The 61083-nt window shown below is 35.4% G+C and overlaps 4 protein-coding genes, 1 non-coding gene and 1 pseudogene across 9 annotated transcripts; 3 read left to right on the plus strand and 3 right to left on the minus strand.

The window, feature by feature from the left end:
- Positions 1–5672: 5672 nt before the first annotated feature.
- LOC140894034 (small nucleolar RNA R71) lies at positions 5673–5778 on the minus strand. The gene has a single exon (XR_012153588.1). It is a non-coding gene; the product is annotated as a small nucleolar RNA R71 (small nucleolar RNA).
- Positions 5779–11050: 5272 nt separating this feature from the next.
- Positions 11051–12427, plus strand: LOC140888533 (protein FAR1-RELATED SEQUENCE 4-like). Its single transcript, XM_073296224.1, has one exon. It carries the CDS (start codon positions 11051–11053, stop codon positions 12425–12427), a length of 1377 nt encoding a protein of 458 aa, XP_073152325.1.
- Positions 12428–16787: 4360 nt separating this feature from the next.
- LOC140887261 (pentatricopeptide repeat-containing protein At1g77405-like) lies at positions 16788–20966 on the plus strand. Of its 5 annotated transcripts, XM_073294392.1 has the most exons (4): positions 16788–18875; positions 19348–19505; positions 20436–20677; positions 20827–20966. In XM_073294392.1, exon 1 carries the CDS (start codon positions 16827–16829, stop codon positions 18189–18191), a length of 1365 nt encoding a protein of 454 aa, XP_073150493.1. In that variant the 5' UTR covers positions 16788–16826; the 3' UTR covers positions 18192–18875; positions 19348–19505; positions 20436–20677; positions 20827–20966. The 5 variants fall into 5 exon arrangements, with proteins under 5 accessions (XP_073150493.1, XP_073150491.1, XP_073150495.1 ...); XM_073294390.1 differs by lacking the exon at positions 20827–20966 and having other exon boundaries at positions 20459–20595; XM_073294394.1 differs by lacking the exon at positions 20827–20966 and having other exon boundaries at positions 19353–19505; positions 20459–20595.
- Positions 20202–23711, minus strand: LOC140887260 (IQ domain-containing protein IQM6-like). The gene is given in 10 exon segments (XM_073294389.1): positions 20202–20714; positions 20716–21108; positions 21204–21305; positions 21663–21902; positions 22091–22178; positions 22443–22531; positions 22612–22677; positions 22754–22868; positions 22948–23391; positions 23605–23711. Coding segments are annotated over 9 exon segments (1785 nt in total). The 5' UTR covers positions 23340–23391; positions 23605–23711; the 3' UTR covers positions 20202–20414.
- A 2838-nt stretch (positions 23712–26549) lies between these two features.
- On the plus strand, positions 26550–36676 carry LOC140887553 (uncharacterized; annotated as a pseudogene).
- A 182-nt stretch (positions 36677–36858) lies between these two features.
- On the minus strand, positions 36859–60186 carry LOC140886693 (rRNA biogenesis protein RRP5-like). Its single transcript, XM_073293412.1, is given in 42 exon segments — positions 36859–37333; positions 37422–37505; positions 37666–37896; positions 37983–38138; positions 38288–38384; positions 39092–39268; positions 39654–40018; positions 40816–40914; positions 41295–41478; positions 41545–41690; positions 42124–42184; positions 43218–43836; positions 44831–44981; positions 45100–45174; positions 45311–45464; positions 46263–46363; positions 46448–46531; positions 46765–46910; positions 46989–47157; positions 49018–49119; positions 49194–49268; positions 49366–49446; positions 49881–49987; positions 50732–50797; positions 50969–51114; positions 52340–52401; positions 52403–52481; positions 52602–52738; positions 53438–53512; positions 53595–53780; positions 54425–54547; positions 54636–54749; positions 55019–55111; positions 55284–55355; positions 55450–55572; positions 55654–55772; positions 56241–56340; positions 57275–57445; positions 57599–57742; positions 59281–59360; positions 59363–59491; positions 59913–60186. Coding segments are annotated over 42 exon segments (5742 nt in total). The 5' UTR covers positions 60064–60186; the 3' UTR covers positions 36859–37225.
- Between the last annotated feature and the right edge of the window lie 897 nt (positions 60187–61083).

The raw sequence follows: 61083 nt of genomic DNA on the forward strand, positions 1-61083 counted from the left end.
TTTAAGATTGTCCATCACTAAATAAACAAAAAGAATAAAATAAAACAGATAATTAATCACTTCATTTGGATTTATATTTTTAATTTTTAGGTGACAATCATTATTAGCTGTGAAACGAAAATTCTAAAATCAATTTATTTTTTTTAAAAAAATCTATCAATCACATACATAAAAATATAGTCGATTCTATGTTATATCTGGAGTAACACTTCTCACTATACTATAATACAACATATTCAATCGATCATCTCATGAACCTCACGTACACACTGTATTAAAAATAGAAGAAATGCTACCGTAGATGTAGTATAAACTGGCCTAAATATATGCATCGATTACTGATAGACAATAAGGATAGTGTTAAGTAGAGCTCAATATGGCAAATCCTTTAGTTCTGGACTGCCTCTTTGTCCTATGCCTCCAACTTGAATTACAAGTCAAATTGTGGAATTAAACAATGGTGAGGGCAGGAAAGCTTGCCAGTTGGAGGCAAAATAGGATTCAACAAGTCTCCATCTCTTTTACAAAATGGAATAATATATAAAACACAAGATGCCATTCTAGAAACGCCAGACAGAGTAGATAAAAAGTCCTTTTCAAATATTGTCATGCTGCAATTTTATTTAGTTATTTTGCTGGTTTTCTATAAACTAGGAGCTTAAAGGTCTAATTTGGCTTTTGCGTTGGAATTTTTCCAAGTTGTTTAAACCAAGCTCGCACGCTGCCCATAGCCTGTCTACCTAGTCTGGTGATTAGAATATTTTATTTGATGTTTTTACTGATTGTAATATAGAATAATTCCTGTCGTACACCGAATGGTAATAAGAAATGCATACGATAATGTTAAAAAATGTTGGTCTTACCATCCAGGATGTTCATAAGCGATGCATCGATGTTTTCTTCGCGTGGTTTAATTTGATGGAAGTCTTCATAATATTTCAAACTTTTATGAAGTAGAAGTTTTAATAAATCGAGTAGTTCACGAGTTTTTCGAGTTTGCTCGATTCATATTTGAAATTACCGAATTCGAGCTGAACTCTACCGTGTTCAATTTTTTTCAAACAAAGTTCTGTTTTGTTTGTTAGTTTGCGGACTGATCACAAACTTTAAGATTTTATTAATATAATATAGTTATTATATAAAATAGGTATATTTTGATCGATAATTTTAGTAGCTCATAGCTCACAATACTGCCTAATTTTGTGAATAAAATATCATTATTCTTATCTTAATCAATGACTTTTATCATCTTTTTTTTTTTTTGTTCAACGCTTGGTTTACTTATATTTGGTATCTATGGTTTTAAGAGATAAAGACCGATTACTACAGTTTATATATAACTATCGTACCAATTAAAGTGATTCATACATCTTGCTCAACAATGAACGTAGCACTGGATTGTAGTGTAGACTTTTGTGGATGCCATTCTTTTGTTATTTTAGTGTAAATGTAAAAAAAGAGAGTAATTTAAATACATATAAATTTAAGTGCTTCTTCTTCTCTTTTTTTTTTTAAAGAGCTAAAAGGCTAAAAGCCCTTTCTAAATTTGAATCCGAGGCTTTTAGAGTTGGAGAAAATTTTTATATTCAAAATTGTGTTAGTTTAAAGTTTTTTTTTTAAGAGTGTTAGTTTAAAGTTAAATGATAATGAAATAATAGAATGGGTTGGAAATGACCACAACACGCAATGTAAAAGTGATTGGATTCTAATTCGAAGAGTAAAATGCTTGTTCTAATTTTTTTTAGTAAATATCCATAAATTTAATATTTCAAATCACTTATAATTACATCAGAAATAAGTTATTTTAAAACATCACTACATCTACATTAGAGTTTAGACTATGAATGAATTGTTCGTGGAGCGCTCCACAGCAAAAAAAAAGATCTTAGTAGTTGTTTTATTCGTCCCATTCCAAAACACCTCGTTACCCATGTCAAAGAGTGCGAACTTCAATGCACACGAATCTAATTCGAAGAATAAAACAATTAGATACCGTTTTATTGATTTGATGTATGAGAGATGAATAAAAATATGATAAAAACATGATGAAATATAGATAATCAATACATAGATATGAATAATATGTTATTTTTAATTTTGTAGGATTATTGTCATTGCTAATTTGACATATATATGACACTCATCTTCTACTAAAATGATAAGATGAAAGATATTTTTCATCAAGTTCAAATATAATATGAAATGACGTTGGGTTAACAAAAAGATGAAAAAAATTTGAGATGAGTAAAATTGGGCCATTAAAAAAACTAGACCAATCTAAAATGTTATTTTAAAAAGTAGATCATGCAAAATTTTATTTTGGTCAAATGACCTCTTCCAAATAAAATAAATAAATAAAAATGCATATCAAAAGAAACGCTTAGGCTGGTGAAACCCTTCCCTCCATCTCCAACGACTCTTCTTCTCTTCTTCATCATTTTCTCCACCATTGATCATCTCTCCTTTTTTTTTCATTCTTCCTCTACAATACTCAAGATAACATTGTAGTTTTGTTTTTTCTTCTACAAAGCCTCAACTTTTTTCAATATAAAAGGATGTGAAAGCTTAGGTAAGATTTTATTTTTTTGCAAAAAAATCTACTTTGTTTGAAGATTTACTGTTTTGTATTATTGTGTATGTATTGTAAACAGAATTTTTCATATTTTTCGTCTTTGATTATTCAGTCGCCCAAAACTAAAAGTTCAGTCGCCCAACTATGTTATTCAGTCGCCCAAACTGTTTAATGGGCAAAAATATATTTTTGTTTATAGATTTAATGCTTTGTATTATTGTGTAGATATTGTAAACATAATTTTGCATATAATTTCATCCTTAATTGTTCAGTCGTCCAACACTATAAGTTCAGTCGCCCAAACTGCTTAATCGCAAAAAAATCCATTTTATTTATTGATTTAATGCTTTGTATTATTGTATATATAGTGTAAACATAATTTTTCATGTATTTTCATCCTTGATTGTTCAGTCGCCCAAAACTATATGTTCAGTCGCCCAACTATGTATCTAGTCGCCCGATCTGTTTAATCGCAAAAATCTATTTTATTTATTGATTTACTGCTTTGTATTATTGTGCATATATTGTAAACATGATTATTCAATATTTTCATCATTAATTTTTCAGTCGCCCAACATTATAAATTAAGTTGTCCAGCCATGTATTCAGTCGCCCAAATTTATATGTTATGCAATCTGTATTTTTTTGACATCATTATTACTTATTTTGTATAGGAATGAAGATCATCCAGATATTGATTAATTCTAATGGAGAGTGGAAGATTGATGAACAAGGAACTTATACATGGTTATGCAAATCAAAAGAATGGACAACGATTTCGATTGATGATGGCAATTTGACCATAGACGTTGTTGTGAGTGAAATATATGAGATACTTGGTATGACTAAATCATAAAATGAGTTGAAGTTGAGTTATTTACCAGTAGTAGATACATGCAAACCATGCCCAATCTATATACGTGATTCACGATCGTTGACGACATATTTATCATTTGGTGATGCACGTACTAGACTTGATAAGTGCATTTTATGCACTTAATTTATATATGATTTGACTTGGATTTTGGGATGTATCGAGTGAATATTATGCGTATTTGTTGTTGTTTTTATGAGTTGCAAGGATTTGAAGAAAAGTAGCAAGAAGAAGCGGAAAGCCGAATTACGGGACAGCAAACTTCAGAAAATTACTGGGAATGTTATAGATATCTAAATCCGATCTTCACCGTTCAAATTAAATTTTAGGATGTTTTAAAGTTGCTGTCTAAATTTTAGCTCAATCCGACGGCTAGAACTTAAGTTATGATTTTTACAAAAATGCTGCCCAGATGGTAAAATGGAAGAACACGTAGCGCCCCAGCTCTAGTTTTCTAGCGCTCCAGCGCCCGTAATTTCATGTCTTAAGCGCCCCAGCGCCAGTTTGGAAGCGCTCCAGTGCTAGACGTCCGTCATTGAAAAATAAAATACGAAACTTGAGCGCCCCAGCGCCGAGGAAGCAGCGCTCCAGCGCTGCGCAGTCTTCAAAAATATGGAAAGTCTTTAATAAAATTTAAAAGGGTTTTGATAGCTTATTTTTTAGGGATACGAGGGTTTAGAGAGTATTCAGAGTTTTTGAAGGCTAGAGACGGCTAAAGACCAAGGAAAAGGGAGAAGAAGCATTCTTGGCGCGAAGACGGACGAAGCGACTACCGGAGACGGAGAAGCATCATCTACCTTCATTTTTATTTCATTCTTTCTCCTAGTTTTTGAATGATGTTCAAGAACATGCTTTGTTTGATTTTTATTTACATTATGAACTAATTCCTTTGTCTAGAGGAACGACGTAGCTTGACTTGAAACCATGTTTTTGATATTTTGATTGATATATTAGAATTATTAATTCGGTTTATTCGTGTTTTCCTGAATTGATTGCGTTCAATTAACTGATCATTACTTGAATTGTTAAATTTATTTGAAATCTAGCACTCGAGAGAGGCGATTTTGAATAGGACCGTAGGAAAATACATCATTGGTGTTTATAGAGTTCGAGAGGCTTATAACTCCATTGAAGCCTTTGTAAGAATTATTGTGCTATTTACCGGATTTAATAGTTGAACTTAGATAGAGATATTGAGTTTGCTATTGAATACGAATTTCTGCTTGACACTCGAGAGAGGTAGTAGAAAATAATAGGGATTCTTGGTTAGTAAACTAGAAGAATTTATGATATAGATTTCTCTATGAATTAAACTGGTGGATGGTCAAGTGAAGTCGAACCTTTAGAATTCTTCGCTTATTGAATTTTTCTCTCGTGAACTCGTGGTTATTTAGTTTTGTTTCTTGCAAATTTTAGTTTTATAAAAATCAAACCATTTTCGTAGCTCTAAATAGGATTAGGATTTTATTAGTTGCAAATATTTGATATAATATCATTTATTCATTCTCCGTGGGATCGACTTGGACTTAATTTCTATATTATAACTTGACATCGTGCGCTTGCGAGCAAAAAACACGCAACAAGTTTTTGGCGCTGTTGCCGGGGAATGAATTTTATTTGATTTATATTAAATTGTGCTAATTAGTCTTAATTTTGATTCAGAGCATTTTATTTTATTTTGTTGGTTTTAATTTTAAATCTTTCATTTCTATGCAGTTTATGCGAAAAGCCAAAGTTACGACTCACTGCTCTTTGATCCGAAAATTGAGAAAACTACTAAAGCTTTGAGAAAAGCTAGAAGAGAAGAGTTGCAACAAATGACTGAAGAAAGAGAAAGAGAAAGAGTTGTCAATAATGCTCCGGTGCCGACCAGAGATCATTTTCGACCGGTGATCAATACTCATTATTCTGGGACAGCTCGGCAGAACATCACGGCGAATAATTTTGAGTTGAAGCCAGCTCTGATTAATATGGTGCAGCAGAATCAGTTCAGGGGTCCAGCTACTGAAGATCCAAATCTGCATCTGCGTACTTTTCTGGAGATTACTGACACAGTGAAGATTCATGGTGTTACTGAAGACACAATCAAACTACGATTGTTCCCGTTTTCTCTTAGGGACAATGCTCGTAGTTGGTTGCAATCACTACCTCTTGGGAGCATCACTACATGGGATGATATGGCTTCTAAATTTTTGGCTAAGTATTTCGCACCTGCTAAGTTTGCCCAGCATAAAATTGAGATCACTACTTTCAAACAACAAGATTTTAAGCAATTGTATGAAGCCTGGGAGCGGTACAAGGAGTTGCTTAGGAAGTTTCCAAACCATAATTTTCCAGATTGGGAACAGATTGAGTTATTCTACAATGGTTTGAATGGGCCAACTCGTATTTCTGTGGATGCTGCAGCTGGAGGTTCAATATTTTCTAAATTTCCTGAACAGGCTTATGAGATGCTTGAGCAAATGACTGTTAACAGTTATCAGTGGCCGAGTGAGAGATTTGTAATAAGGAAGTCTGCTGGAATTCATGAGGTTGATGCATTCACTGCTTTGACTGCTCAGATGGCTACTATTTCTACACAGTTGGCTGCACTGACCAAAAACAATCAAGTTTCTATTAAGACAGCATCGCTGGTGACTGCCGTAAATTCTGCTGATGGATTTGAGAGAGTGGAGCAAGCTTAATATGTGAACAACAGAAATTACAACAACTATCAAGGTAATCCTGTACCCAATCAATATCACCCTAGTCTGCGTAATCATGAAAATTTTTCATATGCAAATAATAATAATAATGTGTTGAATCCTCCTCCGGGATACAATACAAATAAGGGTGAGGGTAAGCCTCCTTTGGAGGATGTTGTTAATGCTTTTGTGCAGGAATCGAGCAAGAGGATGGCGAGGACTGAGACTCGCCTTGACAGCTTAGAGACGCATGTGGCCAACATGGGTGCTGTATTGCAATCCATGGAGACTAGCATTAGGCAATTGGCGAACGCACTTAAAGATAATAACAGAGGCCAATTCCCAAGTAATACTGAGGTGAATCCCAAGGAGCAGTGTAATGCTATCACGTTGAGGAGTGGGAAGCAGGTGGATAGTGAAGAGGGCAAATATGAGAGCAAGACGTCTGAAAAAGTTGCAGTTGACGAGAAGGAGGTCGAGGAGAAAGAGTCTGAACCTGAGCAGAAAATGATGTACAAACCTCCTTTTCCATACCCCAAAGGTTCAAGAAGAAGGCAGTGGACGAGCAGTTCTCAAAATTTTTGGAGATTTTCAAGAAGATACATATCAACATTTCTTTTGCTGATACTTTGGCACAAATGCCGAATTATGCGAAGTTTATTAAAGAGGTGATGTCCAAGAAAAGGAGGCTGCAAGAGAATGAGGTGGTGAGCTTAACTGAAGAATGTAGTGCTATGCTCCAAAAGAAGATGCCACAAAAGCTGAAGGATCCAGGGAGTTTTACTATTTCTTGCACTATTGGTTCTTCTTATTTTAATAATGCACTTTGCGATCTAGGAGCTAGCATTAATCTGATGCCTTTGTCTATTTTCAGGAGCTTAGGACTTGGCGAGGTGAAGGCCACAATGATCGCATTGTAGCTAGCTGATAGATCTATCACATATCCGCTTGGAATCATTGAAGATGTTTTGGTAAAAATAGATAAATTTATTTTTCCGACGGATTTTGTTGTGCTAGATATGGAGGAGGATGCAAATATGCCACTAATATTGGGGAGACCTTTCTTGGCCACTGCTGATGCCAAGATTGAGGTGAAGAATGGTGAGTTGTCGATGGGTGTGGACGGAGAAAGAGTTATTTTTAACATATTCAAGAAATCAAGTAATCCACCCATCGAGGAATTATTCATGATTGAGCGAGTTGTGAAGCTGGATGGTCATCCCAAACTTGTTCATGAGGTAGATTCAAAAAAGAATGATCCGAAGGTGCCAAAGAAGAAGAAGAAAACGAAGAAGAAATCAAAGTTTAAAAAGGTTGTTGAATATATTTGGAGGGTGAAAGCGAAAGGAAAGACCCTCAACAAAGCGGAACCGGGCTAGAATTGGAATAAAGTCGGGCTATGGACTATAAACTAAGCGCTTCTTGGGAGGCAACCCAAGCTATTGTTTTTTCCTTTTTTTTATTTTCTTTTAGTTGTTTTTGTTTTTATTTTTATCATGAGGAAACTAGACATTAATAATGATTTTGAATTGTGTAGGTTAAAAAATATGGAGCTGAAAGAGTTTAGGAGCCACCCCTGATGAAGAGTTTTGAGTGATTAAGATGGTGCTGAGTACTGACGCTTGGTGCCTAAGGTATGTGTCCCTTGTTTTTAATGAATACTGTACATTGAGGACAATGCACAATTTAAGTTTGGGGGGGTGTTTAAAAATTGTGAAATTTTGAAATTTTTTATGAGTTAGTTGGAGTTGAAGGCATGATGTTGTAATTGTGTTGGCATATGATGAAAATAAATTTTGTGTGCTGAAAAATTTTATGTTAGCTATATTTAATCTTGAGTTCTCACATTTATGCACGAATGCCATGATTTTCGATACTCCTAGCAATTAGAAAAAAATTATGTGGATTTGTGATGTGGAATAGAGGATTTGATTCTTAACTCTTGTGATTTTTATTTGAAACTGAGGTAGATTTTTAAGATCACAGAAGTGATTTAGGCATTTTTTTTCGAATCTATTGAGTTTTTTTAGCCATTCTATATTCATGAAAAATCCAAAACAAATTGAGTAGCTAAAAAGTTCAAAGAAAAGTAATGGCGGAGAAAGTAAGGTGAGGGGAGGCCTTGAAAAGAAAAAAAAATGAATTGAAATTCTAGTTCAAATACAAGGCATAAAGATGGAGATGTATGGAGTAGAAGAAAGCCAAGACTAATGTCTGGCAATGCAAATAAAATTTTTTTAGCTACTCATAATCCTGCACAAATTGAAAATATTCAATTCCCTTTGCTTTGCATCATGAGTCCTTGTTTGCATTGATATATATATATATGAATGCTTATCTCCTGCTGATTATGCTTGAGCCTAATGTTAACCGAAAAAGTCCTGTTGATCTGTGTGAGTAAAAGTTGAACTTGGTTGAGAGTATTTTGAAACTTGAGGGCAGAGTTAATGATTTTATGAAGCTTACGGATTGCATGATTTTACCGAAAGTTAGGTGGGTAGATGAAATTGGAAAATCACACACACACGAGAACTCTTGAGAAAATTAGTGGGCATGTGTATTGAATCTTGAAATGTAAAAATTCAGAGGTCGACTACTCGACTATATTGCTCATTACTGTTTTGCTCGGGACTAGCAAAAATCTAAGTTTGGGGGGATTTGATAAGTGCATTTTATGCACTTAATTTATATATGATTTGACTTGGATTTTGGGATGTATCGAGTGAATATTATGCGTATTTGTTGTTGTTTTTGTGAGTTGCAAGGATTTGAAGAAAAGTAGCAAGAAGAAGCAGAAAGCCGAATTACGGGACAGAAAACTTTAGAAAATTATTGGGAATGTTACAGACATCTAAATCCAATCTTCACCATTCAAATTGAAGTTTAGGATGTTTTAAAGTTTCTGTCAAAATTTCAGCTCGATCCGACGGCTAGAACTTAAGTTATGATTTTTACAAAAATACTGCGCAGATGGTGAAATGGAAGAACACGTAGCGCCCCAGCTCTAGTTTTCTAGCGCTCCAGCGCCCGTAATTTCATGTCTTAAGCGCCCCAGCGCCAGTTTGGAAGCGCTCCAGCGCTAGACGTCCGTCATTGAAAAATAAAATATGAAACTTGAGTGCCCCAGCGTCGAGGAAGCAGCGCTCCAGCGCTGCGCAGTCTCCAAAAATATGAAAAGTCTTTAATCGAATTTAAAAGGGTTTTGATAGCTTATTTTTGAGGGATACGAGGGTTTAGAGAGTATTCAGAGTTTTTGAAGGCTAGAGACGGCTAAAGACCAAGGAAAAGGGAGAAGAAGCATTCTTGGTGCGAAGACGGACGAAGCGACTACCGGAGACGGAGAAGCATCATCTACCTTCATTTTTATTTCATTCTTTCTCCTAGTTTTTTAATGATGTTCAAGAACATGCTTTGTTTGATTTTTATTTACATTATGAACTAATTCCTTTGTCTAGAGGAACGACGTAGCTTGACTTGAAATTTCATGTTTTGACTATTATTTTGCCTACTATTATTTGTTCTTAACAATTTATTTGTGTATTCTTGATTTGATTGTCTTTTAATTACTTGATCACTAATTGAATTGTTATATTTATTTGAAATCTGGCGCTCGGGAGAGGAGATTTTGAATAGGATCATAGGAAAACACAACCTAGGATTTTTGTAGAGGTCGGGAGACTTACAAGTTCCTTTGAGGTCATTGAAAGAGAACCATAGAACTTGATTAAATTGTTTTGTTGTTTGATTTTTGATAGGGATATCGAAATTAGCATTAGAATAATAACATTTACTCGGCACTCGGGAGAGGCAGTAAATAACAATTAAGGGTTCTTGGCCTATAAATTGGAATAGATGATATAATCAATTAATATGATTTGCATGAATGAAAATCAAGTGATATCTTGTATCTAGAACCCGTCTCAGATCGTGTACCCAAAGCCATCCTTCAAATTCTAGATTCTTTATTTTATTTTAGTTTATTGAAATTTAAAACTTTGATTTTCTAAACAAAATTGAGATTATTTTAATTACAGGATTTGGTGTGAATATAAATTTTCAATCCTCCTGGGAATGATACTCTACTCATCATATATTAAAACTTGACACCGTGCACTTGCGGGCACAAAATTACGCAACAAGACTCGTGTTGCATGTGAAAGTCATTAAGATTTGTGATATTGGAGTTCATAAAGAAAATGATAACGACTTTCATGTTCACTTTGGAGACGTGGATGTTATAAATGCAAATGTTAGAAGAGAAGAATGTGTTTTTGATGCAAATGTAGAATGTGGAAGAAAATAGTTTGATTTGGATATGAATGGTTTAAATCAGGGTACATGTGATAAATATTTTGATTGTACTTTTATTCAAGATGGTATCGAATTGTCTGCGACAACGAAATATTTAATGGTTGAAGAAGATAATTACAATGAAACCTTTAATCAAAATGATGATTTCGATCGACCAAGAACACAAAGTCCACATGTTGATTATCATCACTCTGATATAGTAGAAGTGAGCACACAAAATTTGTTGGAAATCAGTAATGGTGTCGGTGCATATTCATTTACCGATGAATCGAATTTATCAGTTGGTCAAGAGTTCAGCAGTAAGGCTGAATTTAAGAAATAATTGACAAAGATTTATCTGAATGTTTCATTTGAAACATGGGTTGAAAGGTCGACGAAAAAAATTTATATAGTGAGATGCATTACAAAAAAATGCAGTTGGAGAGTACGAGCAACACAAAAAAAAAAAAAAATTCAACTCAGTTTCAAATTCGAATTTATTGTAACACACACACCTTTGACCTTTCTGGCAAACGAAGAAGACATCGACAAACAACTTCTGCTGTAGTTGCAGATGCGTTGGTAGAAAATTTTAAAGGGCAACAAATCATCCCTGCACCAAAAACTGTAATGACGATGATGCAGAATAAAAGGCTTGGTGTTAGCTACTACAAAGCTTGGATGGGCAAACAACTTGCTCTTAATCATTTGAGAGGAGATCCGGAAGAGAGCTACAGAATCATGGCAGCTTATTTATTTGTTGTTAAGCAGGTGAACAAAGATACCGTAACTCATTTGGAGATCGACTCTAGTGGAAGATTTAAATACATGTTCCTGGCTTATGGGGTATGCATTCATAGATTTCGTAGAATGCAAAAAGTTATAGCAATTGATGGTACTTTTTTGAAAGCAAAATATAGGGGTGTTTTACGTCTTGCGATAGCCCAAGATAGAGATTTACATCAATACCCCATTGCATGGGCTGTCGTTGACTCGGAGAATGAAATGTCATGGACTTGGTTTTTGGAGAAATTGCATGAATTGATTCCAGATGATCGTGATTTGGTAATTATCTCTGATAGACATGTTGCCATTATCGCTGCAGTTGCCGCGGTGTACAAACATTCACATCATCTACATTGCACATGGCACCTTTCACAAAATATTGCTACCCATTGTGGTAAAAAAGGCGGTGGAGCTGAGTTGTTCATGAAGACTGCTTATGCATGCAAAATATCTGAGTTTAACATGTTGTACGAGAAGTTGAAAAATCAATACCCGAGTGTGACTGCATATCTCGATAAAAGCACTTCACCGGACAAATGGTCTAGAGCTTTCTGTCGAGGTAACCGATATGATATTATGACAACTAATGGAGCTGAATCGATAAATTATAGATTGTCCGAGGAAAGAGAGTTGCCAATCATAGCGATGTTGAATGCACTTCAAAGTATGGTTTCAGTTTGGTTCAATAAACACCGCACATCGGCAGAGTTAGCCTCAAGCAGAACAAAGTTAATTCCATTGATAGAGTTGATTTTGCGAACCAGGTTTAATGAGTCACAGTTCCTAAAGGTAACTCAATTGAATTATTCTAAATATCATGTAGTTGGCGATGATACAGATGAAGTGGTTGATTTCTCCACCTATTTGTGTAGTTGTTGTGTGTTCCAATGTGATAAAATCCTTTGTAAGCACGCATTAGCAGCTTGTCATCTTGCAAATTATGATATCTACGAATTGTGTTCACCTTATTACCTCATGCATATGTGGCGCCAAGCCTACTCGGGTACCATTTACTCTGTGCCTCATCAAAGAGATTGGAAGATTCACGAAGATATTTCTATTTTGGAAGTGTTGCCTCCTCACTTCAAGCCAAAGCGAGGAAGACCAAATAAACAAAGAAGGCCATCTACTGGAGAGTTTGGACGACAACGAAAGAACAAATGCAGTATATGCAATGATGTTGGAAATTATAAGTCGACATGTACTCGTAACACCACTTGATGTAGTAGAAAATATTGTTTTTTAAAGTGGTCAATCAAATCTTTATTTCATGTAGTTTGACAATTATAACTATTGCAATCATTTTATGTGATGTAATTCACGAGTTATAACTATTTATCATATAATGATATACTTACGTTGATGTTAAAGACTGTAAATTTTGAAACTAGTGTAAAATAGAGCAAGAGCGACCGAAGGCGACTGAGTCATGTGATATAAAAAGGTGATGAAATTCAAGAGTTATAACTATTTACCATATAATGGTATATTTGCGTTGATGTTAAAGACTATATTTCAAAACCGACTGAGAATAAACGATAAGAACTAGCTCAAGAAAAACATAATCGAAACTCATTCGATTCTAACAACATCCGGAAATTGAAGTATAACTGATCGGAGAAATACTTACGATAGAACGAATCTCTCGCTGCTGGGATCGCGAATCTTCTTTCGAAAATAAATTCTAACGGACGGATCGACCGAAAAATGAAATCACAAAGCTTGAAGATCTCTTGGGGCGTCTTCAATGGAGGGAGCATGTTGGAGGGGATGAAGGAGAAGATAATGAGACTTAGTTATCACAATTCCAAGACCAAATAATATAGCAAATTCCATTTTTGCGTTTTAGTCCCTGAAATTTTCGAAAATTATAAAATAGACCCTGATCAAAATCAAAACGGCTCTTGAATTCTATAATCTTCTATTATAGCAATAAACTCAGTTAAGATTAATTTGGGGCGTTACAAACTGGCCAAAGAACAGCAACACCAAAGTACAAACAAGCTAATTTCAGCCTTTCCAAATTTATAGTACTTTCCGGTGTTTTTTTTTTATCTCCTTCAGCTTTTCTGCCACCTTCTCAATATATACCTTTTCATTTCCACCAAAATATCTATATCGAAATTGCATCGTCTCTGTAACTACAGGAAAGTCTTCCGAACAATCAAGCCTAGTTATAAGTGCATACTCCATTTTTGAAAATCTCAAAGGTCGTTGATTCACAATCATCCACAACTCATCACTAGTAGAAATACATGAATGTCTAGCCATTAAGAACCATATGATCTGACTGGATAAATTGTAATCTCTCGCATACTTGATTAAATTACCAAATTGAGTTCCATCAGCCATATTCATCATCTCCGCATCATTCAGACATTCAATGATCGTCTCTGATATATTTTTGAAATGAGAGTTTAAACTTAACTTGCATTCAAAGTGTTTTTTTCTCGATAACTGAGGCTTCGATTTTACCTATGCTCAAAATAAATAAAAAAGATAAATGATATAAAAACATAATATTTTACAAATATAATGAAAAAATAAATTTTTGAACACGGTTTCTCAACAAAACCACAAATAGTTTATTTATTTATTACTTACAGACATGTAAGCGAGTTTAGAAATAAAACAATTCCACAAAAATAAATTATAATTAAAATTAAAAAGTCTATAAAAATAATATAAAAATATAGACTTACAAACTTCTTCATCTGCCATTTTGTTATAAACTTTAAATGTATGGTTTGTCGTTCGATGTTTAAATGGTCCTTGATCAATGAACTAGACCATTGATTGATGGATAATTTCAATGGAACTAAGAGAATAACGGTCGGTCACCTAAAGAGGAGAAAAAATTATATTAGTTCAACATCACTCATAAAATATCCATAGTAAAGATAATCATATCTAAGAATTGAACTCACGCATAAACAATTTTATAAATGACTTGCAAAAGAGAACTAAATTAACATATTAATCAATGTTAATGTTGATTCTTGAACACCGAAGAAGAAGAAATCTCCAACAATTTGGGGCGAGGAATAGTCCCGGACTCCCTTTCTTCCTCTTTCGCAAGACTAGCAGACTACTTTTCCAAAGTAGAACATAAGGAAACCAAAAGGCAAAAATCAAGAATACCAACCTGGTGAATCCTTCACCGACTATGTAAAGTAAGAGAATAAATAACAAATAAATCCTATTCAAAATAGCTCGAAAAAAATACTGGAGAATGAGAAGAAAACATATTAATCATTGGTTTGCATCTACCAAGTTCCAACTAACACTCTCGAATAAAACGAACTGAAATACCAGTGATACAATTTACTAAACCAAGGCTACAATGTTCAAAACACCGAAATTGAGACAAAACTACCAAAAAAAAAAAGCAATCAACTCTGAGAGAAAGGGTGAAATAAACGAAATACCCCCTCAAGCTCGTTGAAACCGATGAAGCTGAGAGAAAATGAAACAAAACAAAACCTGGATCGAATTGCAGTCAATTTCAATAGCTAGCATGGTGGCCTGAAGCTGAGACATCAGCGGCCCCGTAGCTTTGATGCATAATTCCACAAACTGGGTCACTGGAGTAATTCGGAGGCTAGAGAACTTATGGCACTAGTGTGTAGTGAACTATGCCTCGTCTTTGCGGAAGTGGCATCAGGCTAGCAGAGATTTTGTAGTCGTTCCAAGTGGACTCGATCGGCTATGGTGAACTGATGGGTTTCGATGGAGTAATTATTCAGCATTCCCAGGAAGCGAATAACTCCACGAAAGTGAGTTCAAACGTTCCAATTTATGTCAGAATTCGGATCCCTTAGGCGTCTCTTCTTCGAGCTCTACTTGGCTTTCTTTCTATCGGGAGAGTCGGATGGATGATTCTCTTCTAATCTGTTTCAGAGACGTTAGATTGAATTGGAAAGACTTGGAAAGAAGTTAGGGTAAAAAGTAGAAAAAAGAAATTAAATAAAAAAAGATTTAAAATGGGGATGAAAGGGACATTTCAAAATCGAGTGTTATTTTTTAAAAGAGTTATTTGCATCAAACACCCCTGTGAAATATTGAAAATGCACACTTCTTCCCTGTGAAATTTTAATAGGCATCTTCAACCCCGACCTTTTAAAAAATTAGCACACCCGCCCCTTCAGATGGGTGATTGTTGCGCACGCGCCCCTCATGCGACTGAGCAAAGATTTTGATATTTTTTTGGCACCAAATACCCCTGTGAAATATTAAAAATGCATATTTGACCCCTGTGAAAATAATCTTTAAATCTATTCAACTCATAATACACAATTTTTATTAAAATATAATTATAAAATATTTAGCAAACACTTTTCGTTTTATTAATTTTATTTTTAATTTTTAATTTATTATGATTATATAATTATTTTCTAAAAAATATTATTATTTTATCTTGTTATCATTACTTTATTAAACTTCCTTCTTGTTCCCAACTTTTCCATTAAAAATGCATTCACAAACAAGATTTAAATACCTAAAAGTACCAAAATATTAAATCAAAATGATAATTTCATGCATATTACTTTTCAATTTAGGATTATAGATTTTTGAACCAAAAATCTAAATTTTTTAAAATGCATTGCAGAATTTGCATTAAATAATAATACACAATATTTATTAAGATCTAATTATAAAATATTTTTCAAACATTTTTAATTATAATTTTATTTATTTTTATTTTTTATTTTTATTTATAATTTATAATTAATTTATTTTTTTAAAAAATTATTACTTTATATCGTTATCATTATTTTATCAAATCACTTTGTGTTTTCAACTTCTCCATTAAACATGATTCATAAAAAAAGATTTAAATATCTAAAAATACCAAAATATTGAACTAAATGATAAGTTCATGAATGTTACTTTTTCGATTTAGAATTATATAAGCATGTTATTTTTTTATTATTTATTACAAATTGTGCAATGCATATTCTCGAAAAATTTAAATTTTGGTTCAATAATATATAGTTTTAAATCGAAAAAATAATATGTTTGAACTTATCGGTTTAGTTCAATATTTTGGTATTTGAAATTATTTAAATACTTGTTTATGAATGCATGTTTAATGGAAAATTTGGAAATACGAAGTGAGTTTAATAAAATAATGATAACATGATAAATTAATAATATTTTTAGAAAACAATTAATTAATGATAATACATTTAAAATAAAAAAATAAAAAATTAATAAAACAAAAAATGTTTGCTAAATATTTATAATTGGATTTTATTAAAAACTATATATTATGGGTTGAATAGATTTAAAAATTATTTTCACAGGGGTCAAAAATGCATTTTTAATATTTTATAGGTGTATTTGGTGCAAAAAATATCAAAATCTTTGTCCAATCGCATGAGGGCGCGTGCACAATAATGTGCTAATTTTTTTAAAAATCAAAATTAAAGATGTGTATTAAAATTAAAGCAGAGAATAACTCTTTTTTAAAATACAAATTTGCGATGTGCCTTTTCCCTAATTTCCCCGGTACAATTTTGTACATTATACTTCCCATTCCCATGTACCGATCGGTATCTTGAGTCAAATCTGCGTCAACACCACCGAGGCCCTGCTCCGAGACACCCTCGGTTTCTTTATGTTTCAATTGCCGCCGCCGCTCCGCCGCCGTGTTTCCACCCAAACTAGTACCATCGCGAAACAACTTCTGCAAGCAATAATCCAAAACAAGCCCTTCAACACCGCTCTTCCTCACCAACACCTCATTTGGACCCCAGAAAGCGTTATTCAGGTCCTCAGGTTGATCCCATTACACCTGTTTCAATCCTTCAGATCCATCGGCCGGCAAAAGCCCTCCCGCCACCGCTCCACACTCAAACAAAGGAACCTCAAGCAAGAATCAGTTAAATACAAAAAGGGTTCTCTGATTCTTGGCCCTGCAGCTCATAGAGACCCCAAGAAAGTGAATCATGGACTGGAAAAGGCACTGGAGTTTTACTATTGGGTTGAAACCCATTTCAGGTTTCAACACAATGAGCAAACGTGCAAGGAGATGGTTCTTGTTCTAGTCAAAGGGAATAGATTGAATTTAATGTGGGATTTCTTGAAAAACATGTCGAGGAGGTCAGAAAAATGCAATCTTGTAACAACTGCAACCATGACTTGCTTGATCAAAGCTTTAGGGGATGAAGGTTTAGTGAATGAGGCTTTGTCAGCATTTTATAGGATGAAGCAATTTCATTGCAAGCCTGACGTGTATGCTTACAATACTGTAATTTACGCCCTCTGTCAAGTTGGTTTTTTCAAAAAAGCAAGATTCTTGCTGGAACAAATGGAGTTGCCTGGGTTTCGATGCCCCCCTGATGCCTTCACATACACAGTTTTGATTAGTTCTTATTGTAGGTATGCCATGGAAACTGGGTGTCGAAAAGCTACACGTAGACGTATGTGGGAAGCCAATCATTTGTTCCGATTAATGTTGTTTAAAGGGTTTGTTCCAGATGTCGTGACTTACAATTCTCTGATCAATGGTTGTTGTAAGACTAATAGGATTGGGAGGGCACTGGAATTGTTGGATGAAATGTCTAGAAGAGAATGTGTACCTAATACAATTACTTATAATTCCGTCATTAGATACTACAGCGTAGTGAATGAGATTGAAAAGGCTATTGAGATGTTGAGAATTATGCAAAAAAGGAATCATGGGGTACCAAATTCAAGTTCATATACACCTATAATTCATGCCTTATGTGAAGTGGGGAGGGTGGTCGAGGCAAGGGATTTCTTGGTTGAGCTTGTCGAGGGAGGTTCAATTCCTAGGGAGTATACGTATAAGTTAGTATGTGATGCCCTAGAGTCAAACGGGAAGATGGATTTGCTAGAAAAGGGCTTTTGTGTGCTTGTTGAAAGTGGTATCGAGAATCGTGTGAAAGAGATGATCAAGGTAAAACCATCCTTGAGCCAAGAAAGAGCCCCATATAAGACCTGCACATCGAGTATATAATATAGTTTCAAGCTACACTTATCGTCCTATCAAAAAAAAAAAAAGGTTTCAAGCTACAAACTCAGTGTATCGCGGGAAAACTCTAGTGTCCAACAGTTCCATAGGCTCAGGACGTGAGATACATGTGACAGCCCAGGGGTTTCTGACTGCAGTTAGCCAAATAACATGAGGTCCGATTAAAGTTTTTCTTTTTAGTTTAATTGCTAGTGTATGATGCCCTAAAGTTGGATGGAGAATGAGTTTCTACAATAGCTTCTGCGGCCTCATTGAAAGTGGTTTGGAGAATCAGGTAAAAGATCTAATCAAGGTGAAACCATCCTTGAGCCAAGAAAGGGCTATTAATGAGATCCCATTCATTGAGGACAAAGAAGATGATGACAACCCTGATCTGGACCCAGCCCACTAGAAACTGAATGTGATCCTCGCAGTCGGAGGTCATATAGGACTGCTCAGATACCACACAAGAGATTCAATATTTGGATGACAATGGCTTGAAAATTTGTGATTTCTCAATTGGGATTAAAGAGTGTTTAATTGGCCAAATTCAGCGGTGCTTGGAATTGTGGAAGTAGAGAGGGTTGCACGGAATGGCGAGAGCAGACATACCCTGAAATAGTTCAGCTTTATCAGGGGTTCTGTTGGAGGATGCTGCAAGTGGCATGAGTAGATTTTGTTATTGACAAGGTAGCACTTATCACTTATCGCATTAAGCCTTTAGACATACTTCTATATGACATCTTCACTTAGCTTTTCCCATCATGGTGGAAGTTCTATGTTTGAGATATCTTAATTTTACTCTGGTCAACATGATATCAAAAATGGGTGTCTCACATATATCCAATTGTAGAGTGAGTGATCGGCTGGCATTTCTTCATCCTATAAGTTAGTTTATAATGTAATGTCTAAATTTAGATAAAAATCGCAAGCTACCATATCTCAAAAATTGTGTATTATGATGTATACGATGATTATATCTGTACACTTATTTCATAGTGATAAAAGTGGATAAATCAATACTTATAATGGTCATTTCTTTTTATTTTTTAAAATTACGGAATTCTCACTTCAGGTCATTTTTATGTTTTCATTTCTTTTTATGTGGACCATTGAGGCATTTAGTTAACAATTTGTCACTACTGGTTTTCCTAAAATGAAGGCCAGTTTTATGATATATTACAGGGATGTGGATGGGAATTGTTGGAGTGAACAGGAAACCTTACTGCTGCTGGAGGGAATGCAGTTATACCAGTCATTCTGGTTCATCAAATATGTGGAGTATTGATGGTTGTGGAAAATCACTACCAAATTCAAATGGTATGTATTGTTATCCAATCGGTTTTCTTTTATCGACATTGAGGAGGTTTAGTAAACTACACTTGTCATTCCATCTATGGTATAGGATTCAACTTGCGGTTCTCTACACGGACAAAATGGCAATTTCATTTTTCATTTATCAAAATATATATTATTATGAATTATTGTTAAGTATTTATATAATTTAATTATTTTATAATCAACCATATAAATCTGTATGTAGTTTTTTTTTTTTTTTTCAAGAAAATGTCATCGTCTAATCCAAACGAGATAAACGTTTCAAATAAGACTGATAGTTTTTGTTAAACATTTACATATTTTGTGGTACGTGATGTGATCTGATCGTAAGATGTGGATGTATAACAGAGTGATAGAAAAATGATAGATATGGGTAATTTATGTAATGTGATTATATTGTGTTTGGTGTAGTGTGCGTTCAATGATAATCTTATCAACCACATCAAACAATACTTTATAGAATTTAATCATCATGTACATAACCTAATAAATTTATATATAGCTTTTAATTCAACATGATATGTTAAAGTTGGAGCTGGTATTCCACTTGGAATTTAGTGAGGATGGGAAGTAGCACTTCTAAACAGATATGTTTCATACTTGGAATATATTGTGTTGAATAGGACAATTCTATGTTCCATACTAGTTCTTAAAAAAACTAAACTAGATGATGGCAGATACAGTTTTTAGCTAAAGGGTCAAACACCAGCAAACTCCTGCCTATCCGACCTACAAATTTCTACAGTATTTATACATTAGGAAAATTTTGCGAAGGCAATCATGGATAGATGGAATAAAAAACAAATTCACAAATTAAGAGACGATGTTTTCCATTCCCAAGACTGCACTTGTCAATGACACCAATTCTTCCGCCTCTTTTGCGTGGATGAATTATGATGATTCTATTGCCAGTGGACTTTTCTTTCTACATGCAGTGGTGTTGGTAGGAGTAAGATTTCCTCCCACAGTAACAGCTGGTCTTGCACTTCTAAGAGGTGATGACAAGGCACTTCTAGGAGACAAGCATACCTCTTCTAGCACACGGAACTGGAGCTCTGAAGGATAATCCCTGACACATCCAATTCGCGGTCCAGCTCCTGTGGTCCATCTGCATGACAATTGATAAGCCAGCTGATAGGACTTCATCCCTTTGTGTGAGTTTATCCTCTTTATTATCTTTTCTTGTGGGACGTGTTTTTTCATAGTCCTCTTCATCTGTATCTTGATCGAATAAGTTTTGCTTGGAGAATGAGAACTCTGAGTCTGAAAGGGATTCGTCTGCTGTCTCATATCCATCATCCAGTGGACTCTCCAGAGCATAAGGAGACCCTGGTTTTGGCGTCCTGAACAACTCTACCCCCTCCTCCCTCTTTGGGATTTGAAGGAGAGCGATTTTTGACTGTAGTTTCCTGGACCATCTTGATATTCGGGGTAGCATTTTTTCATCATCCTTTGTATGTTTTTGCTTTGAGTACTTCTCTATGTTTTCATTTTTAATCTCGAGGTCTCCAGCAAACCTGAAATCTGGTGCTGATACGCCACTACGCAGGCCAACACAAACTTCAAGTTCATCACTCGGTGCTTTCTGCAACATACTCGAAATTAGTTTGTTTTTGTTTTTGTTTTTGTTTTTTCCCCACGTTTGATAAGAGAACCACCAAAGAGCATAATGGATCTTACTTGAACAACACTGAGATCAACATTGTTCTGCAAAAGAAAGGCCATGAATTCCTCAAAGTTTTCTTCTGTTGGAAGGTAATGTCCACTGTGTGGCCAAACTGCCTGTGTCCAAAACAACAGATCATACATTTCATGTCACCTAAACCTTTGCAATTAGTCAACATTACCAATTAAAGAAAAAAAAAGGGATTGGCTTGCGAGGCTTTGTTTTGGGAACACTGAACTGTTACTGAAATTAATTATTGGATGATTTTATTTGAAGGTTTAAATATCTATTTTTCAGTCAACTAAATGTAATGATTATATTGAATATGTAAGAAGGGAAAATGTGTTTTTGGGCTAAGAAAATTAAAATACACGAGAATGTGTGCGTCTATATTTATGGGAGATGAATACATTCACAGGAAAGAGGAAACAAAAGGAAAAAAAAAGAGATGACGATGTGTTAACATTCTTTACCTTCAGAACACCGTCTTCTACAACTAGTCGTCCAGCAGATAATGTTGCACCTCCTGCTAAAAAACTGGAATGTTGAAAAGTGCCCTTATTCTTCTGTCCCACGTACAAGATTTTGGACACACTGAGCACAAAGATCCATTTCACATCTTCTGGCCCCTCCCTTGTGTCCAAAATTTTGCCACATTCTTTGTACATTAGCTTCCCATTACTTATGATAACTTCATATGCACGTCTCTCCATCTGTAAAGTTGAAAAGGTAGTAATTTGCTCGATTCAATCTAGTCAAGAGAAAAGGCAATTCTATGCTATTTTACATTAGCCATGTTGAGGTTCCAGGGATGCGTCGAATCTAAGAGATTGTGCAACATGAATATATGTTCAGCAAAAATGCAAAATCAAAAACTTCTACACGAGGTTGTGCAGCTTACCGGGCCAAGGTACTTGATACACTGTTGTTGAAGTTTTGATCTATGGCATCTCTCTATATTTACTTCTTTACCGTCTCCAATGTCCAGCCTGAAGTTCAAAATAAACTGTCTGTCATAGATAGATGTAGATAGTGTTCGTAAGATCTTATTTTAAGTGCTTCGAAGTTCTTAGCTAATGAAATGTTTGGAAATTGCACTTCGAAGTTCTTACTTCTTAGCTAATGAAATGTTTGGAAATTGCACGTAGAAGTTCTTAGCTAATGAAATGTTTGGAAACTGCTCGTAGAAGTTGAGAATTTATAAACACTACCCTAGACAAATGAAACTTCACTTTGTAGTACGTGAAATTTACCAGTAGAAGAAGGGTTGTTTGCTGTCACAATGGAGCCAATTGATGTAGTAGAATTGTAGGTTGTGGCCATAGCGGTGTCTAGGATCAATCTAAAAGCACAATATAGAAATACTATGATTTCATAAATGAACATCATCCATTGAAAATAACCCGAAACACAGACGCTTACCGCCTCAAGCCAATGCTGCAAAGCCAGTTTCCGGGCATTATCAGCTATTGACAAACCTTTCCCCACCTAACATGAATGGAGCAAGAGCCTTTAAGATATCTGAAAAACAACGAAGTGCAGAGAGTAAGCGTACACACAACACCTTGGCAGCTTTTGTTCTTGCTCTCGACCAACGTGAAATAGCCGTTTCAGGTCTCTCGATGTCGAAAAACGACACAGAACTACGTTTGAGCTCAGCAAAATCCAAAAGCTTCCACCTAAATGACAGACATTCCAAATGATCAGGAGCATACTAGAATGCCATGTTATATTAGCTAAAGCATAAAGGGTAGGTACCATCTTTGCTCCACCAGAACTGCACAATCTGCAAGTTGCCTTCGGGTCCGAAAACTCTTGTATGTTTTCTGCAGCCTCACAGCAGCCAGATGTCTGTCATTGTCGGAATACGGCAGTGGCTTCTTGAGTATGGGCAACTTGTAGCTGCTTGTCAAGCTGATCGACGCTCGCTCTTCCGGAGCCTGGACGGAGATTTTGGGCTCCAATCCCCTCCTCTTAAAGCTAAGTGATCCTTCAAGGATCATACTGCCAGAACCGAAAGCTTTCAATTTCGAATCTCCAACGTTAAAACCAACAGATGAAGCAATCCTCGTGTTGTTTCCTCCAAAACTGACTGATCTTACCAGCCGGCCATCCAGATCCTCCAATGAACAGGCGAATGCCATTCCCATTCCTCCCAAAACCAAAACCAGAACCAGAATGCTCTGGTAGATCGATCTCTTGCTGTATTCACAAATTTAATCAACAAATCAATGAAGCAAAAAAGGGCGAAAACTGGAATCCTGATTCTTAACATAAGCTAGAAAAGGCCCATATTCTCCACGGATAATCATGCAAAAAAAAGACTAACCTTTTTTTTATGCATGAACGTGAATGTATAGAATTTAATATTTTTCAAGTACAAACAACAACCCATAATTTGTACTTAAATATTACCTCAAATCTGTGATGAAATCCAATGAGAAAGATTGAGAGAAAATGAGGTGAAGAAAGCTGTGTTGGGACAGAGGGGTCCCCTTCAATGAGACGTACGTAAACACAAAGCTCTCCCTGTCCCTGTGTGCGTATCCAATGTTTGTTTGTGTGTTTTCTTGGAAAACAACTGTATTACTATATATAGGAAGGTCAGGGAGCGATGGATAAGAGGAGAGATACAACACACACAAGAGTAGATTGTTTTCAGCCAGGGTATTGAATTAGATTCATTGGTGGACATGTTAACAAACTTACTATTTTGGGACGTAGACCTGATTGGAATCGGGTCCGAGTTTTTTCTAGTTATTTTTCGAGTCACTCGTTGTGTAATACAATGAAAACTTTATAAACCCTCGTGATTTTGTTTTGGACTTCACCCAAAAGGTCGGATACCACCAACATGGCTCTGTTTCCTAAAAACGAAGTCATTTGTGACATAATGGAATTCAAATATCTTCACAATGATATGATATAATTTACTTTTGGGCATGTGGAGCTTCATACCAATCAATATATCATTTTATATATTGACCAATGATCTTGTGAAACTTTGGTTATATTCTTAACATGTGAAAATCAAAATTGATCATAAACGAAAATTATGATGTGACCGAAAATTGACGTGTTTTTGCACAAAATACTGTTTTGAATTCTGGATAATAAGGAGTGACTCACGTAGGTGACATGTCAAATGCGATGGCCTGAAATATAGGAAATATCAATTGAGAGCCAGGATAGTTTTTTGTTTTCCGACAAGACCACTTGGACTCAAAACAGGGGACAATATGCTTACTTCTGTATATCAAAGGTTGATAATGATTTAAATTTATGGAAACCAATAACTTATCTTTTTTGTCTTTGGTATGGTAGTTTTTTCATGTTTAATCTTGGTACAATTACTTTTGAAAAACGGCTAATTCGGTCATCAATCATCGGAATATTCAACTTTCAACGAAGAAGCTGATTAGAAGGTGGCTGAAATTGACGTGACTAAAATATCGATCTATTTGGAAATAACTTGTAATCCGTTGCAAATCTTTTTTTAAAAAAATATGTCATATTATATTAAAAATATTTTTAATAACATAAAATTCAAGTCACAAAAGACATGAGAGATCTTTTTCATCTCACGTGACAAGAAAAAGGAAACCTCAGTTTAAGAAAAGTTGAAGTCATAGAACACTTCAAGCGACTGAGATGAGAAAAAAGATCTAGGGCTAATTGCATCCACATCCCTTGTAAAAAGTTTAAAAGGCATAAAACACCATGTGTAAAATTAATAGCATGTTAGACCCTATGTTTTAAAAAAATTAGCATAAAAACTCCTATGAGAGGGTATGAATGTGCCCGAGTTTGTATAACATAGGGATGAAATGTGCTAAATTTTAAAAAACTGAAGGATGCATTAGCCTATTAATATTTTTTAGGAGTTTTATGATTTTTAGACTTTTCACAGGGGAGATTAATGCAATTAGCCCAAAAGATCTACATAGTCGAACCTTTCATAAGGTCGAGGCCCAACAAATGAAGCCTCTTTATTGTGCATTTTATCACATAGGAGTTCAATTTTTAGGAATCGATTAAAACATGTCAATTTTTTAATGAATGAAATTCCATCTTGTTTCGGCCTCATTTGCATTTTCCCTGAGGCCAGTTAAAGGCGCAGAATTGACCGCATTCAGCACGGGAATGGACTTTTGTTTGAGATATGTTTTGCAAACATTTGTATTTTTTGGGTCTATTGAAGATTAGAGCAATAATCCAATCATTAGAGGATCTTGTTTCAGAAAGAGTGATTACAGCCCTTTGGATTCTTATACATCATGCATACAAAACGTTCACAAATGTTGTGGCTCATTTTTTAGCTCATTATGCTTTATCCGTGGTTTCGAGGCTAGAATTAGTTAACCGTCTTATGCCTTATTCGCTTCTTAATGTTGTAAACAAAGACTTCTGTATTTAATCTATCTAGTGTTTTACCTTAAAAAAATCGGCATTTTGATAAGAAAACATAAAAAAATAAAAAATAAATTCCCCATATAAAATGTAGTAAAATTAGACCGTATAGAACATGCAAATATGAAATGCTGAAAACTGGGGAAAAACAACAAGGGTTGTGAATATGAAATACCAATTAACTTGGGAGTCACTGAGATATGAATCCCTCGTTGTTGTAAAACTTTTGCGCATTTGCTAAGGGATAAGCACCGAAAAGAGAAAATGTTAGCAAAGAGAGTGGTTTTCTTCTTTTCATATTTGGAAAGAACTGGTAGGTAATCCGGTAGGTGGTTGGTTACCTATAGGTCAGCGTGAAACAGACGACTTTATAACATAAGTACGTAACACCGTTACGGTTTGTTGGTTACTATAATAATCTTCGTCCTAAAGGAGACTAAAAGATTAATAGTATATGCATATTCCAGGAAGACATCTTGCTCATGTTTTATAACCTACTAGTACTCGGATGCACGCGTTGCGTACTTGTATAATCTATTTTTTAATAAAAAATAAAAAAAATAAAAGGTTTATAAATAATATAAAAATAAAGTTTTCGTATATAAATATCCACCAAATGTAAAAAAAAAAAACAAATGTGACATATTAATAATTAAATAGCTATCAAAAAACAAAAAATACAGAAATATATCAGTGTATCAAAGTCTCGTTAATGCACAATATGATACGTTAATGTTAAATTAAATTATGATAATTTTGATATTGCTATGATTTCGAATTTAATAATATAGTACATATATAATAGATATATCTAATACAAATTTATAAATTTGGAACGAGACATTACGAGGATCATATCATTGGTACATAGTACTACATAGTACATACTAGAACTTCCACCATGTTTAATTATTTTTTTTTGGGACCTTTTATGGTTCCAGTCTCTTCAGTCAATGGACAGTTCCGGTTCCACGGCCCAAGCAACATCATCCCCCATTTCCCTCTCTCTCTCTAGTCACTTGGAATCTGCAAAAACCAATGATTTGATTCCGTAATTTCATTTTTCTCCCAATCAATCAAAATTCAAAACCCGAAACGAGAAGAAATGGCGGTTTCGGAACACGAATCTTCCTCTTCGTCTGCATCAGCGAGGCAAAACACCAACCGTAACTCGCGATCAGCCTTCGGAAACAACGCCGGCGCTTGTTATTTGGCGAAGACAGTCCTCAGAGGCAGCGTCGTTCTTCAAGCTGTCCGCGGCCACTTCCGCTCCCCCGCTTGCTACGACGTCGTCTTCGGCAAGGTTTTTCCTTTTTATGTTCCTGCACTAAATTTTATTTGCTTGGGGGGTGTTTTCTTGATTTGCCTGTCAGAAATTCGACGCAAGCATTTCAGCCGCAGTTACGTTTGTGTTCGTGTGCGTGACTAGGTTCAGTCCTTTCTTTTGCAATTTGTTATCCATTTTCACGAAATAAATTCTTTTCTGAACAAATTTGAGTGATGTTTTGAGCGGTTTTTCTTTGACAAACAATGTATATTGTATATTTCATCGGTGACTGGATTCTATTTCTTGCTGACTATAAAAGATGTGCGTGTCAAGCATCTACCAAATTCAGCTTGCCATGGCGGAATCACAAAATTGCCTTACGGGATGTTGAAATACGTCCCACGTCGGTACGTCGGTTGGACAGAGTTCGTGGGAGTTTCTTATATTGACAAGGACAATCCTCGCAACTTGAGCTTTTGGGATGAGTTAGGTCCAAGTCCAAATTTTAACGTGTCATGTGTTGGACTGCTCATAGTTGGCCACCCGTTAATATTTTCACGCTTCAGATGTACATTCCTGGGCGTGTGTGGGTGTGTTTAAATATATCCCACGTCGGTTTGAATCGAGTTCCTGGGAGTTCCTTATTTAGACGAGGACAACCCACTCCCTTGAGCTAGTTTTTGGGGAGTCCAGATTTTAACAAAGGACTTCAAGTCGTTTATGAATATGAATTAATATAGCTTATATTGATTTGGACTAAGTCGTTCAGAGATGCAGTCATAAAAATCTCACTTTCTGCCAAATCTTGTTTCAGGAGACATCAATAGAGCTTGTTACAATCGGTGAAGACGGAGTTGTGCAATCTGTTACTGAACAACCTGTGTTTGGCACAGTAAAAGATATTGCAGTACTTCCTTGGAATGAGAGTTTCCGAGCACAGAGTTCAAAGGTTTTTTATGCTAATTCTTTTATTTTTTACTTACTTTTTCTTGGAAACTCTAAATTGTTGAGGATTAATTGCTTGATTGTTTGGTAGTTACCAGGGAAGGATATATTGCTTGTCATTTCTGATTCAGGGAAGCTGTCGTTTCTTTCCTTTTGCAATGAAATGCACAGGTTCTATTCGATGATATTTTATTGCTATCTTTTCTTGAAATAATTTTTTCTACTTTAATGCTTATGGCTAATTTCCCAAAATAGTCTTTTGAGAGTGGTTGCTTACTTATTTATTTATTAATTATTAATAATAATTAAATAAATCTTGCAGGTTTTTCCCATTGACTCATTTACAACTTTCTGCTCCTGGAAACTCGAGACATGAAGTTGGAAGGATGTTGACTGTTGATTCCAGGTGATTTAGTTCCTGACTACTATTGCCCACACTCGAGTTTTTCCGACGATAAACAGCTGCATCAGTTTCCACTCAGATCTTTTAGAACTGCTATTCATGTAGGTTGTTTAATGCTTTGCCCTATACAGTGGTTGCTTTGTTGCTGCCAGTGCGTATGAGGACCAGTTGGTTATTTTCTCGCTTTCATTTTCCTCCAATGGTGAAATCATTGATAAGGTTGGGATTTAGCATATACTTTACCACCATTGATGTTGTATTGGTGCTGTCCTCTTAATATTCAGTTAAATGCTATAAAAAATTTCTAACCTTTTCTTTTCTCTGTTTTCACTGATTTTAGAGAATCTCTTGTCCTCCTGAAAAAGATGGACTTTTGCAAACTGATAGAGGTGCTACTAATATCTCTGGAACTATATGGAGCATGTGCTTCATCTCAAAGGAAAACTCTCAGCCTGGGAAGGAGTATAAGCCAGTTTTGGCTATTCTTTTAAATAGGTACGTTATACGTAATATGTCTTAGCTTTGAGATTGAGAACTACTTTCCTGCCATTTAGTTTTATCTTTGCACCAAATGACTTCTTTTTTAGTGCTTTGGTTGTATTGGAGAAATAATACATATTCATTTACCATTCGTAGAAGTTTTCTTCTTGTTCTACAGGAGGGGATCTTTTTATCGGAATGAACTTCTTTTGTTGGAATGGAACGTTGAGGAACAAGCAATTCACGTATTATATAAGTTTGCTGAAGCTGGACCCTTGGCGCATCATATTGTTGAAGTCCCTCATGTTCATGGATATGCCTTCCTGTTTAGGGCTGGTGATGTTGTCCTGATGGATTTTAGGAATGCTCATAACCCTACATGTGTTTATAGAACAAGTTTAAATTTCACTCCTTTTGAGGAAAAAAAATATGAACATGTTGTTAGAATACCAGATATTATGGATGAAGAAGGTATGTATAGTGTTGCTGCATCCGCGTTGTTGGAGCTTAGTGACATAAATAAAAATGATGATCCAATGAACATTGATGATTACAGCAACGTGAAACCTGGTTGCAACTATGTCTGCTCGTGGAGCTGGGAACCAGGTGACTCATATAATCCTAGGATAATTTTTAGTGCAGATTCTGGGGATATATGCGATGGAAGTTATCTTCGAGTCTGATGGCATCAGAGTAAATCTATCTGCTTGTCTTTACAAAGGTCTACCATCTAAGGCTCTTTTATGGCTTGATGGTGGATTCGTGGCAACCATTGTTGACATGGCTGATGGAATGGTATTAAAATTTGAAGAGGGATTCTTGTGCCACAGAAGTCCGATTCAGAATATTGCTCCAATCTTGGATATGGCATTTGTTGATTATCCTGAAGAGAAATCTGATCAAATGTTTGCCTGCTCTGGGATGGCTCCTGAAGGATCTTTACGAATCATTCGAAGTGGTATCAGCGTGGACAAATTGTTAAAAACTGCTCCTATTTATCAGGGTATTACTGGTACTTGGACATTAAAAATGGAAGCGTCTGATACCTATCATTCTTTTCTTGTGCTGTCATTCGTTGAAGAAACCAGGGTGCTCTCTGTTGGGATTCGTTTTTCTGATGTGACTGATTCTGTTGGTTTTCAGCCTGATGTCTGTACTTTGGCTTGTGGCCTTGTGGCCGATGGGGTGTTGGTCCAGATCCACCAATATGGAGTCAGACTCTGTTTGCCTAGTGGAGCTGTGCATACAAAAGGTGTTCCTCTTGCATCCCCTATTTGCACTTCATGGTTCCCTGATAATATGTCCATAAGTCTTGGAGCTGTTGGAGATGGTATAATCATAGTAGCAACTTCCAGTCCTTGCTTCTTATTCATCCTTGGTATTAGATCTTCATTGACACATCATTACGAAGTATATCAGATGCAGTGTGTGAAATTGCAGAATGAAGTGTCTTGTTTTTCCGTACCTCAAAAGCACCTTGAGCAGAATAAAGCACCAGTAACATATGGAGATAACCACCATATGGCGCCTCTCACAAATGTAAATAATGACTACATGTTTGTTATCGGTACTCATAAGCCTTCAGTAGAAGTTGTCTCCTTTACATGTGACAAGGGGATGCAAATTGTTGCCACGGGGGTTATTTCATTAATGAACACCATGGAAGCTACTGTTAGTGGTCGTGTTCCTCAAGATGTAAGGCTTGTCTTTGTTGATCGTCTGTATGTTCTTTCTGGATTAAGAAATGGAATGCTTCTTAGGTTTGAGTGGCCTGTTACTTCTACACTATCATTTGCTAGGTCTCCTTGTCAGCAGTCTACTGTTGGTTCTTGTATGGTGAATGCTAAGCCCCCATGGAAGTCTACATCCCCAAATCATAAACAACTACCAACATCCATTTCCAATACATCTGGGAAGGCTAAAGGAGAGATTCCAGTTAATCTTCAGCTGATTGCTGTGCGCCGTCTTGGTATCACACCTGTTTTCTTGGTTTCCTTGGGTGATTCCCTTAACGCTGATGTGATTGCTCTCAGTGATAGGCCTTGGTTAGTGCATACTGCAAGACATAGCCTCTCGTATACCTCCATCTCCTTTCAACCTTCCACTCATGTCACTCCTGTGTGTTCAGTGGAATGCCTTAGAGGAATTTTATTTGTTTCAGAGAACAGTCTTCATCTGGTAAAATAAGTATATACTTGATGTTGATTTATTCTCCCTCTGCTTCAACTCTTTCCTCTTTCGCAATACTTTTGCATTTCACTTTTATTTTCCAAGATTGGTACAAAAGCCGATAGGCCTCTTTGTGGGTGTATCTTTCTCTGTAAGAGCATCACATACATGATTAAATTAAGCAATTGAGATGGACATGAAATAGATTTTTGCCGTATAAATTTGGTCATTGCAATTCTTAACCATCCATTGATAGAATGGCCCATTCTCTGTACAACACCTCACGAGTCAAGAAATTACTTGATGGAAATTTGAGTTAGGATTTCTTTGGTTTTTGTGAAAATGGCAATTGAAGCCCGGAACTACCATAGGTATCCATCTTGAAGGGAAATGGTGGTGAGCTGGTTGCTGAATTGAGTCTCTTGATTTGGTACCAACTTTTTCACTGTTCTACTATCAAATCCTGTATTTTTGGCTCTATGTTGGATCTAGTACAGCATTTATTGTAATACGTGAGAATAATATCAAACATGAAAATTTAATGAATTAAATTGTGGCTTAGTATTAGTTTATGCCAAAAAAATGTTCTACAAGAATTCTGGGGATAGCAGTGAACTACAACTATCTTGTGTAATTGGTTATTGTAAATCCGTGCAGTTGGAGAAAAATTTGTAAAGCTCAAATCTTTTGTAGACACTACCTGGTGGCAAAATAATCATATTGTTACACAGATGGCTTGCAAATCCAATCAACATGTTTGCATGAAATGACTAAAGCACTATTTTCTGGATAAAGCCTGCATCTCGACCTATTTCCTATGTGATTTACTAAAAATTACGAAAATAAAATTATCCGTTGTAGATTTGTTGGTTCCTTTGGTATTGTCAGCAACGCTTTCCGCTTACCCCCTTAACCTTTGAAATAAACATCGAGGTTATTCACCCTGGGGAAGTTTCATGTTCATGCACCTTTTATTTTCAGAATACACATGTTTAGTGTTTACTGAAACAATATTTCATTATTAGAGAGAAATGAAGGGTATTATGTCAGCCTTTGCACCTTTCTATTCATAATGACTACTCTTGAATTTATTCCAATCGCTTTTGACATCAGGATACTGCCTAATTGTGTCATAGGTGGAAATGGTGCCAAGTAAGAGGCTTAATGTGCAGAAATTTCATCTTGGGGGGACGCCTAGAAAAGTGTTATATCACAATGAGAGCAAGTTATTGCTTGTCATGAGGGCAGATTTGGATAATGATTCATGTTCATCTGACATCTGTTGTGTGGATCCAGTGACAGGCCGCTTATTGTCATCTTTCAAATTTGAACCTGGGGAGACAGGGAAATGCATGAATCTCATGAAAGTCGGAAATGAGCATGTGCTGGTGGTTGGGACGAGCCTATCTGCTGGTCCAGCCATAATGCCTAGTGGTGAAGCTGAAAGGTTCTATATCTACCTTTTGGGGGGCTTTAATGTATTTTCCAGGAAGTTTTCATACTTAGGGACTAGGGTGCATTGCTTTTGGTTTTAATTAGTAGATTTTATTGAAGTCCTTGTAATTTATATGCATGCTGAATGTGACTGTGGTGTGTTTTTTACAGTACAAAAGGTCGTTTGGTGGTTCTTTGCCTTGAAAGTTTGCAGCATTCTGACAGTGGTTCTGCAACACTATGTTCCAAGACTGGTTCATCGTCCCAACAAAATTTATCTTTCTGTGAGATTGGTGGTTGTGTGGTGGAACAGCTTGCAAGCAGTAGTCACTGCAGCAGCCTGGAAGATAATAGCTGTGATGGAATCAAACTTGAAGAAACTGAAGCATGGAACTTGCGATTAGCTTATCAAGCCATTTGGCCTGGGATGGTCCTTGCTGTGTGCACTTACCTTGATCGGTACTTCTTGGCTTCTGCCGGTAGTTCTGTAAGTCAGGGAAATTTTTTATTCTGCTACAGGAAACCTTGGTGAAGATTGTTGGGGCTTTTCTAAATATTGCAATTTTTGTTTTTCAGTTTTATATTTGCAGTTTTCCAAATGATAACTCTCAGAGAGTCAGGAGATTGGCTATTGGAAGAACGCGTTTTACAATCATGACTTTAACTGCGCATTTCACCAGGATTGCGGTTGGGGATTGTCGTGATGGTATTCTTTTCTATTTGTACCATGAGGTCAGCAGCTATAATGTTTGTTTTCTGTGTAGTAACCTGTTCATTTTCCCTGAGCTGCACATTTCACCAGAAGTATGTGTTGTTTCAAAATGGAAAGAAAAAACAATTAAATAGAAGAGATGGTATTATCGAAATATATTATTATGTATTTGGTTGAATTACTATAAACTACCATTTACTGTTTGAATCCAGGATTCCAGAAAACTTGAGCAAGTATACTGTGATCCTGTCCAACGGCTAGTTGGTGACTGCATGCTTATGGATGTAGATACTGCTGTTGTTTCAGATCGTAAGGGAAGTATTGCTGTCATGTCATGTGCAAACCATTTAGAAGGTAAATCAAAGAGTTATTATACTTCGTTATGTGTGTCCGTATCTTGAATTAGAATTCAAACAGCACGACTGTATATATGTGAAAACATCTCCTTCTAAATATGATAGGAAACCGTACTAAAATTACAATAAAAAGTCTATACCAAAGATGCATCTTATTTTTTAATAATATAATATCCAATGCAGAATATATTCTTTGATATCTAACAATTTTTCATGTTTCTAGTACATTTTGGTAGCATACTGGAAATCTTTGCTATCATGTCCAAGATCTTTTGGAATTGGTTAAAATTATGAGCATCTTATGCTGCTTCTTTAAAGCGTGTTACCCCCCTTCACTTGATTATCCAACTATAGGGCTTCAGAAGTGTTAAAAAATGTGGTATTAAAAAAGTTCTTCCTTGAGTTTGATGTTTGCTGCCTTTTACGTTAAAGTAATCAAATACTTGAGATACTTTTGAATGGCTAGTTATCATGGTGAACCTGCACATATTATAAATTGAAATAACTGCCCTGTTGTCAATCAGTTAGTGAGTAAATTTGTTTCTGGCTAGTCATATATATATAGCTTAGGATGAATTTTCAGTGCTCACACAATCACGCAGCTATATGTGTGCGTTAAAGATATTATGATTTCCATTTCTAACTATTGTGTAGCTCGTACCGAAACAAAAAATATATATTTTGATTAACTGAATGTGATTAACTTCCTGTTACAGATGATGCAAGTCCAGAGCGGAACTTGACAGTTTGTTGTTCTTACTATATGGGGGAGATTTCCATGAGTATAAGGAAGGTAATTTTTTATTAAGAGCCAATAGTTTCTGATAGCTTGGATGCGAACATGCTTATTAAATAACAGGGACTAGAGAATCATGTCTCTTTTCTTGTATTTTAAAAAATGCCATTTAAGTACGAAAATATGGTAGAAAGTGGTAGATGTGTTCAGCATGCGACTAAATTAAGGGTCGTACTGAAATAATGTTCTTGCTTTTTCTTTTTTTCTTTTTGAATTTGAAGTAATTGTACTGAGGCGAGCCATAGGTATTTTTGTTGGATGCTAGGAAGTCCAATGAGATACTGTACTTCTCGATTGGATGCTAGGAAGTCCAATGAGACACTGTACTTCTCGAAGATTTTGGTATCCTGCAATTTTTGTAATTTTATACTCGGTATGACTTGATTACTTTTTATGAGCTGATCCACATGGGAAAAATTTGGCCATTAAGTTGATGCAATTTATTCAGATGAGCCTTGTCTTACCAACTGTGTGAGTTTACCATTTTCAGGCCTTGTGATTCTTAATTGACTTAATGATTGTTTTAAATGATTCGTGACTGCAAGGGCATGAGACAAAATCTGGAAACCGAGTTTGATCTTGTAAAACTGTTGTTTTCCTCGAACAATTGTAGTGAATTAAGAATACCAAAATAGATTAAGAACAATTTATACTGATTTATATAACATATATTGAATATAAAAAGATAATAACCCAGATATTTCTCTCTTTAGAACCCTAAGCTTAAAGCTAGTAGAACCCACAAGAAATTAAGAAACTGAATCCCCAACTATCGTCGCACTCGATACATTTTATATCTTTCCCTCACATGGACCTCTCCTAATTCGGCCCACTTACCCCTTGAGGGCATAGGTTTTAAGAAAAGTTTCTTTTGAAAATTCAGGAGCTTTTCAAATTTTTAAGTGCAGATCTCAAGTGTCTTCATAGAAATTCAAGATTTGGAATTTCTTGCCAAATCCTGTTCTTGGGCCAACTCTCTGGTTTGTCCGATGAAAAGTTCTCAGATCTTTTAACGAACTTCATCGGTTTGAGTTCTTTTCATGGTCCCTAACTCTACTCTAACTAGTTTTTGTGATAGGACCTTGACTTGGTTTTTATTTTTCTAGCTTTAATGGGCATCAATTTTATGTACTTGGATGACTTAGCCTCAGTTCAATTTCAACAATCTAAAGGTCGGGGTCGTGCCAAATATACAGACCCCACCCAAACTTTGATACAGGTGCTTTTGTTTTAATAAGAACAATTTTGTTCACTAACATCAATAGGATCTAGAACATATCCTCTGCAGGGATCGTTTCTTATATGCATCAGTATTTCTTATATGTGATTTTTCATTTTTTTTTTTAAAGGAAGTGATTTTTCATTTTTATATCCTCTGCAGGGATCATTTTCGTACAAACTATCAGCAGATGACCCAATGAAGGACAGTGATGCTGTTTGTAATGTTGTTAACCTTTCACATAACTGTATCATGGCATCTACTCTGTTGGGCAGCATAATAATCTTCATTCCCTTGAGAAGGTATGTTATCTATCTGTTCATCTCTTCTTTTTCATTATTTTTTTTCTTAGTTCAAGCATCTTCATCACTTGTTTTCTTGTTATTTTCTTTACTGGGAACATGGATATAGCAGTCTGAAAATGGCTTATTAAATATCTAATTTTAAAAGAGCACCATATTTCGTTATAAAATATGGCTCTATGCCATGCCGTAATATAGTATGAAATAGGGAAAATTGGGAAAAATGAACCTAGTCAACCAATTTTTTTAATAAAATGTTTGACCAGGGTTAGATTAAAAAAAATATATCCCTATAAAATATGCCTCTATGCTGTGATATTTCGAGGCTATCATGTTAATTGGTTGGAACTATATGGGTTGTTAACCTGTTAACATGAATATATTCGTTTCAGGGAGGAATATGAGTTGCTGGAAGAACTTCAATCTAGGCTGGTGATTCACCCGCTTACTGCTCCTATTTTAGGAAATGACCACAGTGAGTATCGAAGCCGTGAAAATCTGGTGAGCCTCCGTGAACTTTTTTCATCTGTGCTGTCAACGTACTTCCAAGCACAAGTTCGTGTGTGTGAGAGGAACTGAAACCGACTTTTTTTTTTTTTTGGGGTTGACGGATAGGTCGGGACTCCTACGATCCTTGATGGTGACCTTCTGAGTCAGTTCCTGGAGCTAACAAGCATGCAACAAGAAGCTGTGTTGGCATTGCCGCTTGCATCACCAAATACTGTAATGTTCAGTTTGAGAACATGTATGCCAGTTATGGTCAATGAAGTTGTCAGATTGCTTGAACGAGTACATTATGCCTTGAACTAAATGTATTTTGCCTTTTTTGTTTTTGGTTCAAAATGTTTAGAAATATAATATGTATGTTTTAGCATTAGGGACAATGCCTTGTGAGGAAAGCTCGCATGAATACCACCATGTATGAAAGATATCGGTGCTCGACTTGATAGGGACATTTTATATGGTTACGAACGAAAAATAATACTTCTCGGCTTAGGTTGATGGTTTTTGGTTGTAGGGGGTGACCCTTTCGTATAGGCATTGTGGTTGCTAGTGTACTGCAAAATTAGATGTAATGTCATATGTGGCTCGGGCTGAACATTGGGTTCCAACTGGATTTCTACAACAGAAGCGAGTGGGTTTATTTCAAACTAGCTGTCCTGAAGTTTCAACCCTTTCGAACTAAATCATCAAGGCCTCAAATTGTTGCCTCAGTTTATTATAAATATTCGTTTAATACAGCTAGACATCAGATTGATCATTCAAAATGCTTAATAAACCAAAGCGTGTTTAGGACGCCAATAATCTCACAAATTTTGATTTCTTAACCAAAATTTTCACCAAGAGGATTGTCGAATTTATGCAACTAATCTACAAAACTTAGCTCGGCGCCTCGGCCCACTCCAGTATATGCAGCAGGCAAATGGTTATCTCAACAGACACTATCGGCTGCATATCAATAACTATTAGTCTTCAAAATAAGGGGCACACATTCCCCCTCTGTCAACTCATTCTGCCTTGTGAAGCCAAGAAAGATTGACCATCAAACAAGAGTACTCTCAGCATAATCCAGTGCCTTCTTCTTCACGGACTCGATTCTTTCTTCATCACCTATCGACTTCTCATACTCAAGATACTTCTTAAATAAGAACTGCAATATAGAAAAACCTTCAAAGTTGTATGTCGTACTAGGAGTGTAACAGTGAAGGTATAAGATTAAACCAAGAGCGAGCAATCACCTTCATCTTCTTGGGGGGAAGGCACAAACTTACTGCTCTCTCAAATAAAGCACGAACTATATCCCCATCACCAAGCCGGATCTCCTGTTACCATAAACGCAATTTATTTATTGGAAAAAAAGGAACAAAACTCATAAACGATGTTTTGGTTGGTTGGTTGAGAATAGATTTGTAATTTCAACTATTCTTCATTGATTGATTTATTTATTATCTTTTGACCGAGAATTAGGTGTACGATCTTTACTTGATCAAGATAAATGCTCCACAAATCTGTTCTCTTAGGATACTCCCTAAGCATTCCCTCAAACAGGGATCTCCCTCTATCTGGAACTCCACATTTAAACTCGAGAATTGCAGTCTGTGAAATAAATTTTATATGCTTGTGTCGAGGAAGGCACAGAAGAGCACGATTTACAACAGGCTGGATCCCATCAGAGTTTTGTTTCAAAAGAGATTGAATACGACTCAGCCAGACCTGAAAATTCCAAAAAATACATCATAAGCCAGAACAGCAGGAGGCCAAAATGCAGAGACACGGAAAAAAAATGGCGATGTCTGAACCTTGCATGAATGCTTGAACTTCCTAGACATTTTGTCAAGAAGTTCGTTAGCTAATTTGTGTTGTTCGGTTCTGTGGTACATTCCCAGGAGTGCAAGATGCACCTTTTTCGGATCACAGTACTGCAATGCTCTTTGAAATATTTTCATAACAGCATCCTGGAAAGGAAAATCACATAAAGATTCTATAGACCAAAAAATTCAAATGACGGGGAATTTTGAATGATTCCTTCTTCTTTAAAGTAGTGTGAAGACTAGCCCAACAAATAAAAAAAGCGAATGTTATGCGAAGGAGATTCTTTTAGTACCTCAGGAGGATTTCCATACTCGTTTTCCAAGTTGAAATAAGCAACCCAGATATTCAATTTCTCGGATTCTTCTCGAATATTAATCGTTCTCAGAGCCCTAACATTATAAGGTAAAAGAATGGATTAACTTAAAGATGGTTTAGCACTACAAGTGAGGATGAGATTAGCAAGTTGAGAAGCTCGGGAAATTTTTTTTTATATAAGAAACAATATTATATTAATTACGGGAAAACTATTGAGTACAATAGGCGGACAAGTGATCTGCACTCGACAAAAATCTTGTCTTGATCCTACTCATATCAACAATAGACAAAAGCCCAATCTCTTAATAAATCTGAAATTGAGACATTCTGAAACTCTACATGAGACCCAATCCAAGTAGAAATTCGAATTTTTTATTTTCCCAGCACTCGTCAATCGATTCTTCCATTTTTTCAAAAATTCTTCTATTCCTCTCCAACCACACGGACCAACATATGCCATGAAAGAAGCTCGGGAAAATAAACAAAAGCTAATTAAGTACATAATTAATAATTATAGGTGATGGCTTGTAAAGCCAAAATTGAAAAGTAACTAGATGTTAATAAAGCACCAACGTCAGTTGCAGCATATATAATTATATAACTAGATGTCAATAAAGCACCAACGTCAGTAGTAACATCGATATATTAGCTTTTCACTACTGATCAACAATGACAAAAGTAAATTAATATAAGGGAGCTAAAATGCTTCTCATTCCAAAAACCCTATAAAATTCAAGTTCATTAGGATAAGATACAAATGCATACTGATTGCACCATTTACCTCTCAGCAATGGATCTTGCCTTCTCAACATCTGCCAAAGAGAGCATAAATGCCATGTATTTTATCCATATAAAGCTACTATTAGGCGAGCTTCGAAGAAGTTTCTCAAATTCATCGGTGCTCTTTGGGATTTCTTTTTCCAGCAATCTTTCTTCGGCAGCCCTTATTTCTAGTTCCCTGCTCAGATATATTTAAAAAATTCACTGAAAAGCTACAATGCAAACAACATTTAAAGTCAAGTCTGAGTAAAAATCATTAAAAAAAATTTTGTTGTCGACATAAAAATCCAATGAAAATTGTCTTCAGAGGTACATCAAAACAACAAAACTATCCACCAAAAATCATTGTACATCAACCATAAACATTCGGCCATATTTGATGGAGAGGTAAAGGAAACATTAGAGTTTTTTTACACCAAAACAAAAACATGCTTAAATTTCAGTGGACATAGGTGTGATTATGATTTTCTGAGAGGAACTTTACAAATTTAAAAATGCATTAGACGAGCCAAACACAATTTTCTTTTCTATGAAGCAATTTATTTATGCATTGTGCCCCTTACCTCTCCTCTCTAGCTTTCTTTTTTGCCCTCTTGTTTTTCTCTTCAATGATTTCTGCATTAGCAGCATTTGGTACATGATCAACATCAACTTCATCATCTGGAATTTCTATATCGTCAAGAGGAACCTCAAGTGGTGGAACAAGAGCCCTATTTTCAAAATCAGCACTTGAATGATATCCACTTTCGACTTCAAGATTAGATTTCTCAATTGAAGCAGAAGCGCTCTGTAGTAATGCTTTTGATACTACCATAGAACTATTTTTCTCAACATAATCATCAAGGCTTTGTCTGGATTGCAATGTTTCGTCATCTTTGAAGTGTGATTTCTTCATCCCAAGAGAAACTCGATGTCTCTCCTCATCAACCTGGAAAAGAGTCCCATGAATTGATATTAGATACAGTCTTAATTTCAGCAAAAATATAGGATTCAAGTGTTAAGGTCCATCATTTGGACATCCAATTTACAAGGAATTCAAGAGAAGAGTTGGACAACACATGCAACAAGGGAGAGTGGAAAGAGGATAAAAGGAAGGAAGATTTGATTGTGCAAGCATCAGAAAAAATGTAAATTTCAGTTATGCTAGCAGCGGGTAGGGTGAAAAAGAAAGTTCTCTCTTGTTAGTTTGTTTCTTTCCCAGCTTGATTGGTTTCTACAAGGGTTGTATCGAGTTGTTTACCTCTTTCTTTCAATAAATACTTCATACCATTAACATAATTATAATCTTTATGCTGAAGGCAGTGTTTATTTACAAGTGTTGTCGGATGTTTTATTCTAACAATATGATTCTGGCTTCAACCATTTGCTAAGTGGTGTGGGATATTTTATTCTAACAAAATGATTCTGGCTTCAATCATTTGCTGGTTACTACCATTCTGAACACTTACGATTCACTGAATAACTCTTTAATCAATCAACAATCAAAACTAAGAGTTTGAGTTTATGGATGTCCTAAAAATATAGAGAAACTTTATACAAGTAAGTTGCCATAAATAGATGAATGCGGCCAAACAAGCATCAAGAAGTGTCAGCATTGTTGGAAGGAACTTTTAAGAACTTCTTTTGACTCATCTTCTTCCACTCTCTTGTTTCCAATCTAGACATGTTATAGGTCAATTTGTTGGCCACGCTGTTCCTGATGAGCTTAGTAAATAATGGACTTACCTTCAAAACTTTTGCAGTCACCCTTTCCCCTACATTAAACTTTGTTTCTATATTGACCAAATGAATATCTGAAAGCTCCGAAACATGGCATAGCCCAACCTGTACAAGGTAAATACCATCAGTAAATGAGTACAGTTTAAACACAATCAGCTACAGGAATTCTCCAGAATTTTGTGTGATATATAAGTTACAGAACATGGGAACAACGACTATGGGGCCATGCTCTTTCATTGATGAGTAAATGCAAACCTTTGGTATGATGGGGAGCATAGAAGACCACCCTCTGCTCCCATCCCCCAAGGTAAAAACTAACTCGGTCATAATACAATGGGTGCTATAAGCACACAATGATTTATAACATCCATCAGCACGTGAGCGCGAATGTCACAAGTCATTGTAGTTGAACATCTCTCAATATAACTATTAAAATCAGGATTTGATGCTAAAATTAGAACACACAGGAAAAAAAGTTCACTAACCACATTTGTTTGATCGATAGATATAAACAATCCATAAGGTTCCACACGCTTGATTCTCCCAGAAATAATGTCTCCAACAATAATGCTATTTAAGGAATAAGCATCAGATTTTGGCCCACCGGTTGCAATTGGAGTCTTAAGAGTTAATTCAACACGGTTAGACAATGGCTCCACAGACAGCACCCTGCAGTAGGCATGTCAATGGTTGCATAGTGACATTAACATGGAGATGCAACAAACAAATACTTACCGGCCACTCACGAGTTTTCCAATGGGGAAATCTTTTTCTGGATTATCAACAAAATTGACTGACAAATTAGAAAGAAGAATTTTGGCATCTATCTTCCGTGACAGCATCACAAAACATCCTTTTGCGGAGATATTTTTAACATAACCCTGCAGCAAACAATGAGAAAGTTATCTAGAATTTGTGCCAAAGATTGATATGAGTAGGGTCATGATTAGACTTTTGTTGTTAGCGGAGTCCGCCTATTGTAATTAATAGCTTTCACGTAATTAATATAATATTGTTTGTTATAAAAAAAGAGAATTTGCTCCAAAGAAGAAAGAAAATAAATAACTTGAAACACGTTAGCGAGGACATTTACGAAATTTCAATGTAACATTGGGACATGAAAAATTACAAGAGGACTATGATAAAGTTAAGTTTCTAATCCAGTGTGTGGCACACCAGTGTTGAGGGGAAAAAATCAAAACTTCACCGGGTGACATGGACAACACAAATGAAGAGCAACGAACCCACAAAGTCAGTAATTACTAGACGAGAAGAAAAAAGCTACATATGGAAGTCCTAAACTTTTATTGCTACCTGAACAACCATATTCGGATGGAGGTCGGTTAATTTGTCCACGTGCTGAGTAGATGAGTGCCTGAAAACAATGAATAAGCGGAATTGTCATATCTGAAAACTGTAAAAGCAGTTCCGAAAAATAATATCTGATTAATACATGCTATGTGAGAAACAACCTACATCAATATTAAAAATAATAATGATAAATCCAGGTCGTAGGCCAGAATCCAAAAATGGAAACAAACCACAAATATACTGTGCCTCTACAGTTTCAATATAAAAGAAAATTAAACAAAATTAAACGTATAAGCAAACGGCAAATATTTTTGAGCTTTTACAATTGTTTCATGTTCGTGTCATTTGTCAAACTGACTGACGGATATCCACATACTTGGGTTTCAAGTGCATTAAGTGCACCACATCATTTCAAAAGTATGTTACATGAATTATGTCTCAACAACAAAAAGACACAGCACGGATTCTTTTTTCTCATTATTCTGATTACAATATGAGAATTTTGGTTCAACTGCATAACATAAGTAGGAAATATATCTGTTGTGAGCATCTTTTCCATAGATTGTAATTCATAGCCTGAAAATGCAAAATGATCCTGCTTGCACCTTTTCTACAACCTTTTCGTTGTTCAGCAAAATAAGTGAAATAAGAGTGACTTCAATATTACATGGCAAGAAAAAAGGGAACCATAAGTTGCTGAGGAAAAGGAAGGAAATAATTTATCAAAAGAAAATGCAATATTTAATAAATTTTAGTTTTTTGTTCTTCTATCAATTATTGATAAGAACAATCTTTTCGTTATTATTATCTGATTATTATATAATATAATCTCGTTTCCTATTAAAAAATAATTGATAAGAAAAATTATCAAAAAAACTTGAACTTCTCGCCTTTCCTTTCTCTTCCATCCTATTCAATTTATTTCCCAACACCAGAATGATTAATCCAGAAATTTCACGATGCCCTTTACTCATTAAAAAAAAACTAACTGCATTCCGAAGTAATGTCTGGCTCAACGACGCTAAATAGCATGCATGTGTAATCTATTTCTCAGTCTAAATAGGCGATGATAACTCCAAAGAAAAATCTAAACTTACATGCCACTGCTATGCTCAGTGAAACTCGGATCATGTCTATCATTGGAAGTTGATCGCAGAGACAAATCAATGTGGACTGTCCCACTGCCAGTACGATTTATTTCCAGAACTTTGCATTTCACAAACTGTCCTTCGTGATAACCAGAAAGGGGGTCAGAGACCCATGCATCTGTCAGTTCAGTAAAATGAACCTTACCGTAGAGGTGCGGATCAATTTGGACGACCAATCCACCAACACCAGGAATAATTTTAGAAATCCTGCCACCCACATATGTACCTTCAATTAGATGAGACTTTGGATGACCATAAGGATCATTCTCATTATGTTCCCTAGATCCAACAGCCAATGGGCTCAAAACCACACGTAGTAATTTCTTCTCTTCATTTATACTAATAATATAACCAGACACCGCTTTGCCCACAAAAAACCTCTTCTGGAAGTCTGCAAGTTCAGAAGGCTCACATGAACTGTCAAGAATATACAATTGAGCCTTCACCTTTCGAGATATAGTCAACCAGGCCCACTGATGGTCAATTTTACACACATAACCAGAAACATGTTGCCCATATGAATAGTTAAAATCTTCAGGAGGAATAAAAAAATCGATGTCACCGGATCCTGCATTTAAAATGCGATTTCAAAAATTATTCACTAACTTCTGTTCACATCTTAAAGTATCTCAATTTGAAAGTATACAGTAGCATGAGGTTCACTGATTTGAAAGATCATTGATGGGACAGCGAACATCAAATTTAACCCTCACAATAATAGTTAGGTGTATCATTCAAGAGGGAAAACTAACAAAAAGTCAAAAACAAAATAAGAGGCTTATTAAATCCACCAATGTAATAGGAATTAGGCAATCAGCAGCACAAAATCATAAAATGTAGATACCAGGGGTTGAACACAATCAGTAAAAAAGACTGTGTAACACTGTAGTAACTGGACGAAAGGGAAACGAATGCACATAAAAAGCATGTGTCAGTAACTAAATTAAGGGTTTTGCTTCATTTGTATTTGTATAAATGCATCCAGAGGTTCAACTCTTTTCGGTGAGAACCATATTCAGGATGCTCTTCAGGTCATTCAACATGTTTAATCATATATCTTAAATAAATATTATCAAGTTATAGGCTTCCAGCATCACTATAATGTTTCTCTAAATGGAAAAGTGCAGACCACATAATTGCTTCCAATAATACTCGCGGCTGTCATGAGTGACACCATAATTGGAGAACTGGCGATCATCACAGAGAATATGCAGGGTCCGAGCAGACAAATCATGGTAAATTGTTATGGATAACCTCATGTTCAAGACGATAAGGGAAGCAAATAGTCAGCAAAATAACGTTGTTCAATCTATAAATACGCTAGTAAACAAGAAGAATGCGAACATTAAAGAATAAAGAGTAATGTATAAAAAAAAAAAGAGTAATGTATAACAGCAACAGGATCATAAGAATTTAGGTTTTACGCATATGCTTCTCAAAAGAACTCCTGATCAGCTGGTCATGATAAATTCCAAATTTCCAATTCAATAATTTGATACATGGAGTCATGAACAACACCATCTTTCACATGAAGCTGAGATATAAATGATGATGGTGCCTACCTTTTAGAATGGAAGGCTTTATGGATAACTCCCATGGATAACTTCCATTACTACTATATGGCATACTACCCTTTGAAACAATCCTCGCTGACAGTGTTTGGCCAATTCGATAGTCACTAAATGGGTTTTCACTAGAATTATCATCAGCTGCCTGTCAATGTACATTGAAAACATCACTAAATTCCATCTGTGTGTAGAAGGATGAAATAAACAGAAACCCTCTTCGATCAGACAACCACATATACATTCGATAAGATAAAGACACCCACCTCTGTCACATGTATTCTTCCATGAAATCCAGAACCACATTTCAGTCTGAGCTCAAGAGGCTTTATTTCAGTAATCTGAACATTAACAAAAGATACACATTCAGACAAAATAAATAAAAATGAAGGCACAATAGCCCTTAACCATATTGGTCACTCTTCATTTGAAAGCTGGAAGTGTCATGAGACTTGACTAAGGAAGAATGATCCCCACCTCCACCTGTACCGGAGAACCAACATCATAGGTAGGCTTGTTCTTCGCTCGCTTAGATCCAGAAGACTCCGTCACATCGCTTAAAGATTTAAGCAGCAACAACAATCTCCCACATGATGTAGGATTTGGAAGAGCCACTACAGTAGCAGAGACACTGCATCAACAAGTTCAACCAACCGATACATGAAAAATAACAAGTAAAACAGTTCCTCAAAAGTATAGCAACACAAAAAATTTACATCTCTTCAGAATTTTCACAGGTTGATATGATAAATGGCAAACCAAAAGGAAATTAAATTAAATAATGCATTTTCACAATCCTTTTCAAATTGATTACAATATTCAAATACTCCTCAGCAGGCCTCACGAAATTCAAGATTGCATTTGAATACCGTTTCCTACAGAAACGGCAGACGGAGGAGTTAGGTTTCTCCACTATGCTGAAAAGCAAGCACTACATGTGAAACTAGAACTGCAGGTTCAAGCAAAAGACCACCTAATATATCTTCAGCTTAATCGTTAAATAGTACAACTCACATTCTTCCATGTTTTCGCTCCCAAAAAATTATTATATACAGCATCTTATCCGTATGCGGATATCTTATCCGCCTTTTATAATTATCACATGATCCTTTTAATAGATATATAATATGATATGATCTCGTTTCTTATCCAAAAAAAGATAGTTGATAAATCAACATTGTTTTGACCCACACTGGGAAAATAAATAATAGCGTACAAAACATGTGATTAATTTTCAAAAAAAAATTTGATGCTAGATGGGCATCATTACCCAGAATTATGCTGAATCACTTATTACCTTAGAACAAGATTATGTCACTAGCGGGATTACTTATTTTTATACCATGATGCACTAATCACAAACCTGAGAGCTACACCGAAAAGGTCAACCACAAAGTTACCAGGCAGACCTTGGGAACACAATAGTTACCTTTGTCCATTGGTATAATGTTTAGGAGGCAATTTCTGATTGTTATAATCAGTTATTGATGCATAGCCAATGGCAAAATTATGAGATGGAATTGAGAGAACCTGAATCAAGGGGAAAAATGTTTAGATTTCACATAAGCTTATCAAATAATAAATGAAACATATATTAATAGCCAAGAAACTAACCAAGTAAGTTTCCTTCACAACTTCAACCAAAGCATTTACAACTTGATTCAATTCCAACTTTTTATATTCTCTGGTTTTGCGTTTCTGCAATTAAGAAAAGTTAACATCAAAAAATGAAAGGGAAAGATATGTGGATCTGTCACCTAACTCACCATATAAAAACAGAAATGTTTAGACCTACAAGCCTTGGAAAAAAATGAACGATGAAGTCTATATAAACTACCGATGGATGATTATCACATCAAAGCAAGCTTGAGTGCAAGAGGAAAAAGATCGTAACCATCCTGACTTGGTACTTGTAAAAATAGAAGGCTAACCTTTACAGTTTTCGAGATGGAGCTCTCTTCTTTTGGTCTATTAAGAAACTCTGGCTTTAAAGTTAGATCCACAAGGCGTTCTATCTTAGAAACATCAATAACCAAAGCTCGAATAGTAGAGTTGTTTTCCACAGTGGTTCCAGCCACTGAAACATTTTATGCTGAATGTCATTTAAACCAGGAAAATACTCATTGATAACATGATAATTATCACCGCGACTTACACTGATAATGTGAAATGAAACCATAGACATCATTGTATTTCTCAAAGCTGATTATAACACCAAAATCCTTAGTCTCATGAACCTTTCCTTCAATAATGCTGCCAATATCAAATGCAGAAATCCAGCTCAACCCATGGCCTTCAGAATCCAATAGTTGAAGCCTTGCAATCTGGACAAGGTAGTAAAAGAATTTCAAAACTGAATACAAGGCAAGTATTACAAATAACTTCGAGCAGCAGCTAGTTGAGGATAAGACTGAATAATGGCGGGTAAAAAGAAAGAATGGCACGAATACATCGTGGATACTAGACAGATATGGTGGTAAAGCTAGCATGTATGAGTCTCCTACCTCACGTTGATTCCAAACCCCATGATTAGTGGGATCCGATCCTAAAAAGAAGGATTTTTAGTTATTTGATTTTATCTTTATAATAATATCCTAATTTAGTTCGGTAGAACACGTTTTGTTTGTTTCAAAACCTTTTATATATAAAGGTGCTCTAAATGCAAGTGTTGCGGCAATTTTCATCCATAAAATCATGTTTCGATTCTGTTTTCCTGGTATCAAGAGCCAGGTATCCTGTCGGTATCAAAACTTGTTCAAGTAAATACTAAATACCCAATTTGTTTATCATCAAGGATCCAGATTCCAGCATAATTTCAAAGCAAATCTATGTGTCTAGCAAAACAATCTAAAAACATAATCCTAACCATATTCATAAAAATCGGCATCTTATTCACAGTTGCGAGAGTTATGATTGGGATGTACGGGCAAAGCCGAGTGGATCGCATGTTGTTCACTAAACTAACTCCGTTTTGGAAGTCACATTGCTCTTAATATCTATTGATGGCACAACAGTGACCAACTGATGATGAGAAGAGACGGTCTCTAAGTCTGTGCTTGACTAACGAGTTTGAGATGGAAAGGTTAGCAAAGCATTTTATCCCCCAACAGGAGATTCATTACGAAGCTTCGTAAAGAAACAGGCAAGACATTGTACAAACCTAAGTGCTCCAGTGGACCCAATTCTTAGACTTGGAAATGCAGAGAAAATGAGAAAAAAATAGCCCTAGAAAGGAAGACGTATAAGCGCTTAGCTTTCATAAAAAACCAATCATAGTATACACAGTGAGTGTGATTAACTAAGTCACGCATATCCCCAAGGAATTTCATTTGCAAGCAACTTACTGAGTGTAATGGTATCTCACAGGAATACTAGGAAAAGGTGTCTATTCCAGCGGAACACAGGTTTAATACTTGAGGCATACATGGCAGCCGATTATGCGGGATCAATAGTTGATAGAAGGTCAACCTCTGTATATCGAACCTTTCTAGGTGATAATCTAGTGGTGCGAAAGAGTAAGAAACAAAAAATAGTGGCATGGTCCAGCACAAATGTAGAATCATGAGCAATGGCTCAAGGCATGAATGAACTACTTTGGTTGAAGATTATCGACAAGCTCGATAACTCTACTGAAATAATAAATTTAGAATTAATGCAGCTCACAACCTGGTTCTGTGTGATCAAATGAAACACATCGAAATGACAGAGAATTCATCAAGGAGAAATTGGAGAGTGGGTTGATTTGAATGCAGTATGTGTTTACACATGGCCAATTTGCAGTTGTATAAGCAGTTAAGTAGTTCAATTTCACATGGAAGGCAAGTGTGGGAAAACACGATTAATGGCTTATACTTTGCACATGCATCCTCAGTGTTTAAGCTTATTCGTTTAGTTTCTTATTTTATCAGAATATCCAATAAATCATGGGATCAGGTAATAGCCTAATTAGTTCCGTTTTCTTCTCATGGTAGGATTACTATATGCTAACCCGGTGTGGATTATATGTATCAGTGAAGAACATTTTCCCACAAGATCGCTCACTTTATATCAATATTGGAACCTTTTGCTTTACTAATCTTTTCAACTGGAAGTCATTACTTGTAAAACCTGTATTAAAATACTCTTCTCACAGAATACCGAATAGATCCTTAGGGGTTACATGATTAGAGATTGTTAGGTGCTACCTCATCTTCCAAAAGAAAGTGTTCCTGTATAAAAGATGAATCTGTTGAACAGCACAACGACTGCTTCAGTGATAGGGTTACTCTACCCGTCTCACTACCAACCTGGAAAAGAGAGCAGAGACATTAAAGCTAAATATAATTTAGCATACTGAAAACAAATCCCAATTTCTACTTACATCAACTATGTTGCTACGAACAGACTGGCCTACAAAAAAGACCTCTGAAAGATCTGTTCTCCACCGATCGGTAGCCTTCACGAGATCCCAAGACCTCAAAGTTAATTTAAACCACGAACTGCTCACTTATTATGAACAAATTTCAAGAAATAAGAGATTGAGCTGAACATACCTTTCTTTTGGGAGCAAAACCAGTTAGACGTCCTATATATCGAACGAAGCAACCACTTTCAATTATATTACACACATAACCCTGGTCAAAAATTGTTCATGAGCTCTTAAAGAAGCAAACAAAAAAAGTAAATGAGGATGATAACATTACAAGTGAAAAACTTGTGCTCCTAAAAGATGAAAGTTATTGTTCTTCCACGTAAACTATAAGTTTGCTAGCAACTGAAAGGCGGTAAAACACTCGTGCTCCTAAAAGATGAAATTTTCTGATTGTTCTTCTACATAAACTATAAGTTAGCTAGCAACTGAAAGGCAGCAAAACACTTGTGCTCGTTAAAAAAAATTCTGATTTTCTTCCAAATAAACTAAAAGTTCACTAGCAACTGATCCTATCAAAAAAAAAAGTTCACTAGCAACTGAAAGACATCGGATAGAGGAAAAATGATTGATAGGGCACCGTTGTCAATTATATGCTCAGAGAACATGGTCAAATGCGACGAAAACCAACATGCTTACAGGCACCGTAGAATGACAACGAATTTGGGAAACATCAACAGGAAGCTCTTGAGCTGAGTTAATTAATGAATACTTGGCAGTGAGTACGAGAGTGTTTCCTTCAATATCTGCATAAATGTCATTTAGTAAAATGATAAGTCAAAAGTCCTACTCAACTCTCCAACTATTCTTAACACACAAAAATAAGTTGTAATACAATTATATGAAATTTATAAGCATAGGTGTAGTTGATTATAATAAAGATTATGCTATGTTGATAACTAACAACACACATACAAGTCCATATTCGCTTTGTTTCTTGCATGTAACAAATCTTAGGGGAGAGTTCATGAAATCCCATAGATTCCCCGTAACCAATCAATATAGGATATCAAACTCAGCTTGGAAATGTAAAAAATTGTGTATAAACTAGTGATAACAAATTAAGAGAACAAGATTTTTTGCCATCCCTTAAAACAACAGTCCAGTGAACAATATACTTCTTTTGTCACGGTAGTCTCTTAAATAAAATGTATTCCCAATAATTGCAAAAATATTTGAATTGCAATAATCCAAGCTTGATATCCATGATATTTAAGCTTTCCTTTCTACTTGTAGCATCAAAATACCATATTCAGGCAAACTCAAATGGATTACGTTACATGGATACATAGTGTAATGCTTAGCAGTCCTTAATGAAAGGTTGGATACATATCCAATTATATTTGTTTCATGATTTAGACAAGACCAAAATGCTCTTTATGACCCTATATTTGTATGCATTCTACTGCATGAAAATGACCAACACAAAATAAGATTTTACAAGTTTGCCAGATAAAAAAGGTGATGGGAAAAAAGATTAGGATGATTACCGAGAACCAATAGTTTGTCAAACTGATAACCTGGCTTCAAGGCAGACAGCATCAAAGTCGCAAGGCCTGTTGCATTTTGGAACCAGAATCAAACACAAGCAACATACTGAGGGGAAATCGGTGAAACAATTAATGAGCAAAATTAAAGAATTTGCTGTTTCATACTTATAAGTTGAATCACAAGACGAATTTGAATGTCAAAATGAGAAACTCTCACTAAAAGGACAGTCAATTTACCATGCTGATCTGCCAAATGCTCGAGAGATATTGTGCCTTTCATGTGACTTGAGGCATTGACGTTTACTACAATCTCATGCGGTGATACCAGTTCAACAACTCCAGCAACTAGGCTTCCTGGCTTCACACTTTCAACCCCTACTGCCCTATAACACGTTTAAAAGAAAGGAACCAAACTATCAATCATTTACAGGTGGATGAATATGTTATCTCTACAAATAAAAGATAGGCAAATCATTCACAACTCATTTCGAGTGGAAAAATCTTAAAACCCTATCAAACAGGTGGATAATATTCTTTATTTAAAATGTACTAATTCATGAAATTTGTGTTGCTAAAACGATAATATATTTTGCCACAAAATTGCAGCTTCTGTTAAATCATGTAACTCAAATCCCCTGTAGTGTGAAGTAAAAGGCACATTTAATCATGCATTCACATTTACATAACAAGGAATGATCACATAGAGAACTGAACCTTGTATTATTCAAATTTCAAAAAATTCATATCAGCAAAAACCCGGGGAAATTTTTCTCCACAAACCTTTTCCATATAATTTTGTTCCCAAAAAACCAACCAGATCAAAATAACACATTTTTTTACTAATTAACCTTGGTGTCATGTCGTAAAGGAGTCATTGAATTACAAACCTAATGCTCAATAGAAAATTTTATTCATAAAAAAATTTAAAATGATTAACTATTTAAATATAATATGGTTTAAGTTTGTTATTTAGGAAGAGATTTTAGGACGGTTATGGCATATATAAGTATATCATGCGTAATATATAACTAAATTTTAAATGTTTATGGTATTAGATTCTATAATATAAAAACATCAAAATTATATAAAGAAAATAATTTAACAAATATATTGTAATAATAAAATTATATTTATTTGATTTAATATTTACCCTAATAATATAAATTTAACAAATTAAAATATTATACCTCAATTGATAGATTAACTTGATTAAAGCATAAATAAAAGTTAAATTGATTCCATTGGAATAACTAAATTAGTATATTTCTTTCATCTTTCGGTTTGAAATTAGTAGAATGAACTTTTATAATAAAAATTTCATCGCATGAGGTTTTGGGACATGAATCAACATTTGATGGGTTTTTTGGTCATTTGCTTCAAAGTTTCATGCCCAAAAAAAAGGCAAAAAAGAAAAGAAAGGGAAAGAAAGAAAGCCAGACAGAGACGAAAAATCAGAAAAAACAAGAGCATATTGAAAAATATAAAAATAATAGAAACCTTTTGCATTTATGTATTATTCATGTTATCATCAAAAAATTCCTGACAAATAATTGGAATTTGGAATGGTGAATAACTCAAAGAAATATAACAGAATCGAAAGAAACTAACCTTGTAAGTGACATGTTAAAACTAAGGTGTATTCTGCGCGATGCAGGGATACATCTTACAACCAACTCTGCATTTGACAACTTGCTCAACATGATACATGGAACCTATATCACTACTCCCTGGATCCAAACAAAGTTCATATCTGCAACAAGATCAACATACAGATCAACATACACTTCAACTTGGCTGGAGATTGCAAAAATATTAAAAAAAATATCTAATATACAGAGAGTCAGTCACTCTCGAGCATCCTGTAACTAACCTTGGGGCAAATCCTTGAACCCCGTTGTAAAACCGAATAAAGCATCCATGATCCTCAATCTTCGTAATCCACCCATGTGAGACTAATCCATCAGTTGCATCAGCATAAGAACTAAGAATTTCTAGCTTTGACTTCAGCTGTCATGAACCCAATGAACTTTATGTTAAGGAAAGAATGACAACTACGTTGAAGAAATGGCAACAATTAATGTTATGAGAACTTGTCAAAACTAATAGACCAATCCCTGTCTCTACCATACCATGCCAATGAGAATGTCTACTGAAAATCTTACCAAACTTATGTCAAACTTATAGTTTTCAGATTACAAAAATATCAACAGAATACCTGAGAAGAATGTAAGGTACTTCAATAACTGACAACCTGTTTCCACTCTCAGTCACACACATAAACAATGAGATGAACTTACAGACTAGTTTGACCTCAAAAAAGGTATGAATCAATAGAACCACTAAGTTCAAAATCTAAAACCCGCGCCCAGGTCCTCTTCATTATTTATACTGAAACAAACTTGACCTTACATTTTTCTTTATAAATCTCAAAGGTTTTCCAACATGCTCAACTGCAGTGTATTCAAACCACCCGAGGTTTAAAACCATGGGCTGGCTTGATCACAATTCACAGATTCCACACACAGCTTTTAATGCCCAGATTAAAGACATTGGCAAAAGTTATGGACGAGCTATAAATGAGAGGTTAACTCAAACTGGAGTGACACTGGAAAATAACCTACACACACACACATAATAAACGCACAGAAGAAACAAGTAGAAAATTCAAGTAATTTGACAAAATTAAAAGCCCAAGAGAAAACATACTAGAGTTTTCTTGTGTGTGACAGTTATCCGCTTGGACTTGCAACCAAGAACACGAAAAACTAACTCAGCTCCAACCTGCAAAATTTCAGAAAAGGGATTATTTTAACTGAAACAAATGAAGAAGTGCAAGATCACTCAGAAAAACATGCATGGCAACCTGAAACTTTTTCCTAGGCTTCAGTATTTCGAGCTCTGACATATGTCGTAGAGGACATAGGGCTTTCACGCCACTGGAAAATTGCACAATAGCACCAAAACTGTGAACTGCGATAACTTTAGCTTTTACCACCATTCCAGGCTTTACATCAGAGTGAGTGAAAACTGAACCTTCAAATGCACTAGTCTGATCAGCAGAAAAGACTAAATCATATCAGTGTTAATTATCAAGCAAACATAAGCAGTTTGGTTTAATATGCAAAGGAGTATATTGATGCATATGATACGAAGAAAACTCACAAAAATTTCCAAATAGGAATTAAAGAGAATATATTTCCATCGGTAGAGCACCATATTTTGCTCCAGGTAACAATTCAAATGCCTGCTCCCCTCCTAAGTCCTAACTCACTATGTGACCGACTATCTTCAATATTTATTAAGGGAAAAAAGACAAAACAAAACAGAGTAATACAAAATGTTCCTGAGGCCCCAATGCTCCTGACCATAACTTCAGATTTCTAAACTTGCAGGATCTACATGAGCTCAAAATTCCTTGTCATGGACATCAATGAGAATCATCTATCCCCACTCCCAAATCAAGCTTTAATTCAATAATTGGTGGATGGAAAGTTATTCGGGCGGATTACTTGTTCGAAACATTTTCTCCAAGTCTATTATACTTATTCAGAGTAGGAAACTTGCTGTAATTTTGAGGTATTTCATAAGACCCATCGAGTAGCATATGTTTGATGAGAGCAATTCCCTATAAGCATGAATTTGACCAGTGAAGCACAGAGAATGACAAACATAGATTGACAGAGTGAAAACAACCTTCAAACTACCAGTCGCAACTCCTTCCAAGCGCCTAAATCCAAGTACCCTGACACGAACAAGGCTTCCTTCTTTAAAACTCTTCTCCAACTTTTGAACTTCTTTGTCTGTGACATCAGTTACCTTGAATAGTTGCAATGATATTTTCAGTCAATGCCCAGTGCATGGATAAAATTTACATGAGGATGCATAAAATAACTCATATACTTACATTCACATATATTGGGGTAGGAACTGGTAACGTAGGAGTTTCCAGAAGAAGTCCTGACCCCTTATCAACCCTGATTACTTTAGATTGATCGAAGATATCGCCGATTTTAACGAGCTGCTTGATGGATAAAATCATATCAAGGAGAAAGAACGGTTCATGTCTCTTTTAATATTTTGTCCCTCCATTTAAAAAGTGCAATGAAGGGGTCATTGTGAACCAGGTATTTATGAATATGGAATAAAAGCAGCACCGTCAAACAGTTAAAGCAAGACCGACAGAAACTTAAATTTACTAAGACTTAAATCTGCAAGAACTGAATGTTAATGCCGACCTGAAAGATGGCACCAAAAATGCTACAAGTTCATGAGGAAAAACGAACTTACAGATGGTGGAGCTTTGTTGCAGACTAAGTAAGGATTAAGTGTTAAACCAACAGCCCTAGTTGAAGGATCAATAAATAATATCCGAGCATTGATCTATACCATTGACAAACAAGAGTGAAATTACCTAACTGAACCCGCACCAGAATAAGAAAATATATCTTATAAAAAAAAGTGATAAGACTACTTCAGGCTCATGACACGTGCAGGGGTTGACAAATAAGAAAAACTATTAAATCAATCTAATTAGAACGGACAAAAGGATTACCCTCATATTTTTAGAATAGCCATCCTTCCATTTTGGAGAAGGAAAAGTTTTATCCAAATTGAACACATCAACCTGCCATAAAAAGACAGATCATGTTAACCACAAAAATGGAACACATTGCTCAACAATAGCTGTAAGCAATTTAATCATACAACGCAATACATACAGTTCCTGTAAAATAGGTAAGGAAAGATAACAAGATTCCATTTTCAAGGGTTGACTGCACACGAGCATTAACCATCATGCCCGGAATGAGAAGATCTAATGAAACACCCTTAAGCTCCTTGGTCTACATGGATAAGAGCGGATGAGAAACAGCATAATTTTTTCAGAAAAAGAAAAGTCGGCACTTCAAATACCAGGAACATACCACACATTTTGAAATGACGTCAGGGTCAGAATCCATATGGACTACTTTACGAGCTTTATCTACACTTCTAACAACACCTTGTAAAATCTGGCCCACTCTTGCTTCACCGCTTCCTTTTTCTACGAAAAATGGGTACAAGGAACAAACATTCTATTTAAGATCTTAGTTAATGAGGGATAAAAATGTTGGTTTTGGCACTATCACAAGGACAATTTTCATTTGGTAGAATTATATTGATCTGGTCATTTATAGAAGAAAGATGTGGGAAAAATCACATATTAAGGCTTTAGTACATGCAAAGTACTTTGAGCATAATTGTCCAGGCTCAGGTGGAAAAAAGAACCATTGACCCATTGTGAACTACCAATTGAAGGAAAGAAATTCCTAACACAATCAGAATGATGCATAACCCACAACAGACTGCTAATCAAGTAGGTGCTTGCCAACACACTGCTAATATCCAAATACATTTCAAAACTTTCAATCTTCCAAAGAATGACTTCAACCGGTTACTCGTTTTGTATGCAATAAGGTTGATAGGATGTAAAGTCCTATGATTGTAAGAAGCAAGATGGAGAAATGATCACCAGATTTGCTGTGTTTTGACATAAATCCTGCAAAATAAGGACATCCAAAATGGAGTATAAACCCATGATCTTCGATGCTTTTCACATACGCACTCAGCACCTAATAAAACAAAAGCACGTTATTACTTGTATTTACACAACCAATAATGATAAATATGAGAGCATCAAAGAAGAAAGACACGGGGCACAACTAGGGGTGTAAACGAGCCGAGCTACTCGTGAGCAACTCGCGAGTAGCTCGGTCAAAGCTCGACTCGAGCTCGATTTGACCGAGCTCGAGCATACAATCGAGCTCGAGTCGAGCTTTGAAACTATGTGATCGAGTAGCTCGCGAGCTACTCGATAAGCCACACATATATATATATATTAAAAAATAACATAAATATAATATAATATTATATTTATATATTAATTTATTTAAATATTTATTTATAATATTTAATTAATTTTATTTTATTTATTATATTTATATATATATTTATTTTATAATATATATAATATAATATTTTATTTATTTATTTATTTATATATTTTTAATTTTTATATATATATATAATATAAAAGCTCGAGCTCGAATACTCGAACTACAACCGAACTGCTACTCGAGCTCGCCTCGGCTCGATAACACCCCTAGGCACAACAATCGCAACCACCTCTGTGAAAGCAATTATTATTAAAAGCAAGTGCAAGCAAACCATAAAGAATAACGGCGGAGGCGGATGCTTCCACAGAATAACAAATAACAAATATGTGATTATGGCAACTACCCAACTCTGATAATCGGGACAGTTACACAGTTTAACATAATCTTTTGTCTCCCGTTAAAGATACCAACAAAATTAATAATTTCTAGTAGATGGCTTGACTGAATGCTCATGTCTAATTAACTCTAGGAGCTTTCTAGCACACACATGATCCATTGATATAAGTTCTTTGGACTAAAAACAAAATTCTAAAGATGCAATAGCAAAACAGAAATACGAACTCTTTTCTAAAGCAAAAGCAAATCTTCCAAGGGCTACACACAGACATACCATTCCTTCTTGGATGATATCCAAAGTTAAGCCTTTGTGCAACAAAGATAGATGAAGAGAAAGCCAGATCTTTCGATTTGTAATCTCCTTTTTATCATCGTCTACTTGTAGGACAATGCAAGATACAAGCTGTCCAACATATATGCCAGAAAGGAAATTCTTTTCTGCATCCTGTCACAAGCAATTAGAATAGGGGCCAGCACAATGTAGTCCTAATAATATACTGACATGATCTCTCCCCTAGACACAGGGCGAAAAGAAAAGCCCACATTCCTATGAATTTATCGATGAAAAAAATAGAACAGAGATCCAAAACGAAAATACCTGTTCCACTTCACCACCCAATATTGGGTCAAAGGCCTCACAGGAACGAACTAGCCCCCGTAAACCCCCTGGGAGACTAATTACAATATCTTTCTCGTTCACTTCAGCAATCACACCCCACAATTTCATTCCCGGAGAGACATTCTGAAATATAAAGGAAAGAAGAAAGCTGAACCTTTTTACAACATTCAGAAGACAATTACGGAGCAAAAAAATTATAAATTTCAATAATATCATGAACCACCATACATGTGATTAGAGTCTACAAGCTATAGCTACAATATGTTTCAGGTCCTCATTTATACATGACTAAACATTAACGATAATCAAGCTTCTATTCTAATTAGAGATAAAAGAGAAATTCTGGCCATTAATGGCATTCACTAAGACACACATGCGCACTGGAGCATGGACCCAAGGCACTATTACAATATCTAGTTGTAAGGAATTATTATTTATGAGCTCTAATTTATAATTTACAATTGATTAAAAAAACAATAAAACAAATATTCTTCAATATACATGCAAAAATGAATGATCGATACGTTGTATATCACATTCACGGCCTCGAACTTTTTAAGTTTCACCGACCTAGTTCATGGTCAAAGCATGCGCTTTACTAAATGGCGACACTTCGCCTCGAATTTGGCCTATATGTGTCATGTAATCTTTTAATAACTGAGTAGAAATGCACACATGATCTACAACTGAATAGACCTCAATAAAGCTCAGAGTGTTTCAATGATGAGTGAGATATTCAAATATGTTAAAAACATAAATTTGCAGATAAATATAATCGCATGCATGTCCACATGCATAGCATTTTCATATTCAGAAGGGAGAAATATGCCAATGAATGAACTAAACTAGCAGGAAACAACAAAGCAATTTGAAATTAGATCTATTGAAAAAAAAAATAGGTAATACCTCATTATTCATGATTTTTTAGTAGGTAGATCATTTGGTATCAAACAAGATGTAGTACCAATAAAGATAAAATTACACTTGATATTTAAAATTGTAAGCATAAAGTGCCCATATTCATACTCTGAAAGAACTTTATAGGCCTAGTTGGAGTATGTGGCACATCAAAAACTTAAAACTCTTCCATATGTACACACTACACCATAAAGATAACGCTTGATGCATGATGCATATAACTGCATCTGTGTGTACTCCCCATATGTACTCTCCATGAGCTCAGTGGGCCATGCTGCAATTGAAGACTGGAGATATTCCAAAATCTAAACATCCTTAACATCTAAGTCTCCAGGTGCACTCCAACCTTTATTTACAATACGCATGCAGGAATTGATAATATTCAAGATTTACTGATCACGGCATCGTGCACATGTAAAAACTAAGAGGCTAAGAAATTATGATATGCTAAACCACATGATCTTTATAATTTTAAGGAATAATTTTAAGGGCCGTCACAAGCTTGAAGTTTTTGTACACCAAATTGCCTGAATCAACAAAAGTCGTGTCCTATTAGGCTATTATGAATTCCAATTCATATCTAGCTATTCCCAAGTTATTTCTTATTAAAACAATCATCTTTATCAACTCCTTGCAGCGTTAATTGAATTGTTCCATGAAAATACATTATTAAAAAGTTCCCCAGAGGATTTACCAAACAGAATTAAGTAGAATAAGTAACAAATAACAGGGAAAAATCATACCTTTAAAGTGATCTTATTGGAAAATCTAGGCAATTTACCCATAAGTCCATCTCCAAATAGTGAACCTAAGTCATCTTCCCGGAATGATTCCTTTTTTGCACCTTCTTTCCCTTCTTTTTTTTCTCCAATGATATACGGTTGGCCTCAATCTCATTATCCAAAATTGATCCAATCTCGTCTTTTTCTTCTTTTCTGAAAGATCTTCCCCCACCTAAACCGTCAGTGAAAAGAAACCATTTATGAAATTGAAAGAAGAATTCCGACAAGGATCTATAATGTGTTATAAACGAGCAAGGCCTAATCATTTTGAACTCGTGGAACAACTGGTATCTACTGGCAAAGTTAAGGCCGATGTAGTCGCTTTAACAAGACCATTTCCTTTAATTTTCACAGATTATTGATAAGCATTCTGTCAAAAGCAAGAGAAACTAGAATTGTCGAGTTTGTCCCTTTTCTGTTTCTCTTTCTCGGTGAAACAAATCCTAAATATCTTCAGATTAATGTTAATCATAACACAATAGACAAACTTATGTCTTCCATCCAGGCGAGATGACCTTTTTTGTTAATTCACCATGCTTAGCCACAAAACGCATAATTAATGGGAGAATTCTGCAAGCAGAGGAGTACAAAACCTCGCGGGAAATCGGGGACATCGTCTTCGAGCTGGAGAGGTAACTTTTGCGACGAAACAGTGCGGCTGCGGCGGTTTCCTTTGGATATCGCAGCTTTGCTGGATGGATTCCGGAGGTTTTTCGAATGAGACTTTCTCGGAGGAGGTGCCATTTCTACTGGGAAGCCAATGAATGAAGGTTTGGGTGATCTCCACAGCGATTCGCAGCGGAAAGGGCAGAACTTTACAAGTCTGAAACAGGAACACTGGCGTGGAGGAAGACGAGAGTCGCAGGGTTTAGCTTTTAGGGTTTAAGTAAAATTTTGTTGAGTGTAAAAAAAAACCTTTTTATTGTTTTATTTAGTTTTAGGAATAGAATGTCCGAAAATTCAAACTTTTTATTTCACTTATTGTATGATTTTTTTTTAAATTCAAAATTTAATATTCTACATATTTAGTGTGTTTTATTTATTTTCTTTAAGTTTGATTAATTTTAAAACTAACTTACTAAAATCATAAAAAATCATTTTATTTTTTTATTTTTAAAATTTTGATTTCTAATTTGTTTGAACACATATAATAAAAATAAAATAAAATATACACTCACCATACGTGTTCACTATAAATCAAGTGTGTGTATAATGTGTACATAATATAATACATACAGAAAGACACTGATATAATTAATACATAGTGTCTTTGTACCAGAATTGTAGACGATCAACCCATTGTAGGGCCAAGGCGAGCCGGCATCCCGACGAACCGAAAATCCCTAACCAACTCGATGTGAGTTGCAAGTTACGCAGGTCAGACCACGACAAAATAAAAATAAAATCATTGTAATTAATTAAAAATTTTCATTTCATAAATAAATATTTCAAAAAAATATCAATAAAATTCTTAATTATTTCTTTTCACACTTGTACATTTTATACAAATTAATCAATATAAAAAATGTATTCACTCATATCAAGTTTTAAGTTAATTAAATGATAAACATGATCAAGGGGTTACTAAACACATGATCAAGGGATTAAATGGGATAAAAACATGAATGCTGGACTAGTGGACTTGGGAAATCATGATGAGTTCGGAAGCAATGATGGACTTCGAAAACAAGGTAGATCGGAACGTCTGATCATAGGAACGGAGCTTCCGATCGTGATCGGAAGGTCCGAAGACGGGATCAGAGC

The sequence above is a fragment of the Henckelia pumila genome, chromosome 3, assembly GCF_033568475.1.
Source record: "Henckelia pumila isolate YLH828 chromosome 3, ASM3356847v2, whole genome shotgun sequence".
In the NCBI taxonomy this organism is placed as follows: domain Eukaryota; kingdom Viridiplantae; phylum Streptophyta; class Magnoliopsida; order Lamiales; family Gesneriaceae; genus Henckelia; species Henckelia pumila.

Excerpts from the sequence above, each read along its gene's own strand:
- LOC140888533 (XM_073296224.1), top strand. The coding sequence starts at position 11,051 with ATGACGATGATGCAGAATAAAAGGCTTGGTGTTAGCTACTACAAAGCT.
- LOC140887261 (XM_073294392.1), top strand. The coding sequence starts at position 16,827 with ATGTTTCAATTGCCGCCGCCGCTCCGCCGCCGTGTTTCCACCCAAACT.